Genomic DNA, 72,089 nt, shown 5'->3' with positions numbered 1-72,089 from the left:
ACAAATAGGGGATCTGCTTATTCAAAAGAAGAAGATTAAACCCTTGGCAGGGATTGAAGCTAAGCCTGCAAATATGTCTGAGGATGATTGGAATGAGTTGGATGCATTAGCAAAATCTACTATTAGACTTCATCTTGCAGAGTCAGTTTACTTCACAGTAGTAAATGAGCAGACTACGGAAGATTTGTGGAAGAAACTATGTGCCACTTATGAAAAGGAAACTGCCTCTAATAAAGTTTACCTCATGAGGAGGTTGTTTGAGCTGCAGATGAAGGAAGGGGTCTCCATTGCTTCTCACTTGAATGAATTCAATATTATTTTCAGCCAACTTCAAGCTCAAAAGATGAATTTTGATGTGAGACTAAGGCAACATTTCTCTTATGTTCATTGCCATCCTCATGGGATACCTTCCGTACAGCTGTCAGTAACTTTGCACCTGGTGGAGTACTGAAATTTGATGATGTTGTGGGTAGCTTGTTGGCCGAGGAGATTAGATGGAAGTCTATGGACGGCAACAAGCAGGATGCAGCCTTAAATGTGCAAAGGGGCAGATCACAGTTCAGGGGGAAGTCCCAAGAAAGAGGGAAGTCTCGTAGCAAATCCAGGGGACGGAACATTGAGTGTTACCACTATGGCAAGAAGGGCCATATGAAAAAGGATTGCTACAAGCTGAAAAGAGAGCAAAGGATAAGAAAAAGAATGCAAATTGGGGTGCAAATCAAAAGGAAGAGAGTCCAAGGGAGGACAAAGGAAAAGTGAAGATCGAGGAGATCAATGCAGTCACACGACAATGACGTTCTCTTCATGTCTAGTTTATCTGTAGAGTTGCTTACCACTTCAAATGATGCATATTCCCAAGATGGGATTTTGGATTCTGGTGCTTCATTCCATGTTACTCCCCATAGGGAATGGTGCTCCACTTATGACAGTGGAAAGACAGGTTGTGTGCATCTTGGAAATGACTATGCATGTGACATAGTCGGAGCAGGTGACATAAAGTTTTCTTTTGCAAATTGGTCTGCATTTATTTTGAAACATGTGAGACATGTGCCTAAGTTGACCAAGAGTCTTATTTCAGTGGGTCAGCTAGATGATGCTGGTTTTCACATCGCTTTTGGTTTTCAGAGTTGGAAAATTCAAAAGGGCTCTATGCTTTTGGCTAGGGGTGCCAAGTGTGGGACTTTGTATCCCTTACATGTATCACGGGTATTTGATCATGTTGTTGCAATAACCGAGCAGCCAAGCACTTCTTTGTGGCATTGCAAGTTGGGGCACATGAGCCAGAATGGAATGAAACTCTTATGCCGTTTGGGTTATGTACCGCATTTGAGTTTCTTTGATTTTGAATTTTGTGAGCACTGTCTCTATGGGAAGCAGACTAAATCAGCCCATAAAATAAGGGGAAAGAAAGAGTTTGAAAATCTTGATTTGGTGCATTCAGATGTATGTGGTCCCATCACTACACGGTCATTAGGCAGGGCTGAATACTATGTGACATTCATTGATGATGCAACTAGAAAAGTGTGGGCTTATGCTATAGCTCGAAAGAGTGATGTGTTCCAGGTATTTCAGAAATGGCTGGCCTTGGTTGAGAATCAGTCAGGTAGAACGCTTAAATGCCTACGGACTAACAATGGTGGAGAGTATCTCTCTCATAACTTTCAGCATTTCTGTGATACACGTGGGATTAAGAGGGAGCTCACATCCCCTCATACTCCAGAACAAAATCCAGTTGCAGAAAAGATGAATCATACCATTCAAGAAAGGTTGCAATGCATGCTTTCCAATGCAAGTCTTTCTGGTGGTTTTTGGGCTGAGGCAATGAAGACTGCAGTGCATGTGATCAATAGATCACCTAGTAAGAGTTTGGATGGTGGTATTCCTGAAGAGGCATGGAGTGGCAAGAAGCCCTCTTACTCTCATTTGCGTATATTTGGGTGTGAGGCATATGCACATGTGCCAAAAGAGCTTCGAAAGAAGCTAGATCCTAAGTCTAGGAAATGCATCTTTCTGGGTTATGGTGAAAGTGGAGAGATGGGCTATCGTCTCTGGGATCCAGAAGCAAAGAAGATCATATGTAGCCATGATGTAGTCTTCAATGAGAAGAAGATGCATAAGGCACCCATGAGGGATGTGGAAATGAGGAGAATCACTTTCCAGGATGTGAATCCACCTACATATGTTGATAGACAGCAAGCTGTCCATGCACCAAATGTCCAAAATATTGTTCCACCAAATACTCCCACAGGTATACAATCAAGGGTAGATGATGGATCATATATTGGTGGAAATGATGAGCCAAATGTGGCTGATATGCAGGTGGGACAGCAAGCTGAAATGCCCTTGAGAAGATCATCTAGAGTGTCTAGACCGCCTGATTACTGATTGCAGGGAGCCTTCTTACTACAGAGAGGCTATGATGCATGAGGATCAATGAAAGTGGGAGTATGCTATGCAATCAGAGATGAGTTCACGTATGAAGAATAAGACTTGGGACTTGGTTTCTTTGCCACATGGAAAGAAAGCATTGCCATGTAAATGGGTCTACAAAATGAAGGTCACAGGTGATGATGTGCCTAGGTGCAAGGCCCGTTTGGTCACTAAAGGGTTCAAGCAAGAGAAGGGTGTGGACTTTGATGAGATATTCTCTCTGGTTGTGAAGATGACCACACTTAGATGCATGCTTGGACTAGTGGCATCAGAGGATATGGAGCTTATGCAGATGGATGTCAAGACAGCTTTCTTGCATGGGGATTTGCATGAGGAAATTTACATGGTGCAACTGGAAGGCTTTGAAGAAAAGGGCAAAGAACTTTTAGTTTGCAAGCTGAAGAAGAGTCTCTATGGTCTTAAGCAAGCGCCTAGAGAATGGTATCAAAAGTTTGATGCTTCATTCGGTCCCAGGGTTTTAGGAGGAGTGAAATTGATCACTGCCTCTACACTAAAAGGGCTAAGGATAATAGCTTGATAATCTTGGCACTATATGTGGATGATATGCTATTGGCTAGCAAGAATACTTATGAGCTAGATGCATTAAAGGCCAAGTTGCATGAGGCCTTTAATATGAAGGATTTGGGACTTGCAAGTCATAGTATTGCAACGTTTTAATATGGAGGGGGGGAAGGTAGTGAGTACTCCATTGCCTCCATATGTGAAACTGAGTCATACAGATAGTCCCAAATCAGATGAGGAAAGGGCCATGATGGCCAGGGTTCCTCATGCATTAGCAGTTGGGAATCTTATGTATGCTATGATAGCTACTAGACCAGACATTGCATTTGCAGTGGGAGTTGTTAGCCGGTATATGGCTAATCCAGGAAAGAGGCATTGGGAGGCAGTTAAGTGCATCATGAGGTACATGAAGGGTACCAAGGAGATGTGCATCTGCTTTGGTAGAGGATACAATACTTGGGTACACAGATTTAGACTATGCAGGGCATGTGGATAGTAGGAGATCTACTTCTAGCTATGTGTTCACCTTTGCAGGTGGTGCAGTGTTGTGGATGTCTCACGCATAGAAGTGCGTTGCTTTGTCTACCATAGAGGCTGAGTATGTTGCAGCCACAGAGGGTTGCAAGGAGGCTATATGGCTTGATCGACTAGTGGGAGATTGGGGGATTCATACAGGTGTAGCGACATTGCATAGTGATTCCATGAGTGCTATTCAGCTAGCACGAAATCCGGTCTTTCATGCAAAGACCTAACACATTGAGGTTAGGTACCATTTCATCAGGGAGGTACTTGAGGACAAGCGCATAGAGCTTGTCAAGATGATAACCTTGCAGATATGCTGACAAAGAGTCTACCTAGTCAGCGGTTTGAGTATTGTCATGTATTGATGGGCATTGGATAGTATGCTCACTGGTTGTTCTCCCTTAAAGGCACATTGTCCTTTAAGTGGGAGGTTGTGGGGGTTAAAGGTCACTGTGCCTTTACCCCGGTTATGTACAATACTCAAACACATATATAAATGAATGAAAAAGAAGATTAGGGTGGTTTTGCACCCACCAAAACTTGTGTGGCTCTCTGTTTCTCTCTCTCCCTCTTCCGTTCTTGCTTCCATTGAGAGATCTCTCACGAACAACCCCCCACAAGTACTACAGAATCATCAGGATGGCTACATGGACACCACTTGTATCAGCAGTATCACCAATCCTCACCACTGTCTCTCATTCTCCAACATCAAGCTAGCCAAATGATCCAAATGTCTGAACTATTCACTAGCTTGGCCAAGGAAGAATATGCACAGAAAAATTGCAATAGAAATCGAAGACCAATTCCAGCCAATCGCCATAGAGGTCAAGCCACTTCAGGCGCAAATAGATGATGAGGAGGTAGAAGAAGTGTGCATGAACCAAGCTCTCCAGGCTCAAGAGAAGGCAATGAGGGATGTGACCACCAACCTCCACCAAAGCCAAACATAGCTGACAACAGCAGTACAAGCAACGGCAATCCTACAGACCTACTATAACACCTTGACCTCCGCACATGCTCAGTAGACGGAGGTAGTGGCACAAGCTTGACTCACTCTAATTCACAAAGAAGAAGAGCTCCAGGATTGTAAAGACAAGCTTAAAGACATGAAACACTCTTTAACAGTATGCACCTTCAGCATTGACAATCTTACAAGGAAATGCAGAATCTTAAAGGACCAACTTGCTACCGCTAAAGAGGCCAACACTTCACAAGCACAATTCTTGGACCAATGGTCCAATACCACTAAAGACATTCCTCAGCAAGCGAAGGTCACCTTGCAAATGAGAAAGCTTAAGGAGGCATATACAACCATCTACCAAAAATACAAAGAAAAAATGAATGATTCATCTCCAAGCTTGAACTCCAATTGCTAGTGCACAACAATGAGGCAACGGAAGACAACACCAATGAAGCCCCACTACAATGCACAACGGTGGTGTACCAAGAACTTGTGGCTGCTCTACAAGTGGAAGATCACCTCAACGCACGCATGCTTATCCAATGGAAGAAACTCCAAATGAGGATCATATTTGCTCATCCAACAATCAAATGGGAACATTCCATAGGGACCAAAACTCTACGCATAATTTGCCAAGACTTGTCCAAAGATGAGAAAAATATCTTCTGCCTGTCTACACATGATGGGTTTATAGCATATGTATGCCTCATATGTATGCACATGATGGGTTGTTTCGTTGCATATGTATGCCTCATGGGTAGTCCTCCCCTTAGGGTTATTACTGGTTTGTTGCCATTGCTACAAAGGCCATCATTATTATTGCAAGGCATGACATAACTGACATCCCACCCATGCAGCTGATGATCGCATCGCACCAGCAAAAAGAAGTATCGGAAGATGACAAGGCCTATCTCACATCCAACTTCCCATATCTAGCCACTCTCTCTGCCAACCTCATAATCTCACTTACCCTTGCTGCTACCACCCTCTTAACCTTACCCAAGCTCCATCCTAACATCTATTCCCTCCATCGTCTCTTTGCTAATGCCTCTCACCATTTTCAATTGACCCAACAGTCACAAACTTAAGCAATAACCCCATCAAGGAATTTTGGAGCAAATATCCTGATATGAAAACTCGAGGTGGATGGACCATGGACAACTTTCCTATCAACCTTCGTCAGTGTCAAATTAGTGAGGATTGGATAAGCAAGTTGAATCCATAACGTGATTAGCACTGTCCCAAGCTCTTTGATGTAATCTTCTTGAAAGAGTACCTACGTGCACCTCCATGTCTCAGAACCCATCCCAAGTTCTATGCAGTTTCATGACGTAAAAAATGGAAAGCCAAAATACACACTTTGGATGGAGATCGCACCATTAATTGGCCAATGATTGAGCCATACTCTAGTGCATACACACTTTGGATGAAGATCGCACCATTAATTGGCCAACGATCGAACCATACTCTGGTGTAGAATGGAATATCCAAGGCACAATGATCCGAGCACTTCAGCAGCATGAGCAAATAATGTGTGGCAACATTGATCGCCTCCTTCACCTAAGTTCTTCTACAAAACATTGGAATTCATTGTGGAGGTCCCATGTTACCTCGATACCCATTTGCATCCACTCAATTTCAATCCCAATGAATAGGTCGATGCTCAGATTACAAGCTGACTCTATCAAAGAGTGATCTTCTTAGAAGCATGCCACATATCTCTGTTCGAACAAATGGTGGATACATGCTACCTGGAACCTGAGCAAAAATTGTATGGTGCCAAGGCTTTATAGTAGGATTGACTAGCATGATTCCACAACCACTCGACTGCATGCATGGCAACCCAGGTACATCCTCACAATAAGCCATAACCAGAGGATGGGTAATAAAATGGATCGGGGAGTGTGTTGTCTCTATGCCAACATGGACTTAGGTAGTACAGAATGTGTGTGTAGAGTAGCAGCAAAGCTTTGCTTGTACTTGCATAAGGCTAGGAAACCTCAACATGCAAGTTCTACTTGCGATTCCTGCATACGGGTTCTACATGCAACTCCTACATGCAAGTTCTACATGCAATTCCTACATGCATGTTCTACTTTTGCAACTTCTACTTTTACAAATCCTACATGCAAGTCCTACATATGATTCCTACATGCATGTTCTACATGCAAGTTCTACATGCAACTCCTACATGCATGTTCTACATACTCGCAACCCTGCATATTGAGAATACCTTGCTCTTTCTGCGGAAACCGTGGGAAAGAGCCAACATTTTTGTTGTCTCTGTGCCAACATGGACTTAGGTAGTACAGAATGTGTGTGTAGAGTAGCGGCAAAGCTCCACTTGTACTTGCATAAGGCTAGGAATAATGTCTCTTAGGAATCCTCAACATACAAGTTCCACTTGTGATTCCTACATGCGAGTTCTACATGCAAGTCCTACATGCGATTCCTACATGTGAGTTATACATGCATGCAAACATGCCAGAGGCGATCTTCTATGACATCACTCAGACAGGAGGCATCTTTATGGATGCACGAGGGAAAGACATCATGGCCTTCATGCACTCTGTAGTTGCTAAACTGAAGGACAAATTGATGTAATAGGATCATACCTAGAGTCCTAAGGTCTATGGTTGTGAGTGTGTGAACACATGGTGTGCCTAGTTAGGTGTCAGTAGGTGTGATTGAGTGAATCTAGGTGTGTGGTTTGTGATTGAGAGAATCATGGACCTGATTGAGAGATTTATGGATCTAGATGTTCTACTAAGCTCACATATGATGTCACTACTGGATGTAACTTGTGCCTATATATTGGGCATGACTCTCATGAATAAACTCTCTCTCCCTTTTCATCATCTTGCTCTCTCAATCTTGTATCCATGCTACTCCAACATGTGGTATGAAGCTTTTCTCCCCTTTCTTTCCACGAAATTTCCTTAAGCTTGTTCTCCTCCATCTCTAAACCATTCCCCATAACCTTTGAGCTCAAGCATCTCCATGATGAGGCAAACCCCTGGCTAGGAGGAATTAGAAGATAGAAGCTTCCACGTCCCATGCCAACTCTATCCACAATCAGTACCATTTCACATAATGCCGCCTACTGGAGCCACCATTCATCAAATACTCTGAGCTGCTACTGGATGACCTTATTAGGCAGTTTTTGATGAATTTTGAAAGCAAATGGTCCACTAACTGAGTCGTACTGATGAAAAAACCAATCGGAATTGAAGCTTTTGGCTATGGCGATCTGACGCGTTTCTTTGCCCAAGCTTGGTACTAGGTCTTCCCTATTAGTAGACCTTTTATTGCACACCAAATTCCCTCAAAGAGATGCTCTCTATCATCTCAATTTTGGCCTCCAAGATCACTATATGAAGCTTGACCATTTTTGGCATATTTGACTAAGTTTGACGATATGTGTTGATTGAATCTTAGTCAAACTAATCTTTGACTATCACCATTGGAAGGTTGAATGCATTTTTTATCCTTTATATTGAGGATTGAAGTTATTGTACTTTTAAGATGCCATAGTTATGGTTTCAACATCTTTCATGATGTATGAAATGAACTTGTATTTGATTGACTATACTTTGCCATACAATCATGACCACCTCTTGTACAAGAGTAGATACTGCCCTTGCATGACAAGTGGTAAGACCCTCTTCAGTCCATATGATTCACAAAATTTTTTTAAGGCTTGGACACTCGAAGAAGGTAAAGGACTACAAGGATCTTGTATTGCAAAATATGGACAAGATACATTAAAGAGTGTGGAGAAGGACAAAGAGCAAAGGAGATACAAAAAGAGCTACACCAAGAACCTTTCCAATGACATTGTACCTCACACTATGGTAGCTTGGAAAAGGAGGAAAAGGACAAGATATGCCATCAAAGGGGGGTATTTCCCAACATCTTCAATGTACATTTTTTATGTGTTTGGTCAATAACGTTTTCTACCATGGGTAGTCCCCCTTAAATCATTGTTAGTCTTATGTTTTACCTTGTTGGACCCATAGGGTATTCCCTTGCATAGTCATTCTCTATCTCCCAGTTGTAAACTGAGAATCCTAGGAGTGAGTCACAGGTTGGGGCCATGTGTGTTGCTGCATGATGGTGGGCAAGCCATGGAGCATACCATGTACTACTGCTAAGAGATGAGGTCATCAATTTGTGGGGGGGAATGAAGGACAAATTGATGTAATGGGATCATACCTAGAGTCCTAAGGTCTATGGTTGTGAGTGTGTGAACACATGGTGTGCCTGGTTAGGTGTCAGTAGGTGTGATTGAGTGAATCTAGGTGTGTGGTGTGTGATTGAGAGAATCATGGACCTGATTGAGAGACTTGTGGATCTAGATATTCTACTGAGCTCACATATGATGTCACTACTGGATGTAACTTGTGCCTATATATTTGGCATGACTCTCATGAATAAACTCTCTCTCCCTTTTCATCATCTTGCTCTCTCCATCTTGTCTCCATGCTACTCCAACGCTACTCCAACACTAACAACTATAGAGATTGCTTTATTCCATACAAAGAGCATCCAAGTAGGTTGACTCATGAGACCATCACTGCTATATGCTCTAGGTATCCCAATCCCCCTAATGTTGAGTTCACAGATAAATTGGCAAAGTCAAAGATTGTTATTATACTTGCCAATAAAAGATCTTCGCTTAAGAAGCATGCACTAGCCAAGATTGCCAAGAGAGAGGGAGGTCAACCACTAAGGGGCCAGCCCCACACCTCTCATAAAGCGTGAGTGGAAGAAAGCAATGAAGGCAGCGAAGGCAGACCCCAGTTTGCAGCACATGGAGGCATGACGGATCCAAATGGAGCAATATGGAAACATGCATTTTGGAGCAAGGGGTGTTGAGTCATGGGAGGCCCAATTTGTAAGTATCGATCTCAAATTATATTGTGTTTATGTGGTTTATTGTACTAACCCCTCCGCAAATTGTGTCATCTTGCAGCTTGATATCGTGGGCAGGTACCGTACTCCTGTTGAGATAGCCTACCATCATGGACATTGCAGAGGACATACATGGATGCACTTCTATGATGAGGGGTTGATTACTGAGGAGCAATATATCTAGGCTACTGGAGCGCCCCCCCAAGTAATTAAAAGTACTTAAATAATGTCAATATTGTAAATAAGGATTTGATTTTTCATACGTTGATACATGTTCTCCCTCGTTTATAGGCCCTTGGGGCTGATCAAGCAGAAGAAGGTGAGGATACTGAGGAGGAAGAAGGCGATGAAGAAGGTAGCGAGGATGCGGATGACTTAGATTAGTCGTAGAAGTAGTTCTAGCTACTCTTTTTTGTACTTGAAGCCATTGGCTTGGCTTCATGCCTCTCTTGTATATACACCTCTTGTTTTTTATACTTGAAGCCACAGGACATGGCTTGGCTTTGTGCTATATGTACATACAAGCACTTTTTGGGCTATCAATTAATACACACTCCTTTTTTTTTTTTGGCTTTCAATTTCCTTATGCAATGTTCTATCAATGAATTCCTTGTGAACTAAACGTTTTGGAGTTGTAATGTTTTATTCAGAATTGTAATCATCGGCTATAGATGTGCTTGGAATCATGCCAATTAAAATGCCAACCGTGCTAATTAAAATGCAGCTGGCTGGTAAGAATTGAATTGCACACTGTGGAAATGGGATTCTTGTAATGACACAACATTCTGTTCAACCACACAGAATTTTGTTTTTTTTTTTTTTAAGATTTTGTAGAGCATCTATAAGCGCATCTATGAATGCATCTTTCTATTTTTTTTAATTTCTACAGAGCGTCTATATGCACGTCTATATGCGCATCTATATGTGCATCTATCTATTATATAGAGGTGCCTATAGATGCGGGTCTGTAGACATGCTAATAGATGCGCAAATAGATGTGACCATAAGTGTTTTTTAAGTTAAGGAAACACGTCTATGTGCACCTCTATGGGTGCTTTGTGTTGTTGTGTTTGCCTCTGCAGTACTTTGCAGCTCACAGAGAGCTCCCTGTAGCTTAAAGAGAGCTCTTGCACTTAGTCAACTGGCCCATTAGCTCCAATAAATGTAGAACGATTTCAATTTACACCAAAGAATCCTTTTGGGGCTTGAGAGTCACACCAGCCACACATTCTTCATCATGTGTGCACTGACTCTATGATAAGTTCTTCTTCAAATCCTATATGTGATACGCTCTAAATACTCACATTGATTATGGCTTATGCTATAAATAACCCTTTAAATTCTCACATTGATCACCTCCAATACTAAAGATCACCACACTTGACAAGTGGTTTCGACACTGCTTGTCTTTAACTCAAAGGTAATAGATATTTACCATAAGTCTTGTTTTTATTAAAAAATAAATAAAATAACACTTTTATTATTTTCTTTAGAAATTCCTAAATATTTCATTCCTTGCTCTCCTTTGGCCAACAAATGAGAACAACAAAGTTGATGGAGAGCTTTTACCATGTGTAGTATTTTCAATGAGTATCAAATCTAGGTAAAAAGATCCCATGGTCATGTTGGTTCAATTAGGCAAACCTATATAGTTGTAGTTTATTTAAGGCTAATTAAGGGGTTTTGGAGCCAAGGGCCTCAATGTATTGAAGAGGCATTGCTTGTAGTGCATGTCATTCTTCAATCGATAGGGTCTTTTTTTCATCCAGTGCCACCAATTGTTGTAACCTATGGGAGAGTATCTCAACTTCTCCTAATATAGCCTCTAGTGCTTGTGGTTTGTTGTTGCCTTAAAGAATCTATATTATTGCATATACTCAATATTATTTCGACATTGACAATCTAACAAATTTTATAGAAAGAAATTCATAAGACCTCCCAGAATCATAATGCGCTGAAATTGTAATCATTTGGAAATTAAAAAATCTACATGAAATCTTAGGGGTTAAAATATATTCATAATAAATTATCATAATGTAAGTATAATTGAAAAGGTGAAAAGAAACAAATAACAGTACATAGGGGGTTGCATCACAAGTAAGTGCATCATGATACATAAATTTTTTTTTAGTTCTATTCCTATAGCATCAAGGTCTATACCTGATCTATACAAGTTAAAACATCTTCTAATGGTGGTGATGATGCATTGTAGAAGATATACTAGTGTTAAGTCTCCTTGAAAGGTGATAAATAGTGACTGCCACCACTACTACACCTCCTTCTTTTTCTAACACTTTCCTGCCAATGTTTTGCACACCTAGGTGCCAAAACCATAGGTATGACTCACGGGATTCCCTCGATCCATGGGGATCAACTGGATCAAGACTGGATCCATTGGTGACATCTGTGAATCCACATGCTTATCTTCAAAAGTATGCTTACTTTGAGGAGCAACTTGGACCACATTCCAACATCTTAGATCAGAACGATCTAGGTGCACCCCCAACCTATTGCATGAGAAATAGGTTGGGGGTGCATACAACTTCCAAATCATGCAACTGATATCCAAATAGTATAATACTTTGTAAAGGCCTCAAATTCATGCAACTGATATCCAAACAGTATAATACTTTGTAAAGGGCCCAAAGTTACTTAGTTTGAGGCCTGTATAAAGTATCGTACCCATTAAAGATAAGCACATGGAATAGAAGCACATTAATTTTATTTTTTTCACAACACTCATGCATGATGCACATTAAGAAACAAGGAAATATGCATTTCAAACTGTGAAAATTGATATATTATGAGCATGATACTTAAGTAATTGTAAAACCTCGGCAAAGTATCATGCCCAATGGAGACAAGTACATAGGCTAAAAGGACGCCCACACATATTTTTTAATATCCAAGAAGCATGCATTGTAAAAAACAAGGAAACATGAATTACTAGCTATCCCCAAATGATATCCAATGGCTTTGATAATTTTCACGTCTTAAACCAAGAAATTGTAAGGCCTATGCAAAGCATTATACACATTCAAGAAAAGCACATAGGCTAGAAGCACACCTATGCATATTTTTTAACACCCTTACATTATTCACTGGTTCCTGAATTAGTTTATGATTTTGTAAATGTTCCTTCGTTTATGATTCACTAATATTCAAATTATTTGCATAACTTACTTATTTGATAGGATTTTTTTTCACACTAGCCCATCCATGGAGTGTACATGTTTTTGACCTATGCTTCTTTCATATTAGATCTATGTGTTTGTTATGAATAATCTACACCTTGGATAACATGCTCATAGAGGGCCTCTTTATGGCTGTGATGTATGGGTTCCCCCTAGATGTCGACAAAGCCCTCAATATTTTCAGAGCAGAGTACTCTCGACTTGCTGGGGGGGCCATAATCTGAGTCCTGGCAATGTGCATGGTCTTTGGCCTCTCCATTGTATCCTCCTTTGGCTCCCTAAAAAATTTTAATGCAACAAGCTTGACTGGCAGAAAACTGAGCTGTACAAATTCCCTTTTGCTCAGATGAGGCTCTTAGCAATGGTTGGATGTAATCTTTTGGGTGATCTCAACGATCTTTTGGCTCACTGGATGTAATGTTTTGGTCTCTAAGGCATTTATGTAATCTCTTTTTGTTCAATTTGAGGCTCTCAGTATGCACTTTTATATTTGTATTTGAATGGTTATGGCTGCTACTTGTAATCTTTTATTTAAGGCTCTCAGCAATTGCCGAGTTTTTATAAATTTAAGATCCTCTATTAAATTTTTGCTCGGTATAAGTTGATAATTTTTATATAACCTGTTATTGGACGTAAATGTACATTGTCATCTCTTTTGCTCAATTTTCACTTGATAAATTATACTTTTGCCATCATTTATATTTACTGCAACAAGGACTAAAATACCAAGAAAGAAGGACTACAATTTCCTTGGTTTATGACCAAAATAGCGCTAAAATAACTCCAACAACCCCACCGTTGTGGTTGCATGGAGATACATCTAGAAAAATACAACTAAACTTTTAGAAAATGCAATTGATGATATGGCCCTTGAGGGGTCACCTTTAGGGACAAGGGCCATATCGACATGCCATTTCTATCCAGTGGCATCCTGGATATTGTATAATGCACATAGATATGGCCCTTGTCCCTAAAGGGGACCCCTCAAGGTCCATATCATTAATTGCATTTTGCTTGGTTGCACAACGGAATACATTTTCCTTGGTACACAAATATATAACTCCAAGAACCAGCATGGTGGCTTTCATAGATCTCCTCCTGTAATACGTAAAAATAGGTAATGGAGATATAACTCCAAGAACCAACGTGGTGGTCTCTCTGAAACAACCTTGAATTCTGGGCGATGACAAGTGGTCACACCAAAGATTGCGTTGAGGCGATGCTCAAAATGATAGATTGCATCTCATTATGACACCAAAAACTAGCGTGGTGGTCTCTCTAAGCCAACCTATAATTTGCATGGGCTGCAGGCAAAGAAGTAGGAAAAGGCTACATGATGACAGGTGGTCAGGCCAAAGACTACTCTACGGTGGTGTTCAATGATAGATTACGTCTAATTATTACAACAAGAACCAATGCGATGGTCTCTCCAAGCTAACCTTTAGTTTTAATGATCTGCATGGGTGCGTGCCCAGTGACAGGTGGCAAAGTTACAACAAAAGGTTGCCCGATAATAAGTGATCAGGTGGCATAGGCTAGAGACTACACTACGCAAAGCAGTGCAAAGATGTCATGTGTCAAGCTATGTGGTGTTTCGAACAAATAGATTGCACCTCATTATTATGCCAGTACGCCTTCATGATGTCGGAAAAATTTTCGACGACAGTGTGGGTTCATGCAAAATTCAAATATTCACCCAAAAGCACATCGCATCATGGTCCCAAAATGGCCCCGAAAATAGTTCCACGATTGGCTACACCCAAGCTAACGTTGACCCCCCACCTGTTGTGTATGTAGCAGTTTAAAGGGCCCTTCGAAACTTCACATTCTCATAACTTTCACTAGAAAAGTTGGAATATAGTCATGTTTACAAAGAAATTGATAAGTTGCATAATAGCGTGAAAGCTCAATTTGCGAGAAAGAGTTTGTTAGAGCTCCAATGACAAACCATCAAGGGCCAGGTCTACCTATTGTTTATGTTGATCCAAACCTAGTAGTGTGGTGAAGGAGACCAACAAGCAGCCCTGCAATGTTGAGCATGTGAGAGAAAAGGCCCCTCTCCTGGGCACGCAATGAGGTGCTCATTGACGCAACCTATGTACATTACAAAGATCCCTTGATCCATTGTGTTGAGAAACCACTAAATCCATTGAAGATGTCAAAAATGAAAAAAATATAAAAATAAATGTTGTATACAAATATTATTTATAAATATCATAAATTAGACATAAATAATAAGAGAATTAACATAAATAACATCAAAATAGTCCTACTTAGAGTCAAAATGATCGAGAAATGGCCAATACATCTATTTAAGATGTCAAAAGTAGAAAGTTATACCAAAATAAATTTCATATACAAATAAATATATTTTTTAAAATTTTTTTGTCAAAAATGAGGGTGTGTTTATATTATATCAGAAAAGTATCGTATCGATTATATCTTTAGATCTCTTCCCTGATAAACCAAAGAGGGAGGATATCATATCATACATTTTAAAGTCAAGATTTAGAGCATAACTTTCAACTTTCAACTTAACCACATAGCAAATAAGCACAAATATAATTGTATAAATATCATAAGTAAAAAATAAAAAATAAGAAATCTAAAATAATTTGGTTTACAAAAATGGTGTTGTTTAACACATCCAAATGGGGTGTGTGTGTGTGGCCTTTTGTATATATGGTTCAATACACGATCGGCGGGTTGTAGCCAATCTCACAAAACTATTTTCGAGGCAATTTTGGGCACGACGTGACGCATTAGTGGGTGGATGATATTTTGAATTTGGGACGAACTCGCTCTCTTGCCGAAACTATTTCTGACATAATGATTGTCTTAGTGGCATAATAACAAGACAAAATCTATCAAAACTTGATATTTTGAATACCACAAAGCTCGACACATGTCACTAGTTGAGCAATTCTACCCTCTTTTGCATAGTCTCTGTACTACATCTTTGTACATGAAATTGTCCATAGTCTGTCTTGTCATCTACCCACTGCTTGCCATGTGTCATCTACCTACATCTCACCACTTGCCATCTACTTGTAGCTCGCCACCAATTATCTATGCGTAGCTCTCCCGCATTGATCTAGATTCATAACCACCATGACGATGTTGGCTTCGTGCAACCACCGTGCTAGTTTTGGAGGTGGTTGTAGCTAGTCCGAATTCAACCAAAGAAAACGTATTTAAGTTAATTGGATGGGTCACATGAGACCTACATTGGAGTTTATATATTTCACATGGAGTTTAAAACATATGGTTAAAAGTTACTCTTAAATGAAGGAAAATGTATTTCCTTGTGCAACCACTATACTGGTTCTATTTTAGTGTGGGTTGTCAGTTAATCCTAAACCAAGGAAATTTTATTTCCTCACAAAACAACCATGCTGTTCTATTTTTTTGTGGTGGAGTTGAACCTTTTCCTTTATTTAAAAGATCATGGGATTCAAAAGAGGCAACTTATGATATCAAGTCACTATACAATAGGGTTTTCTTTAAAGATGAGACATAAGCTTATACATTAGGGGTGGGGCCCATTTTTCCTTTTGCCCAATATTAAATTTAAGTTAGGGGGAACTTGCCACCTTGAGCTATGGGAAGGGGGGGGGAAGAGGATTATGACTCTACAAATTATACATTGCACATAAAAAGAACACTCACATACACATTTGACTAGTTGTAATTATTATGTAACAAGTGTTTAATAAACCAAGCCCAAGCTATAGCTAGTTTTAGGCCATAATAGGGGGGGGAAATAAGAGGATGTTAGCCCATTGGCAAATATTTGAAGTTCTTCTAATATATATCAAGGGATATTATTTTGATAGTCTTATGGTATAACCTAAATGATTGAAAAATAACATAGATTTAAGATAAGGGGGGGACATAGTAGAACTTTTGTAGTATCCTTATAAGCTTAAATAGGGGTGTTTTATCCTCCTACATGGACCGTATATAGGGGGTTTTCTTGAAGTTCATGCACGTAGGTGACGTCCCCCTTTTATTGAAAGTGAATCCCCCGGGTTTAAAAGCTAATCCTAAACGAAGAAAATACATTTTTCTTTGTTTTAAGTTAATCCTAAATCAAAGAAAATGTGTTTCCTTGTGCAACCACTACACTAGTTCTATTTTAGTGTGGGTTGTAGTTAATTCTAAACCAAGGAAAATGTATGTCCTTGCAACCACCATGTTGGTTTTTATGTTGGTTCTTGGAACTATTTTAGTGCTACTTGTAGTTAATACTAAAACTAAGGAAAATATATTTGCTTGTACAACCACCGCAGTGGTTTATTTTAATATGCAACTACTGCACTAGTTTATTTTAGTGCGGGTTTTAGTTAATCCTAAACCAAGGAAAATGTATTTCCTTGCAACCTCTGTGCTATTTCTCGGAACTATTTTAGTGCTGCTTGCAGCTAGCAAGGAAAATGTGTTTCCTTATGCACCAATTACATGTACAACAATTGCAACTAGCAATGGTTTCTAGCAGTAATGACTGCGATAATAGTATTATTTAGATTAAAGTTGAAACCTAAAAGAGATTACACCTGGCGAGTATAACAACATAGCCATTGTTGAGAGCAAAAATTGAACAAAGAGATTACATCCAAAGAGAACTTATGACAACTCTACAGTTACTGAGAGCCTCATCACATCCAAAGACAACTTATAACAACTTAGCAAATGCTGCCTCATTGAGAAAACATTGAACACAAGAGATTACATCTGCAATCAAAGCTAGTTTATAAAAATTATGAACTCAACAATTGCCCATGGAGTGAAAATTGAACAAAGGAGATTCGATTTGTAAAAACACAACAATTGTTGAGAACCTTAGAGACCTCCCAACAACATGAGAAGGAAGTTGAACCGAAGCTATGGTGTGGCAATTCTCAACTGGGGTAATCTAAGCAACCAAATCTCTAGCCTATCATATGGTGCACACCTTTTCCATTAACCTTTAACAAAACTATAAATATGAGGAAGCACATCAGTTATACAGGAAGGCTAAGCCAACTGAGAGAGATCAATCCTTGAATTAGTGTTCCTCCCACGTAATTCTAAAAGTCACCATACCACATTGCTCATAGACAATCCAGCCTAAGGAGAGCAAATGTGGCAGCACTAAATCTAGCCTCTCTTTGAGTCAACAACCCACATATCAGGGGAATTCTAATCTCCCGACTATTCCAACAACCTCTCTAAAGTGAGCTGACAACAGATCTCGTGGCCAGTCTCCTGCACTTTTGCCAAAGCTCTTCAGACAGTCTCACCACTATCTTCTTACAATTTCCCACTTCCTTATAGGTGCATAGGAACTCCTCCTTGTGCTCTAATATTTCCTTATCTTTGACATCTCTCTCAATACACCTTCAATCCTGCTCCATTTTCTGCACAAAAACTTATATCATAAGCCATCTTGTGGCTAGTTGACATGATTCATGAAACAAGGAAAAACTTATATCATAAGCCAGCTTATAGCTAGTTATTGACATGATTCATGAAACAAGGAAAAAGAGTAAAAGATTCACCCTCTCCACAATGTTCATATCAAACAACTAGGAATGTAACATGTTCTCCTTGTAGTTCCTCTCCATGGTATTAAGTTTTTGCCTTTTCTCATCCAAAAGACACCTTAGACAAGAAAACAACTATTGGAAGGTTCTTGGGTAGTAGGCCATGACCTGTAGGAAGGAGAGGCTACTAGGAAAAGTGGATGATGAGGGAAGGTTCGGGGCCAGAGACCATAGCAAAAGAGTAGAGCAAGGGCATATGTGAGCAAAGTGGCCAAATCATGTTTGGGATTAGGGTTAAATACACCTTAAATTGATCAAAATTCAAGCCTTCATAGTGGCTGGAGGTCTCGTTGTGCCATCTAAAGAATCATGAGGCATCTTAATAAGCTACCTTAAATTAAATAAAATTAGATCCACTGCGGTGACTGGAGGCCCAATTGTGCCATCTAGACATAATCATGAGCTATCTTAATAAGCTACCTTAAATTAATTAAAATCTTAGACAGTGCGGTGATGACTGGTAATTAACTGCACTAAAAAGATTTTTCCCCAAAAATAATCTCATGCAAGCCTGGCATGTAATCACATGCCACATCGGTGAGTGGTGATTAACTGTAGTAGGACCATGGATGATTTTTTCAAGTTAGTTTCATTAAGAAGCTAAACTTTTATATTGGTGTCGAAAGTTTGTATGCCCTAATAAAAATAAATCTTTGAAACATTCGCCAGAATTTGAAACTTTTATGCAAAAAAATTTAAAGTTTCGCCAAGATTTAAATTTTTTCCTTCAAAATTCCAAAGAATATATATATATATATAAGTACTACATTCTACTGATAATTGTGTGACTAAAAAAATAATCTTGAAAACTTTCGCCAAGATTTTATATTAATATATAAGCATAGCTTCGATAAAAACATCCTTGAGTAGGACTGGTGATCAACTGCAGTAGGGCATCCAAATAATCATGAAGGAGCCACCATGTGAGGATGTGCAAATACTCATGTAGGACAATATCTAGGGGGGTGCACCACTAAGAAATCCTAGGTATCACGAGCGTTCAAGGGGTATTGAAAAAACCCCTCAAGTAAATTTTTTTTCCCAATAAAACAACCCCTTTTTACTTATGTACTAACGGATTTTTTTCTAAAGTTGAATTAAAAACCACCTCGTGTTATTGTTAACCTATTAAAATTTTCCAAAAGTGGAATTAAAATACCCCTCCTTTCAAATGCACGTGGTATACTAAAATTTTGAGAGGTGAACCCCATAAGGATGGGCAAGATTGTTCACATCATAGATTCATCCAATGCACCCTTAGAATGCATGGCAAGCTCGGTGGTGCCATCCAAATAATCATGAAGGAGATGCCATGCTTTTGACTGACGTGTGTCTGTGTGTGTGTGTAAGAGAGAGAGAGAGAGAGGGATAGAGAGGGAGAGGGAGAGATGGATTCCCATGCTCTATGTGTGTGTGTGTGTGTGTGTGTGTGTGTGTTTGTGTGTGTCTGTGTGTGTGTGTGTGTGTGTGTGTGTGTGAGAGAGAGAGAGAGAGAGAGAGAGAGAAAAGCAAATGCATTCCTATGGATCATGATGTAGTGGACACAATAAAGATTTGATTTGATTCCTAGGCTTTGTTTGATTTGAAGTTATTTTGTAGATATTCTAATTTCTATTACTACCTTAATGATTTTAAAGAAATACTAATGATTTACTTATTGCAATTGTCAGGATGCATCAAAATTGATCATTTAGGGACGTGCCAAGCACCGCTACTACAATATCTATGAGAAGTGAATTCACAACCACAATGGGGCATGCCTTACAATGATTATTATTTTCTTTTATAGATCAAAAATTTAAAGATCAAGAAGTTATTGGAAAGGCACATGGATGTAATACTATCTTTCATTGAATGGAAGCCTTCATGTACATTGGCTAAAAATGATTTGATTGAATATACCAAGAAATTTTTTATACCACATTGGATATCTATATTTTGTTATGTAAATTATCACATTAATTCTTTCAGAATATATTACTTTAGGTTAATTGTTGTATTTAGTTACTAGCCAGGACAACTTTGAATTACTACATGAATCAGTAATGAAGAACAATAGGTGTTGTGCATGGATGAGAGTAGCTAGGTTGTTTGTGGGATCTTGTCGATGAGGTGTAGATGTAAGTCTTGAAAACAACTGATGGGGCATGGATTCCTTTAGAATGAATTCCTTTATTAGATAGTAGGTTGTCTTTGGGATCTTGTGGATGAGGTATAGATGTACGTGCTATATTTGGGATGTTAACTCAATGGGTATATGGTCTTTGAAAATGTACTACTTTGAAAGATTATGTAGGTTCAATTAGATATGAGTCTTTATTTACTTAATAAATCCCAATGCTGCCAAAATACACCACCGCATGCATGGATGAGACAAATTAATATGTATTATGTTGTGTATATGAAATATGTATGTAGCTATTTGGAAGTTATATTTACTTCTTGGACATTACATCACATTTCAAAACAATCAGGCATAATTGCATGTGATCACTTGTATTTATTATTTACATAGAATGGGAGTTGGCAACTTGAACCCCCAAGTAATACATGCTTTGATGGAATACTCCAAGTAACATTTTGGGAAGGTTCTACTCTTAGGTATTGCTTATATTTAGAGCTAGATTGATTTTTTAATTCAATTTATAACTTTGACTCATGAATAGTATAAGTTAGAGGGGATATTATAATTGAATATGTATTTAAAAACTTTGCTTTTATAATTTGTGTCAATTATATAACTTTTTTTAAAGATCTTCTTCAAATGTACCGAAATTTTGGATGTAATAAACACAATGCATCCATTTTAAATTTAAATTATGTGGAAATCAAGCATGCAAAGATTCAACCTAGAAGATAGGATAGGACAAAGGTAGAAAAAAAATGTTTAATTTTATTTATTAAAAGAAGTGAAAACTTTTGAAGGTTTAAAGTTAACATATCCATCAAGACACAATGAATGATATCCATATCATATCCTAATGTTTGGCATCCAAAAGTAAAAGTATTTGAGCATCTAAAAGAAGCAATACTTGTAGATCAATTGTACCATAAGCATAGAACATGTCCATGCATATCCATGCTATTGAATTGAGGTACAATGAGATAATTAGGGGCATACATATGTATAATATCGATGATTCTTGTATAAGGTAACAATCATCTGTAATGACAAATTGTCTCTAAAAGTTTGAGAGTGACATTTGTTCTTATTGGTTTTAGTGAAAACACTAAAACAATAACTAGAGAAGGACATAATACATAAGAAATAAATATAATTGATTCTTGTATAAGGTAACAATTATCTGTAATGACAAATTGTCTCTAAAAGTTTGAGAGTGACATTTGTTCTTATTGGTTTTAGTGAAAACACTAAAACAATAACTAGAGAAGGACATAATACATAAGAAATAAATATGATTGAATTTATGTAATAGATCAATCTTGGAGTATATATGCATATGCATGCAAAAGTGAAAGGGATGTGCATGGGACATATATAAACCATGAATAGAGTTTGTAGATTAACCTTGTAGAGTATAATATGTGTACTTTTTGTGAGTACCCATTGTGAGGCCATAGGTCATTGCACTGTATTTTTGGAAAAAAAATGGCCAGATGGCCCTAGGTGTGAGCAGGTGCAACTCTTGGAAGTTGCGCCTGCTCACACCTGGGGCCATCTGGCCATTTTTTTCACATTTTTTTTTGGGGATGTCTCTCCATGCCCCAAATACTGGTCCTGGCCGCTTTTTTTCAAATTCTTTTTGGGGGAACGTCTCTCCACGCCCCAAACACTATTGGGGACCAGTATTTGGCGCATGGAGAGACATTCCCCTAAAAGAATTTAAAAAAAACTGGCGAGATGGCCCCAGGTGTGAGCAAGCGCGACCCCATCTAGCCAAAAGTCACGCCTGCTCACACTTGGGGCCATCTGGCCATTTTTTTTCAAATTTGTTTTAGGGGAATGTCTCTCCCCAATAGTGTTTGGTGCATGGAGAGACATTCTCCCAAAAACATTTTGAAAAAAAATGGCCAGATGGCCATAGGTGTGAGCAGGCACGACATTTGGGGCCGTCTGACCATTTTCTTTTTTAATTTTTTTAGGGGAATGTCTCTCCATGCCCCAAACACTATTAGGGACCACTATTTGGGGCATGGAGAGACATTCCCAAAAAAAAATTTGAAAAAAATGGCCAGATGGCCCCATGTGTGAGCAGGCGCGACACCTAGGGCCATCTGGCCATTCTTTTTCAAATTTTTTTTTGCCAAAGTCATGCCTGCTCACACCTGGGGCCATCTGGCCATTTTTTTTCTTTTTTTTTTTTGGGGAATGTCTCTCTCTGCCCCAAATATTGGTTCCCAACAAATCAAGGATGCCTTAATGTTTTTTTTTTTTTGGGGGGGGGGGGGATTGTTAAGATTGCCTAATATTTTTCCAAATCATCTTTTGTCTCTTTTACTTATTGGGAACCACTATTTGGGGCTCAATCTTGTTGAAGCCTAGTTCAAGTGGTTGCCTTTCTTTGTTTACACAATACTTGTTCTTCTTGGCTCAACTGATTTTTTGTATAGATGTGTGGCTAATGGGGTGTATTGGTGTTCATTATAGAGAAACTTGCTAATCACCAAGAAGGGTCTAATTAGGGCAAGAAGCAATGTCATAAGACACAACAAAGTCCTCTTGGCCAAGCACACGTTTGGGCCGAACTTACATTGTTTGATCCAATTGCACACCCACATGCACATTGAGGCCAAGTGGCCTTTTTGAAATTGAGTTTTGGGTAAACTTCAACAAGCAGCAAGAATAAGACAACAATAATGAAACAACATAGATTATGATTTTACTTTATTTCATGAGAATGATAACATTTATTTATTTTAAAATGAAATAATATCAATTACCATAGAAAGGGCAAGTACAAGCAACCTCCATTAGGGAGCCAAAATATAGTGTCTACAAAAGGACACACTATAATATAATAGGTGTCCTCTAAAGGAAAAGAACAGATACAAGACCGATAAATGTTGATGGGGGTAGTGGTAAATGCTAAAGAATGACCACTTCCATCACGTTGAAGAAGATTCTTCCTTCTACCTTTGATTGCCTCAATGTTCTATCGATCCATGCTCAAGTTCCTTGAAATCCAATCGAGATTACTTCCACATATTTGAAAAGATTTGAATAATGTTTATCCAATAAGCTACATGGAGAAAGTAGTTAATAATCCTTAGATGTAGCCCTGATGCACCATGTAGCTTGCACCCTTTGATTGACTGCTTGCTCCATCGCAACCTGCCAAGAACACATTTTGTCACATGTGCTTGTAACTTAGGAAACACTTCTGCTTCTTATTGGTAACATTGAAATGAAACAATGAGAGATGTGAAAAAATAGATTTGAGTTACTGAGTGAATGTAATTAAAAAATTTAGATTACAAAAGAGCTTTGTTGTTACACTATCAACTACCAAACACCACATTATAGGAGAATCTTGCAATGGAGCCATGAGAGGGTTAGAAAAGTGATGAAAAATAATTATGGTGAGAAGGAAAAGGATTCAGGGGTTAGAAAGTGATTAGGTGAGAAGAAGAAGGATTGAGGCATGAAAGTGACTGTGGTGAGTAGAAGAAGGATTCAAGGGTTGGAAAGGGATTTGGGTGCATATGCATGGTTTGGGGGAAAGTTTGGAAGGGTTTTAGGCCATTTTTGGCTCTTTTGAGAATTTTTGAATTTTTGGGGGGAGTAGTAGCCGCGATATACTTTTTAAGAGCGGGGACCACCTTGGGGTATAAAGAGGGTGGGCTTCTTGCACATGGTGGGGATCCTCTAAGTGGGAGAGGGAGGTGCAGTTTTTGGGACCACCAAAGCCTAGGGAGGTGTACTTTTTTGGACTCATATGGGGGTGATGGGACCCTTTATAGACCTTATTAGTTCTTAATCCATTTTGCTAATCCAGTCCTTATGAGGCCCTTTTGAGTCCAAAATTCCCCTAATGCTTTCCATTTCCCTTACCTTCATGAAAGGGAAATGGATAGGCATGGAAAGCCAGGTGACCTCCTAGATAGGCTAGGTCTCCACCACTGTAAGCTTGGTATCCGCCCCTTCATCGCAGTCTCCAAACACATCATGAATATTGGAAGCCCCTAATTAAGACACAAATCTACCGTATTATTTTTTTCATTAGGCAACGTGAAGGTGCTTGCCACCTGTGCTTCATTGATCTTGATCTTCCTTGCTCCAACTTGGAAGGTCTTTGTTGTTGAATCGTAGTTTTCAATCACTTGGATTCATCATTAAGCTTTGAAATGGTAGTGCCAATGATGGGTCTATAGCTAAACCAGAAGAAGGGAGTGCCTTGTGTGCTTTGCTAGGACCTGGTTCTCTACCTCCCCATGGCACCAATTCTCTCCAATCTTTTTTGGAAGCCCCTCATTAATACCATTTCCATCGGCTGCCCATCTTACAACTCCCTTGGTCAAGGCTATGGCTAGTGGAGTGTTACACGATGGATAGCCAAGGCAAACAATGGATCCCATGACTTGGGCAGCATTAAGTAGAAGGAGCATCGAGGTTGCAGTAGAAGATTCATCACAGGGATGGAAGGAGGCTTTGAGAGTGTGGAAGGGGGTAAGAGAGGGATTTTACTAGGTGTAGCTAATTGTTTCTCTCCCCTTAAGGTGTTTCTCCTTTGTTACTTACATTAGTTTGTGCACCTCTAGGTGCCTATAGCTACTATGATCACATAATCCACCATTGGATTTTGCTATGAACATAAAATCATGATACTGGCACCCATTTTTAATGACAACTTGCCAAGATGAGGGGGAGGAGTGATGGGACATGCAAGGTCCTAATTAAATATTCTAGCCAGCACCGACCTTGCTAGTAGCCTAGCCTAACATAGGAGGTCATCTATCTAACCACCCATGACATGCGATTAAATGGTTGCCATGCGAAAATCTCGTGGTCATCAAAGCCAAGATCATAATAATTGAATGGCAAGAAAACTATCATTTTGAATGGCATTATAACTAGAAATTCTAAAATTCTAGAATGGAATTACAACTAGAAATTCTAAAATTCTAATAGTTTGATTTCCTATTGTCCTTACAGTTTGATTTTGGCTCAATGCTAATTTGAGCCTGTGGTCCTAATTACATGGTGACTATATTGTCCAAATGAACTTTGATCATCCACAATCTTACAATTATCCAAGAATAGACATCAGTCCATTTCAAGGACATTTCAAACTGCAATATGGATATCAAAAATCTGAACCTACAGGGCTGGTGTTTACCTGGTGGGTATATTTGTCCAAATGAACTTTGATTATCCATGATCTTATAGTATACAAGAATAGACATCAATCCATATCAAGGACATTTCAAGCTGCAATGTGGATCTTGAAAATATGAGCCTGCAAATTAGTTGGTCCCAAGTCTACAATGTCGATCTTCAAAATATGAGCCTACACATTAGGTGTGTCCTAGAGCTACCCACTTGGAATAGATATTGGTCCATTTGAAGGGAATGTGGATCCTTCGAATGAGATGGTCCTGAGTGTACTCACCCAACATGCACAAATGACTATACTGAGCCTCCTTTTGCACTATTATGAGGAAAACAAAACAAAACGCAATACATGCAAAAATGCCAATATGTGCAAAAAAACACAATATGTGCAAAAATGCCATCTAAACAAAACAATTTCACCCACTAGGCTGGTTTAGGACAGTCACATATAATTAAGTTAATAATTCATACAATCAAGCTAATAATTAAACTAATCAAGCTACTAGTAAATAAGAATAATTTTAGTTTAGGAAAGTCACATAAGTAAATAAGAATAATTTTAGTTTAGGAAAGTCACATATAATCAAGCTAATAATTAAACTAATCAAGTTACTTGAAAAGAAAAACAATCTGTCTAGTTTAGGATAGTCACAATTTTATCGTTGGGCTAGTGAACTTAACCAGCTCATTAATATATTGTTGTACGTGAAAAAAACACAATCTATTAAACTAATCAAGCTAATAATTAAACTAATCAAAGCTACTAGAAAACAAAACAATTTCTGAGAGTGCTCTCAACGGAAGCAAAACAGAAGAGGGTGAGAGAGAGAGAGAGAGAGAGACAGAGACAGAGACAGCGATAGAGACAGAGACAGAGAGCGAGAGAGAGAGAGAGAGAGAGAGAGAGAGAGAGAGAGAGAGAGAGCCAGAAGAGAGCCACACAAGTTTTAGTGGGTGCAGAACAACCTAATCTTCTTTGTCATTCATTTATATATGTGTTTGAGTATTATACATAACTGGGGTTATGGCACAGTGGTTTTTAACCCCCACAACATCCCACTTAAAGGACAATGTGCCTTTAAGGGAGAACATCCAATGAGCATGCTATCCAATGCCCATCAATACATGACAATACTCAAACCGCTGACTAGGTAGACTCTTTGTTAGCATATCTGTAGAGTTGTCATATGTATGAACCTTGACAAGATGAATGAGCTTGTCCCCAAGTATCTCCTTAATGAGATGGTACCTGACCTCAATGTGTTTGGTCTTTGCATGAAAGGCCACATTTTGTGCTAGCTGTATAGCACTCATGGAATCACTATGCAATGTCGGTAGACCTGTATGAATCCCCAAATCTCCCAGTAGCCATTTAAGCCATATAGCCTCCTTGCAACCCTCTATCAGTGCAACATACTCAGCCTCTGTGGTAGAAAAAGCAACACACTTCTATGCACTAGACATCCACAATAGTGCACACCTACAAAGGTGAACACATAACCAGAAGTGGATCTCATGCTATCTACATGTCCTGCATAGTTTGAATTTGTGTACACAAGTACACGCATCTGTCCTCTATGCCAAAGCAGATGCACATCTCCTTGGTACCCTTCATGTACCTCATAATGCACTTAACTACCTCCCACTACCTCTTTCTTGGATTAGCCATATATCGGCTAACAATTCCCACTGCAAATGCAATGTCCAGTCTAGTAGCTATCATAGCATACATAAGACTCTCAACCGCTGATGCATAAGGAACCTTGTCCATCATGGCCCTCTCCTTCTGATTTGGGATTATCTACCGGACTCAGTTTCACATATGGAGGCAATGGAGTACTTACTGCCTTCCCCCCCTCCATATTGAAACACTGCAATACTTTTGTAACATACTCCTTATGTGAAAGCAAAAGGAGTTTCCTACTCTAGTCATGCGTAATGTGCATACCAAGAGTATGATCTGTAGCTCCCAAATCCTTCATGTTAAAGGCCTCATGCAGCTTGGCCTTTAATGCATCTAGCTCATAAGTGTTCTTGCTAGCCAATGGCATATCATCCACATAAAGTGCCAAGAGTATCAAACTATTATCCTTAGCCCTTTTAGTATAGAGGCAGCGATCAATTCACTCATTCTAAAACCCTGGGATCAAATGAAAGCATCAAGCTTCGATACCATTCACTAGGCCCTTGCTTAAGGCCATATAGACTCTTTTTTTCATCTTGCAAACCAAATGCTCTTTGCCCTTTTCTTCAAAGCCTTCTGGCTATACCATGTAAATTTCCTCATGCAGATCCCCGTGCAAGAAAATTGTCTTAACATCCATTTGCATAAGCTCCATATCCTCTGTTGTAATACAAGTCCAAGTATGCATCCAAGTGTGATCATCTTCACAATCGGAGAGAAGATATCATCAAAGTCAACACCTTCTTTTGCTTGAACCCTTTAGTAACCAAATGGGCCTTGTACTTAGGCACATCATCACCTATTATTCTTCATGAGTGAATTTATATTTGATTGCATAGCATACTCCTCCTTGGGTTGATCCTCGTACATCATAGCCTCCCTATAGCAAGAAGGCTCCCCGCAATCTATAAGCATCACATAGCCTGCCCTTGGAACAAATCTCTCAACTGGTCTAGACACTCTAGCTGATCTTCTTAAGGGCATTTCAGTTTTCTGTCCTGCCTGCATATATCAGCCACATTTGGCTCATCATTTCCATCAATAGATGATCCATCATCTACCCTTAATTGTGTACCTATGGGAGTACATGGTGGCACCATTTCTTGCACATTTTGTGCATGGATAGGTTGTTGTATATCAACATATGCAGATGGATTCACATCCTGGAAAGTGATTCACATCATTTCCACATCCCTCATGGGTGTCTTTCACATTTTCTTCTCATTGAAGACCACATCATGGCTTTGTATGATCTTCTTTGCTTTTGGATCCCATAGACGATAGCCCATCTCTCCATTTTCACCATAACCCAGAAAGATGGATTTCCTAGGTTTAGGAATACCGATTCGCATTTGAAGGGAAGGTCCTTGCAAAGTATGGCACATTCAAATCCCATGTCGTCTGTTACCCTATGTTCATGCATGTCGACTTAACTGATGCGGAGTGCTGTGAGACCATAACCACATGCTTATGTGTTGCAACTAAAGGATGTGCTACAAATCGATAGTTTCTTCAGGATAGAGGGTCCCACCATAACCAAAAAAAGCCTAGGAGAGGGAGGCATATCCTACATGTCTTTATGAGTGGACGACACCACAACTACAATCATCAAGGATGAGCTGTTCGACGAAATAATTTCCTTTGTCTCGAAGAAGCCAATCAAGATTTATGCGCCATGGGCAGTCGCTGATGGTGGAGACCATATCCTTTGTCATGAAAGTGGATCTGGATGCCCCCCTCCCCGACCAAATCATTGTTGCGGATGGGCCAAACACTAAGGACCGAGCTATAGTGAGTACATAGAAAACTGCTCAGCAAACTTTAATCTCTTCACCCACAACCTGGTTCATGATATCTATCCTTTTTTTTTATAGTTTATGTTTGTCACTGAGAGAAAGCATACCCATTCCAGGTTGGCGCAAGAGTTCATCGGCGAAAGGATTGTTATGTACATCGCCAAAAACATCTCCTTCATGCATGCTCGCCATGCTCTTGGAGTCTTTGATTTCACAATCCATGTGGCTGTCCCTGAGGGCAACTTACAAGAATCAATGCTCGGCACTTTCAACAAGCATCACAACTGGGCTACAGAAACAAGGTAAGGTTCTAGTACAATCACTAAGGTCATTACTCTCCCAAGCCTCCAAGGTTGCTAACTTTCCCATTTCCCCTTATAGGTGTCTGGTGTTCTTCACTTCATCAACTTGAACAACCCCCTCGTGGAGTTCCAATGCAGCTCTTGCAATAGTTCCCGTGTGTCCAAAAACCCTACTGCTACACATGCGATGCTGCATAGACCATTTCGTGCATACCATCTCTCAAAGGATGTGTGCTGGATCGTGACGGCACACAGTTAGCAATTCAAATTTGTGGAAACCATGTGGACGAGGTTTTGAGGCTTCGCTAGCCATTTGTGGAGTTTCACGCTTGTGGGATATGCTGTTTGAGAAGAAACCATCCGGTGAGTTTACAATGAATAGCATAGACTTTGTCATGGCATTTTTCGCAAGCACTTGAGTGGGAGCACACCTCCCCACCCCCCGTTTGTGCATACTTTTAAGCTTTGTTTTTTTCGGCACAGTTCTTTTGACTGGAGCATGTACAAAACTTTCTCAAGGTTTATGCATAAACACTTCTATTTTCACATTTTAGACATGCTTTGTTCTTCCTCAATCCAAACATCATCATTAATTTATTTATTTTTTAAGCCTAGCATTTGCGGATAAAATAAGCTAATTACGCCCACGATTGGTAAACTCCCTCGTGCATAGCTACATTATCAACCACTCACACCCCCAAACATGCCTTGCCTATCGTTGTTGTCAACAAACAAGCTCAAAAATGGTGAGCACTCCAGATATAAGCTCATACAACTTAGCTCATGACATGGAATTAGGCCAGCCAACACGGATATCATTGCATGTGTTGTTATGGATAAATTTGTCTAAGGAAAAAGGCATAAATATGAGTGTGTGTTTGCATGTGTGGCAATAGTATAATAAAATATGGTGTGCATAGGGCCCAGGGTTGAGGTGGCAAGGCATGACCATGTGCCACCCTTCCACGTAAGAGGACCCATAAGGTGTGTTGTACATAATCCATGGCAGTAATATTATAAAATGTAAGGTGGCATGGCTCCTCCATGTGCCACCCCTCCACCTAGGCTGCATTTAGTGAGATATGGCTCAAAGTCCATGGGAGAAGTAATATAAAATAGGTGGAGATGGATATTATATTGGGTTATTCCCTCCATATAGGATAGGCCCATGTGGGGGAGGTATAGATAGTCCAAGAATGCAAGTTAAATAATGGGAAAAGTAGGATGAGGTGGCAAGATTTCTTGTGCCAACCCTCCACTTGTCCTCCTAGAGGTTTGAACATATTATAAAATTGGGAGAGACCAAGGGAGTATCATAGACTTGAGATGTGGGGCTGATGGGACCGACTAATAGAAATGGTGTGGCTGATGGGACCGAAATCTCCACAGCTATTGGTATAAAATCTGTTACTCCTACGACTAGGTGCAGCACTGCGGCCTCTTCCATGCATAGTTCTCTTCTTTTGTGCCTCTAAACTGTGTGCCTTCCCTATCTCTACGGCTGCAAAACCTCCCTGCTTCTTTTTGCTCACAGTTCCTACGTGTATTCTTGCCGATGAATCTTTTGCTCGTATTGGTCGCATCTGCAAAACTGTACCATCTATGCTCCTTCTAAGTTCCCACGTGCGCATTTGATTCGCGCGTCTACTGTGTTCACCCATGCGACAGTTTTCTGGGCTCCTGTGTCTTCTGGTCGTGGACAGTTTTCTCGCTTCGCGCGTCTACTGTGTTCACCCGTGTGACAGTTTTCTAGGCTGCTACGTCTTCTGGTCGCGGACAATTTTTATGAGTTTCTGCAAAACTGTAACAGCAGATCCCACGCCACCCCTCTCTCTTCTCTTTCTCTTCTCCTTCTCCTCTCCTTTCCTCTCTTTTTATTAAAGAGTAGGATTTGAACTCAAGACCTCCCCCTTCACAAAAGGGACACTTATCATTGGGCCAACAAGTTGGAAGTGATGAAAATGTAATGATTTTTGTTCATATATTGAAATCTCAGGAACTGTAACTCTCTAACCGTGGGGAGTTTACTCTTGTTGTAAAAAGCAAAAGTGCTCTATTCACATCTCCTGCTAGATCGCTGATTCGGAACTTTTCCAAGTCCACTTCATGGATGCACGCCACATGAGGAGGGTGGATATTTATGTCACTTCTCGACGAGTTTAAGGATTTGGTGCCTGGTCCTCCGCTCATTATAGCTACCAATTGGCGAGATCTCTTTCTTGATCTTCATGTCGACCTTCAACGGCTGATTTTTTAATGCATTGTTCAAGGAGACGATGGGTGGGATGATACACCGTGGATGGTTCGAGGTGAAGAACTATTGATACGCTGGGAGAACTTTGATTTTAATTCTACTCATTGTGTGGTGATCGAGCTACTTGCTACTTCGGAGGTAATTAAAAGGGTGAACTTCATCGAAGGGTGGGATGCTCCCCAACTTGGGGGGAGATTTGGCGCATCTGCTTGTTAATTCTTGTGGATAAGCTCATCTTGAATGGTTTATTCTCAATCTCACTACAAAGGTTTCTAGGCCTCGGCTATGGTTGGTAATGTTTCGACCAAGGAATCCATCTGTACCTAATCAACCTTTTGTGCCTCATTTCGAGCTTCAAGTTGTAATTCTTTTTGGTCTAAAGATAAACTATCAACAAAGGATTGCAAGTTTATTTGGTGCTGAATATTCGGCTCAAGTGTTGAATTCTCCCCACCCTCTCCTTCTACCTATCTTGGACTACCGAGAAACTTGGGATGTCCGAATTTTAGTCTTGGTGTGATGACATCTTGGATCCTTCAATTTGATGGAGCTTACAAATCTTCGACCAAGGCTGCTAGCATGGGTGTGAAGCTCACTTCATCGGGTGGTGAGGAGTATTGTTATAGCAAGTCTGCACCTGCAAGTACATGCAACCAAGCTGAGTACTCGGCACTCATTTTTGGGCTACAAAAGGCACAAGAGCATCATGTCAAGCAACTTGAAGTGCAAGGAGATTTTCAACTAGTGTGTGAACAAGTTAGTGGAAGGTGGAAGTTGCAGAGCAAAGGCTTGGTTCCACGACATCAACAAGCATTGGAACTTGCAACCAATTTGAAGAGGTAAAAATTCAGCATATCCCTCGAGCTTGAAATCTAGTTGCTGATTTCTTAGCACGTGAAGCTTGTACTTCAATCACGCATGACGCGAGTGGAAGCGCCACCCCAACAAAGCTGTAAGCCACGAAGGAGGGTAATCATTTGTAAGGAATGCAAAGGTTGTGGTCATCATGAAACTAAGTGTTGGGCATACTTGATACGAGTTTACCGACTTCGGAAGATCATCAGAAAGGTCATAAGGACATTATTCAAAAGAAGGATGCCAAACTGCACACCCCTTGAAGAAATAGCATGGCGACTACAAGAACTGGAAGAAGCTAAAGGTGATGTGCAAGCTCTCCAACTGTTGACATTTGTCATGGCATTCTTGTTTGCCTTGATGAACAACCTCATGCAGTGCCATGTCTCTAACCCTCGCTTGTAAAGATGGATGTGATATCATGAGGGTTGGTCCCTTTAAGATTGTCTATGTGCTATTCTATGCTGAAGATTATTCCCGTGTAGTATTTCACGATACACCCGTCGCACCCTACCCTGCCTATGTGTGCTTTGTGGATGTGTCTTAACCTGATTTTCAGTTCAAGCTTCCTCTTTCTATTGTTTGTCCATAGATAAGCCTCGTCTTGCCTCTCTCTTTTTTTCTATTGTTTGTCCATAGATAAGCCTTGCCTTGCCTCTCTCTTTTCCATCTTCCAAGCATGGCTGACATTCCTGTGTTTTGTGGATGGGTGGAAGAAAATCCAAATGAGTATCTTGTGGCCTTCAAGCGCCGTTGTGTTTCTCTCAACTTTCTTACTGAAGATAGATGGTTGTTGGTTCTTCTCACATTTCTAGAGGGTTTGGCTCAAGTGTGGTATGAGAAGCAGGCCAAAGACATTCGCCAAAGCTGGCCAAGGTTGACAGCAGCGATGATTGAATATTTTGGCAAAGAAAAGGAGCCGGAGAATGTGTACTTGCAAGTGGCAAACTTGAAGCAGTCAGAAGGTGAGATGGCGCATCGTTATGTCGATCGAGCGGCCATGCTCTTGGACCGTTTAATTGCCATGCAAGAGGACAATGCCAAATTTTGAGCTGGAATGACTCAGCATGTGTTGGGCTACCTTGTAGCAGGAGCAAGTGATGAATTCTGCCGCAAGCTTAAATGGGAGAATCCAGAAACTATGGTGCTAGCACATGAGATTGCTCAAAAGTTTGATAAAGTTCAATCTGACCCCGCTTCAAAGAAGATGATTGTCCCTCCACAACCCCCTCAATTCCTACAACAACAACCTAGGGGGTCTAACTCAGGGGCATACCCCCACCCCTCATCAGGGATGTATCCACCGCCTCCACCTCAAATGTATGGTCCTCCCTTAGATGCTTACCCTCAACAAGGTGTATATTCTCACCCTCTACCTCGAAGATTTCCCCAGCCTCGCCCACGAGCCCCCCTCCTTTCTACTCCCTCGGCCCCTCTAGCTAAAGAGGCCCCCCCTGCAACAGAACCTAGAGTCAATGACCTAGCCAAGGCCCTGAATGATCTTCGGCTTGAGATGGTGGGCATCAAAAATCAAGCCAACCGCCCTCCAAGAGACCGTGCTAATGTTCTATGCTACGAGTGCCACCAAAAGGGTCATTATTCCATGGAATGTCCCAATATTCCAAGGATGGATCTTCTAAGTGAATCAGGCACTGAGGATTCTGACGTAGAGATCCTTGACCTTGGAAAAAGAAGTCGTACCACCTTGGACCCCTCTCCAAACCGTGGACCGGGCCGCCCCAGGAAGAAGTTGTCCTTCTCAAAGCCCTCAGATGTTGAGATGGCAGACCCACCAACAGAGAAGACTAAAAGATCCCGTAGGAGTAAGTGGTCACCCTCGGATTTTCCCATCGACTCGGGGCAAGAAGACTATTCGGTCGGACCTTGCTCATCATTCTTTAAGCATCACGCTCCCTCAACTAATAGCATTAAGCCCTAAGGTGAGACATGAGCTGCAGCAAGGGCTCTCAACAAGGAGGAACAAGAAAAAGGGAAAGGTAAGAGAGGTATCTTCTATCTCTAAAGAAATTGATCGGCACCCACATACAATCGATGTCATCATAGATAATTGCCGTGTCAAAAATGTGTGTGTTGATGGGGGAGCTACATGTAATATCATGGTGCCCCGAATCATGAAGAAAGTGAATTTGAAATGTACAAGGCGTTCCTCCACTCGAATCAAGGTAGCAGATGGTCGACGACTCACCACCCTGGGAGTCATTAAACATTTTCCCATCACTATCAATGGGTTGACCACCACCGTCAATTTCTATGTAGTGGACATTGAAGATACAGGTAGGAGTTACCCAGCCATACTCGAGAGACCATGGTTGAGAAAGAGTGATGTAGTCAGCTATTGGAAGACAGGACACGTCTTTTGGTGCTTCTAAGGAGAAAATCCCGGTGCAACCAGGTGCCACGGAACCAAAAGAAGAAGAGGAGCAAGACAGTGATACTCTCTCATCCTCGGTATCTGAATCAATGGAAGAATCAGATGGGGGGGAGGAGTTCTCAGAGGAGGAATTTTACATGATGGGGGTGTCTCTGGCCCCGCCGCCTGTAGAAAAGGTAACAGCTAGTCCTCAACAACTTGAATCTATGCTTTCTCCAAACCTCACTCCAAGTGAGAAAGATGAGTTCCTAGAAATGTTCAAAGATTTCTGTAACCTTTTCGCAACTAGCTACTGCCACCTTTGCCATGTGACTGCCATAGAACACAAGATAGAGCTGAAGCCTGATGCAAAGCCTGTGGCTCAGAAGTATCAGAGATTAACACCCCTACAGACCGATGCTTTGTGCTCGGAGTTGCAGAAGCTTGTAGAAGCCGGGTTTATTATTCCGGTTCACAATACTGAATGGGTTTCACCAGTGGTAGTCACCCCAAAGAAAAATAACAAGTGGCGGGTCTGCATCTCGACTATAAGAAACTCAATGCAGCCACCAAGAGGGACCATCATCCTCTTCCCTTTCAAGACCTCATTCTTGAGAAGGTAAGTGGTCATGAGATGTATACTTTCTGTGATGGTTACTCTGGGTTTTATCAAATCAGAATTGTTGAAAAAGATGTGCTTAAAACCACATTTGCCACACCCTGGGGGACATTTGCATTCAAAATAATGCCATTTGGCCTCACCAATGCTTCTGCTACCTTTCAAAGATTTATGCAGATGGTGTTTGCTCCTTATTTTGGGGATTTCTTGGAGGTGTTTTTAGATGATTTTTGTATATTCTCGTCATGTAAGGAGCACATCATGAAGGTTAGGTTGGCCTTCCAAAGGGTCAATGAGGCAAATGGCAGTCTCAACCCTGAGAAATGCACCATTGGAGCCACTCAAGGGAGGTTACTGGGACATATTGTCTCATGTGAGGGCGTCAAGCCTGACCCCGAGAAGGTAGAAGCCATCCTCAAGCTCTCCCCACCAACAACCAAACATCAGGTACGCTCATTTGTTAATCAAGCTAGATACTATCGCCGCTTCATTGATCAATATGCTACTTTGACATGAGCCATGACTATGCTATTAAAAGATGGGGTTGATTTCTCTTAGGATGAGGATTGTGATCATGGGTTTGCACAAATCAAGAATGCTCTGGCTTCAAAACCCATTCTACGCAATCCAGACTGGTCAAAGACTTTCTATATCATTCCTGGGTTTGGTGAGCACACTCTAGCAGGTATTCTTCTCCAGCAAGGGGAGGATCGGTTCATGTATCCCGTTCGATTTGCTTCTCGACAATTGCTCGACACTGAGCGATGCTATTCAGAGGCTGACAAGCATGCCTTGTCTTTGATGTTCTGCATTGAGAAATTTAAGCATTATGTGGCTGGAAAGTCCTTCATTATACTCACTAGCACTGGTCTTGCAAAGCAGGTTCTTCAATCACCAAATCCCATGGGCCGGTTGGCCAAATGGTTGGCAGTTCTACAAGAATATGATTTTTCTTTCAAAATTGTAAAAGGGGGTTGTTCCAACTTGAAGAATGCTTTGATTGATTTAGAGGAGTGCCTTGATGTAACCCTTCTAGTGGCCATAGAAGTTGGGGATCCCTGGTATGGTGGTATCTACAGGTTTCTGACTGCTTTCTCCTTTCCTCCAGAAAGTACTAGCTATGAGAGAAAGAAGATCCGCAGAGATAGTAGGCGCTACACCCTCTTTGATGGGGTGTTGTACCGTCAAGGCATGGATGGGGTACTGAGACGGGCCATTGATGCAGATGCAGTATAAGGTATTGAAGGATAAATTTGTCTAAGGAAAAAGGCATAAATATGAGTGTGTGTTTGTATGTGTGGCATTGACGATTCTTATAGCCACGATGAGTCCCACACTCCTTAGCGCTTGTTTTTCCATAACCACTACGAGCTAGTGCCATAGACCTCGCATGCAACGTCGGCACCAATAGCTCTCTGAGACTCCATGCCATCTACAATAGCCATCAACTCCATGCCTGGTGGCTCAACCCATCTCAACACCCACAACACCAACTGCTTACCCACATAGGCTTCTACGACTCCAGCGCAACTCTCAAGCTGCACCTTCGTCATTGCCTCTGGCCAATTCTCCACTGCGTCGTCGCTACAGAGAAGTTGCAAATATTTTCTCTCTTTCTTCTCTAAGGTTGTAAACCTTAGAACATGTGGTAGCAGATGGCAAAGACACGTGGTAGGATAATATTTAACTATGGTTAAGTTTATCCTTACCTTGGTCAATGGTTAAGTGAACCCACACTAAACCATGGTTAGGTTCAGTTGCCTGGGTTAGTTGGATCATGGTTGTGTAACCTTAGGTTAACTAAGCTAGGTTAAAAGGTCACCACAGTGCCACCTAAGCACACAATACCTTGCTAAGCACTGGTTTGTAAGTAGCATGTGACTCTCTATGCCACCTCATCATGCCCACTCTTTCTTCACAAAAACTTCGACATGCCGTAACATCCAATTTTGAAAGAATTTAGCCATGCTTCAAAAAGGAAAAATGATCGTCTTTTCAAGCTCAACACGTTTGTCAGATCAAAATTATTGTTAGCAATTAGACACCGCCATTGAAGCAAAACGAAGCTCATGGTAAGACCTTTGCAACAAATGCTAAAGCAATGCATGAACATGCTAAAGCAACGCATGAACGCAAGAAGCATGCTAAAAGCACAAGTGTATGAGATGAGCATAGCATAGAACATGGGATCCACACATAAAGCATTAAGGCACATGGAAGAACAAAGCATCATGCATCAAGCTACATCAAGCAAAGAAGCGAACGCCATCGACATCAAGCATTGAGAAGCAAAAGCCTTGCCACCTTTAGCCCACACGTTTGTAAATCAAACCTGACCACCTGAGAGTAGCTATGAAAGCACCCAGGGAAGGTATTGACATCTAGAAACCACACTTGACCACCTTAAGTAGCAATGCATGCATTAAGGGGAGGTGATGGAATGTAAACTCACATCTGACCACCTTGCGATAGCCAATGGATCATGGCACCAAGGGGAGGTGTTGAGATATGGTGCCACATGCATATGAATTAGAGGCAAACATATGCGCTAAGAAATGTATTAAAGTAGCCACCCTAGGATGTGGACTACATGATGTGGAGATGTGGATCAAGGATATCCAAAAGGAGAGATCTAGATGAGAGGATCCCACAAGTGTTGAGAGAAATGCACACTCACTCAAGAATCTGTTTATGAGTCCAAGCTAATCTATCTTGGAACCTAATTGACTTGAGGTACATGTCATGAGCACTCTCTTCATCATGTTTCCACATAGGTTCCATCCACCTTATAGCACTCCATCAATTCTGAGGCACACATGTTTTGACACCTATGGCATTGGTCGACGAAGCCTCTAAATGGTTCCTAGATTCTTTGGTGGAGGAACGAGCCACATGGGCCTTCTCACAAAATAATTCACGTTCCAATAGGCATCATTGGGGTTGACCAACAAAGTGTAGGCCTAAAAAGTATTCTGCCACAACCCATAAATGTCATCACGTGGCAACAAAAAGAGGAATCCAAGTAATCAATTCTTCTTCAAGCAAAAATTCCTCTCCAAAGGAAAACACAAGGGCCAATTCCTTCGCCAACTGAGGAAGGCCAAGTACGTAAACCTCCAGTTTGGATCCACTTATCAAAGAAGCTTCATACCATGTCAGGAGAACATGAGTTTTGCACTTGCATTTGGGCAAAGGGCCCTGAAGGGAGCAAGAGGGGTAGAAAACCCCAAAAATTTCCCATGTGGGAATTGCCATCCCAAATGTTCCCATGTGGGAATTGCCAGCCCAAAAATTTCCCATGTGGGAATGGCCAGTCCAAATGTTTTCCATGTGGGAATGGCCAGCCCAAACTTTCCCATGTGAGAATTGCCACGTGGCCAAATCCATGAGCATGCTACAAATTTTGGAAAGGAAGGATGGAGAAGCCTCCTAGGCACATCGCACGACACACGTAGGGGAGTATTGGGGAATTGGACATGGATCGACAGATGTATGGCAAGGCGGCATGAACTGATGGGTAGTAGCATCTTGGAACAAAAGTTGTCGGTCCTCATGCAAGCGCTAGTATTCTGCTAGTCATCATACAACATGTACATAGGCTCTGCTGTACAGAGGCCTAGCACAAAGCTGCGCACGTAGTACGATTGATGTACAACCAATTGTACAGGTAAAGAATGGCTGTGTACGGCATTGTACTATCAAGTTTGATTGTTGTACAAGTAGAGCACACCCATGAAACCAAAGGTGTATGGCTATGTGTACGGAGAGCTTGGCCTGCGAAACATATTGCGTACAACTGAGTGTACAACAAGATTGGTCCTGTGTATGGCTTGTGTACAGACTTGTTGTACAGTTTTTTTGGGGTAGAGCTGCATGTGAGTGCAGACAACAAGGCAGAGTGGAAGCTCTTGCTTGAAGGTTGTGCATTAGCTCATGAATGAGCTTGGTTGGGCTCTGGGGAGAGAAAAGCAGTTACACATGCTTTGATGACCTTGCCATTTGCAATGGTTTGTTGTGAAGAAGCCTAGTTGACAGGGTGATTCACAGTGAATGCTTGAAAATCAGAGATTGGCCCTTGTGATCATGGGTTGTTCATTATGCTTTCACCCAATGCTTGGGTAGTCCTATAATCTAGTGGGGACCAGGGGCAATGTGGGAAGTTGTTCATTCTTGTGTGGATTGTCAGAGAACAAATTCCAAGCCACACACTTGTGTATGGTCAAAGATGGATGCTTATTGTCTTTGGGGTGTGAGAGCACGGCAAGGTCATTGCTTGGGTTATTCATGCCTACTGAGAGGAGGGAAATGTGGGCGTTAAAGGCCATTGTGCCTTAACCCCAGTTATGTACAATACTCAAACACATACATATATGGATGACATAGAAGATTAGGGTGCTCTACACCCACCAAAACTTGTGTGGCTCTCTTCTGGCTCTCCCTCTCCCACACTCTCTTCCGTTCCACTTCCGTTGTTGAGATCTCTCAACTGGTATCAGAGCGTGGATGGTCTAATTGAGCATGTGTGTGTGCCTAGAGCCCAAAGCCTATTGTTGTAGCTTCCCGAGAGGATGGAGCACGCCTGTGGGTGCTTGTTTGAGCTACCCAGGAGAACCTCATGGGTGTGACCATGGATGTGGACTCTATTGAGCATTGTGAAGGTTCTTTGAAGCAAAAAGGGCGATTTGAGGCTCATCTCGTGAATCTGGCATCCTTGCTCTACGAAATCACTTCGTGATCTCATAACTCTGTCCTCCACTTCTGAAGCAATTCCAAGATTCCACTCAACTTCCAGCCACAGCTTGGGAGAAGGAGCAGAATTTAAAAAAACCAATCGAAGAAAGCATTTCAAAGTTTGGATCCCTTCCTACATTTTGGATGCATGTGGTTCAGACCCACTTGCATAGACTACCATTTCCAGATCTGTCTATTCTCATGGATCGGGGATGGGCCAAAACTGCTACCTGCAAAGTCTTGCCCGATTCGGTGAAGGATTCTCCAAAATATAGATCTATGTGTCAATGTTTTTCTTCTATGTTGTAGATTTCTTCACATTTCTACACAAGTGCCACATGGCATTTTGGCTATGGTCTAAGCTACGTAAGGTTTTTTAATTGTTGGTAAAATGCAAGGGTTGACTCCCCGTTTCGCATCCATCGGTTGGGCTTTTGGAGTTCTAGCAAAAGAGAGATATTTGCAGATTTTCTTGTTGAGTTCGATTATGCAGTGAAGCCCATGTTTTGAGGCATCCCAGGTTCTATTTTCACTAGTGGTCATTGACAAAATATGAAGAGGGGAGAGGAGAAGAGTGGAGATGAGGAGAGAGGGCACAGCTAGAGAGCACACCACAAAAAGAGCACACCACAAATGACTAACTGTACACTAGAATTAGTTGAAAAAATAGAATATATACAAACCCTTTTAGGGTTAGGGTTAGGGGATCTAACCCTTTCCTTTATAGCACTCTATAAGGTTAGTGCTATGCACATATGATCACGTGATGGTGCTATGCACACATGATCACATGATGTTGAGCGTGAACTCTCAACACCTTCCCTCAAGATCAACATCATGAAGTAGGCCTTCCCTCAAGATGATGATTCTGGGGAATCGAAGAAGGACTGAGCATTACATTCCATCACACCCCTTTAATGGGAATGTCCTTCCTCTCCATCAAACCAAGAGCTAGTCGGTGTTTCTCGAATAGCTCTTTACCGAGTGGTTTGGTAAAGATGTCTGCAACATTTTCTTTGCTATCACAATGCTGTAGTGTGATGTCACCAAGTAACACTCTTTCTCTGATGAAGTGCTCTCTGACATCAATGTGCTTTGTTCTGGAGTGATATACTGGATTTTTGGCTAATGCTTGAGCCGATTGATTATCACAGTATATTGTTGTTGGCTTTGACTCATCAAAGTAATCTGTTTCTGACAATAGTCTTCTGAGCCATATAGCCTCACATGCACCTGTAGTGAGTGCTCTATATTCTGCTTCTGTCGAAGACAAAGAAACAGTTGGCTGTTTGTTTGACAACCATGATATAGCACCTTGACCAAGGAAAAATGCATATCCCTGTGTCGATCTCCTGGTCTCATGATCTCCAGCATAGTCACTATCACAGTATCCATGCAACCGTGGATGACTTCCTCTGTATTCTATCCCAAATTGTCTTGTACCTCTGATGTATCTCAAGACTCTTTTGGCTGCATTCCAGTGAGACTGTTTTGGATTTACCATAAACTGTGCTAGTGAGCTTACTGCATAACAAATATCTGGCCGTGTGATTGTCAGATATATAAGAGATCCAATGAGTTGCCTGTAGTATCTGTCATTGACTGTAGGCTTTTCTGAATCTTTAGTAAGTTTCAAACTCTGTTCCATGGGAGTGGCTGCAATCTTGCAATCTGCCATATGAAACTTCTTCAGGAGATTGTCAACATATTTGAGCTGACTCATGAATGTGCTATTTGAATCTCTCCAGAACTCAATTCTAAGACAATAGTGCATAAGTCCAAGATCTTTCATGTCGAACTCTGCAGATAAGTCTTGTTTTAGTTTTTTGATGAAGCGATCCTTGCTTCCTGTCACAATCAGATCATCTACGTACAAAAGTGCAATAGTAATATCGTCCCCTTGAACTTTGTAGTAGAGAGTATGATCTGCATTGGATTTCATGTAGCCCAGATCAGCAAAATACTTGTCAATTCGGCTGTACCAACTTCTGGGTGCTTGCTTTAAGCCGTAGAGACTTTTCTTGAGATGGCAAACCTTGTTCTCTTGTCCTGGTTCAACATAACCGGCTGGTTGTTGCATGTAGACTTCCTCGTCTAGATAACCATTGAGAAATGCATTCTTGACATCGAGCTGATACACATTCCATTTACTGAGTGTCGCGAGTGATATCAAGAACCATATGGAATCCATCTTTGCTACTGGAGCATAAGTCTCATCATAATCTTGACCATATTGTTGTGCAAATCCTTTTGCAACTAATCGGGCTTTGTATCTCTGAATACTGCCATCTGGATTGTACTTCACTTTGTATACCCATTTGTTGGCTATGGCCTTCTTTCCTGGTGGAAGGTCGCATAATTCCCAAGTGTTATTTTTATACAAAGCATCCATTTCTTCATTCATTGCAGTTTGCCATTCTGGCTTGTCTACTGCGTCTTCGAAGTACACTGGCTCTTCTGTAGCCATGATGGTAGTCATAAGAGCATAGTTGGTGGTTTCCACCTGAATTGCTTTGCCTTTCTGAGCATATGTCAATCTGGCTGGTGGTCTGCTTTCCCTAGTAGACCGTCTGAGCTGCTGTGGCACTGCTTGGGGTGTTGCTGGCAATTCTTGCTCTTCTTCATCAACCTGTTCTGTGGGTGACTGTGAAGTCGATGCTTCTATCTCCTGTGTAGGTGAGGTTTTCCATTCTGATTCCTCATCGAAGATTACATCTCTGGAGATAATGACTTTGCGGTTGATGGGATCATACAATTTGTATGCTTTGCTTTCTTCACTGTAGCCAACCATGATGCATTTGCGTGACTTCGCATCCAATTTCCTGCGATGATCATCATGTATGTGGGCATATGCTATGCAACCAAATATGCGGAGATGCCCAATGCATGGCTTGTGTCCAGTGAATGCTTCATAAGGAGTCATACCTTGTATCGGTTCGGTAGGAAGCCGATTAAGCAAGTAGTTAGCTGTAGCTATTGCTTCTGCCCAATACTGATTCGGAAGATGCTTTTCACTAAGCATTGCTCTAGCACTGTCTGCTAAAGTCCCATTCTTCCTTTCAGCTCTTGCATTTTGCTGAGGAGTATCTGCACATGTGAATTGTCTTCGAATGCCGTGATTTTTACAAAAGTTCATGAATGCTGAAGACATGTATTCACCTCCTCTGTCTGATCTCATGACCTTGATCTTTCTGCCTGTTTGGTTTTCTACCATGGCTTTGAATTCTTGAAATCTGGTAAACACTTCAGATTTCTCTTTCAGAAAGTAGACCCAACAATATTTGCTGTAGTCGTCGATGAAGGTCAAGTAATAAAGTGAACCATTGATGCTGCAGGTCTGGGCACAACCCCATACATCTGTATGAATCAAATCAAGAATACCTCGTGCACGAGAGGTACTTCTGACAAAGTTGGTTCGCTTTTGTTTGCCGAAGCAGCATGCTTCACAAACCTTTCCAAGAAACTGTAGCTTCGGAATCCCAATTGCCATATTTTGATTCCAGAGATCTAACAAGTACTTGAAGTTGACATGACCATATCTCTTGTGCCATTTTGCGGATAGTGGCATCTGTTGCATTTGAGCTGACATGGCATGCTTATCTGGTACTGTAGCTAGCATCCTGTATAAGCGTCCTTCCTTGACACCTTTTGCTACTAGCTGACCTCTTTTGGATTTGTCTCTGATAGTGCATTCATCACCGTCGAAGATGACTTTGTAGTTGTGTTCCATCATTTGACCTACTGACAAAAGGTTCTTGCTGAGCTTCGGAACATAGAGCACATCTTTGACTAATCCTTTTGTACCAGTGAAATTGTTCATAGGGATAACACCTGTCCCTTGAACCGGATTCGGTGTATTGTCTGCTGTGTAGATGACATTCTTTTGACCTTCTAATGGCTTCATTTCTGTGAACCATTCCTGATGATTTGTCATATGAGATGATGCACCGCTGTCGATGTACCAAGGATCCTGTTCCACTTGGTCGACTTGATAGCTGAAATCCTCTTTGGGATTAAAATCAGTGTCTAGGTGCATTGTGTATCAGTCTGATGCAATTCCTCACTTGCAAGAAACATATTCCCATGTTCATTTGCAAAATGACTGTGACTAGAATGTCCACCACGATGATTTCCTCTTCCTCGGGAATTCCCTCGATTACTGCTGGATTGACCGCCTTGGTCATACTGCTTCTTGCGGCAATCTCTTTCATAGTGTCCAAACTTGTGACAATAGTTGCATTGAATGTTTGACACATTGGTGGATGCATTCCCTCATCCTTGGAATCTTCCTCGGTTGGAATGATTCCCTCTTTGCTGATTTTGGTGTTGCTGAGGATGATGTTGATGCTGATGCTGATTTTGACTTTGTTGATGATGACCACTTTTCTGATATGATTTACCTCTGTTTTTGCCTTTGCCTCTGCTTCTGTCTGAAGCTGTGAATGCCTGATCATTAGAATGACCTTTACGTGCTTGAATGGCCTGAGTCCTGAGTTCTTCACCAAGTAGAACTGACTGAAGTTCTTCTAGTGTTGGAATTTGCCGTTGGATGGCAATACTCTGGACTAGATTCTCATATCCTTCTCCTAGTCCATTCAGGATTACTTGAACCATTTCTGCGGGATTCATAGTCTCTCCTGTTGCTGCAAGTTGATTGTTGTAGTCTTTGATGCGGAGTACATAAGCATGACCGGTTTCACTGCTGTTGCGGAAACTCTGGTTGATCTGGTTTCTCAGGGTGAGAATCTTGGATGTGTTCTTGGACTCGTAGAGAGCTGAACATATCCCATGCTTCTTTTGATGTCTTGACTGTGTTGAGCTGTCCTAGCATGACATCTTGCACATTCTGCTTGATCAGGTGATAGGCATACTTGTCTTTCTTATCCCATTCTGCTTGAGCTCGGGCAATGGCAGGATCTACTACTGGTGCGGAAACTGTTTGTGTAGATGTAGATCCCGATGTAGATCCCGTTGCTGGTGCTGTGACAACAGATGGAGTAGAGCTACTGGTGGCTAGATCGGCCAATGGTCTAGGTATGGATCCATCGACATACTCCCATTTGTCCTGAAGCACAAGAATGGTCTCCATTCGGTATTTCCATGTACCGTAATTGGAGTTGTCTAACTTAGCAGATGCCTCCAGATTGAGGTTGCTAGTCGACATGGTGCAAACAATGTACTCAAAAAGTGTCCTGGAAAACTCTGTATGAATCAACTGCAAATACACTGAAGATGCCAAGTGAAATCTCTGTACCGTCGGTGAAGATAGAACTGCAGTAAATAAGATCTGACCTGTGTTACAAGGCTTGTGGCAATGATGCCGGGAATAGCCAAGAGGCTTTACAAGGCTGAAAAAATGATGTGCACGATGCCGTGAGATAGCCAAATAGGCTTTACAATGGTGGCATGTGTGTGTGAAATCAAGTGCTATCTGCCCACTGAATCAATCTGCAATGCCTCTGAACTCTAAAGTCTGCTCACTGAACTGATGAACGTAAGGTTTCAGGTAATGTAATGATGTGAAATCGGATGTAAGCGTATGGACTGACTCCGAGTAGGTACTAGTCGGGAATTTCGGGCATGGCTTAGATTGGCAACTTGGGGAATTCAAAGCGTCCCCTCTATGGCGATCTAGTCTACTCTGATCTAGATCTAAACCAACCGTCGATCGATGAAAAAGCAGCAAATAAGTCCTTTTCCTTTGTTCTTTTTAAGTGCTGGGTCAGATGCGTCGATGTAGAGGCAAATGTGCGTGAAGGAAGTGTTTTTGGTGTCGAGGCTCAAATGTGAGTGTAACTTGTGCCGAAATGTGCGCGTGATGTAACGAGCGCGTAGAGCATGAAAAATCGAGCGACTTTCTTTTTTGGAGCACCCTCAAATTCTTCCTGGATCAAGAGATATGACTTGATCTAGGTGGAGGGGCAAAAGGAGTGCAAATGGTGCTCAATGATGATGTGTCACTGTGAGTCACATCCAGTGATGATGTGGCACTGTGCTTAGCAAGAGGTGTGCCAGTGAAGCTCTGTGCTGAGGTGGCAGGAGTGTGCACATGCAGTGTGTGCACAGTGTGCCTGGCAGGGGACTGTGCCTGCAGAGGGTCAGTGCTGACTGGACTGCTGAGGTGGCAGTGCTGAGGTGGCACAGATGATGTCAGCAGGGTGACGTGGCACTGATGACATGGCCTGATGATGTGGCAGTGCTGATGTGGCAGATGACATGGCAGTGCTGATGTGGCAGATGACGTGGTAGTGCTGACGTGGCAGATGACGTGGCAGTGCTGACATGGCAGTCGGTGATGACGTGGTAGTCGGTGATGTGTCAGCTGACGTGGCAGATAAGATGGCGTTGCCACGTGGCACAATTGGGATCAAACCACCTAACTAGGGGTTGACTGTACCTTAGCCTGGTTAGGTCCTATCTGCCACGTGTTGCAAGGTGAGCCACCGGAATCTTTCGGAGATTCTGACGGAATCTTCGAGATTCCGTCTCCCTGCGGATTTCTGTCGATGCCGTTTGGAGGTGGCGTCTTGAAGTCGATGGAGTAGATGCGTCGCCTCACGCTTGGAAGGCTATGGGAGCGGCTGGTGGTTGTGGAGGCTGGAGCGCGTCGCTGTCCGTTGGCTTGCTGGAGGCCGTTGGAGCCCGGAGCCACGCCTTGTAGTACTGTCAACCCGGATGCTCCTCCGTCGCTCAGGACCGTTGCATCATTGCTGCAAACATTCTGCCTCTCAATGTCCAAAAAAGCGACCGGACAAGAAAGGTTGGTCTTTCAGTTGGGATTCCGACTCGCTTCTCTTGCAGCTGAAAGATGGACTCCCAGACGAAGCCTTCGTTGACATTAAAAGTACGCTCCAAGCAGTCTGTGGCGCCTCTGCAGTTAGTCGCTGAGTGGTTCGGAGGTGGCGCTAGAGAGGTTGAGAACCGAGCGTGAAGCTTGCTGGAGATTCTTGGAGCCCTTGTGAGTTGATGGTAGCTGCTAAAGTGGGCAATGGAGCTTGTTGGAGGCGCTAATCAAGTCGCTCGTGCTTGTGCCGTTGAAGATGTTGGAGTTGCATGGTCGTTCGCGCTATGGAGCGTTGCTTCTTTGCTTCTCGGGAAGCCATGGAGATTATTGAAGGCTGTTGCTTGTTGCAAGAGTAAGTACTATGGAGGCCGAGCTTGAACTCCGATAGAGGCAGCTGAGCATGGCGCTGGTTTTGTTGTAGAGGCGCTTGGTCGCGCTGCAAATAGTTGTAGCAGGTGCTGTAGTTGGACTAAGAGCTAGGATGGCTGGGGCATTGGCTCTATTAAAGGAGTAGAGATCACTCCTTATACTCTCGTGAACTCTCTCATACAAAGATAAGAACTCTCTCTCACAGAGATAAGAAAGATGGGACTCTCATGGACAGAATTCTCTCATCAACGGAATGAAAGAATGAAAACACTCAATCTCTCAATCACTCTCAAGAATCTCTCAAGTGAACGGAAGTCTCTCTCAACGGAAGAGAAGATCACTCAAGAAAAAAACTCTCAAATCTCACAATCTCTCTCACACTCTCAAGAATCACAATGTCTCAGCGGAAGACAAGGAAGCTCTGATACCATGACAAAATATGAAGAGGGGAGAGGAGAAGAGTGGAGATGAGGAGAGAGCGCACAGCTAGAGAGCACACCACAAATGACTAACTGTACACTAGAATTAGTTGAAAAAATAGAATATATACAAACCCTTTTAGGGTTAGGGTTAGGGGATCTAACCCTTTCCTTTATAGCACTCTATAAGGTTAGTGCTATGCACATATGATCACGTGATGGTGCTATGCACACATGATCACATGATGTTGAGCATGAACTCTCAACACCTTCCCTCAAGATCAACATCATGAAGTAGGCCTTCCCTCAAGATGATGATTCTGGGGAATCGAAGAAGGACTGAGCATTACATTCCATCAAATCATTGCCGTGGGGCCATGATTTTTTGGATTTACCTTCTCCATATCACTCTGGTTGCAGTCTGAGCCATGTGCGCTCATTTGTGGTTTGCATTAGGTTGCAGTGGATACTTTACAGGCCATTTGGATGCATTGCGATTCTTGTTGGATGCGCTGATAGGTCAAGATTGCCTTGCGGGATGCTTTATTAATGGATGTTTAGCACACAAATGCTATTTTATGTTGAGGGACAGCAGTGACACATTGCAGTTGATGCACTGATAGTGCTATGCTGTCTTGGATGAGATATTTGATGCATATGCCCATGGACGGTGTCAATGCTTGAGGCATTTGGCTTCTATTGGCATTGGGTTTGCCATATCCACAAATCTTAGCACTCTAGCCCAGCCTTGCAATGTCCAAGCGGCATTATGATTGGCCCAAATAATTTGACGTTGATGCTGGTGGTGAAACTACCTGCATAACATGCATTCAAGCGTCATTAAATACTACAGTGAAAGAAGGAAAGTCTTCATGGGGGATTGCTTTTGCAATGCTGGCTGGGTAGAGAACTACTGGACTTTTAGCCCTGACAACAGCATGGGGAGGTGTTCTTAAGGGAGGTTGACACCACCGGCTTGACTATCCTCAAAAAGTGATGGGAATGTTTGTTGTCCTACTTGGAAGAATAAGTAACATGGGCATGGACTCTGACTGCAAAAAGTTTTGTCCGTCGCCCACTGAGTGGGCAACTGGAAGAGTTTTCCCGTAAACAGCACTGAGGAGGGATTGAAGTTGTGCCGCCTGACACATAGAATTTCCTTTGTCCACGCCACCAACCAAACGTTGGTGCAATTGAATGGCAAACCTCTGCATAAAACTTGACCGTTGAATCGTGTGAACCAGCACACGTGGCGGGCGAGTCTCCAAAGGAGTATGGGCGGGCGGGGGTGGTGTGAACTGACATTGTAGGCTGTTTACACAATATAACGAACCAGTTACATGCCTCGCAGGGGCAACTCTGGAGCCAATGTTGAGGAGAACCGAAAGGTAATCTCGAGTTGGGGATGGGAAGGAGAAGAAAAATTCAGAATAGTCAAGGCTCATGGACGGGCAAGATCGCGCGCTCATCACAGGCCGAGCGGAAGGTCGAATGCGTGAGTGAGGACGTGGAAGCCAGGTGGGAATCCAGGGTGGCAAGGAGTGTGGAGCACGGGACCCTTTATGAGGGCTATGGCGCCTTATTAAGCTATGGCTTCTCTCCATCTTCAACATGGAGATCGACCTCGAGATTGGCTATGGCGCCCCCCACCTTCTGCACTAGACCTTCCACGATCACCCTGGCAATGGCGCCAACTCTACTGTTCTTCTTCCTCCTGCTCGCTTGCTCCCTCTCCTCAACTCCCCTCGCCTCTGCGGCTTCGTCCCAGCACCAGCAGCACCAGCATCGGCGTCCACAACCCGGCTCCATCTTTCTCAATTGGCAGACCGCCCGCTCTCTGCTCCGCTCTCTGCTTCATCGAATCATTAATCACAGATTGCTGCGTAGTGATACTCAAGGTGCGCTTTTTTTTTGTCAGTTCCGCTCATCTGCTAGCTATCTGAAATAATATCCTGCCATCGTGGTTAATTTATCATTCACTAGCTCTCTGAAATTTCTCGTTTGGAGTGAGAGAACTGAAACTTCCTATAAAGCAGCTTTACGTATTTTGTTAGTGCTAAAGAATATCTCGCCATCATGGTCAATTTATTATTCATTCGTTCTTTGAAATTCTGGAGTTCGAGAACTGAAACTTTCTATAAAGCAGTTTTATGTATAATCATAAATTTTTAAAGGCATTTTGGGACCAAAATTTCCTAGACATTTCCCTGAGCAACTTCTAAGCATTGGCTGAAATGTATTGACTCTGCCAAACAATCTTGCAGGTGCTGAACGAATCAGGGGTATCGTTGCTTCTTTTGATAATGTCATTTTGTTCTGGAAGAACGCCGGGTCCATGGGCTGGGATTACCTCGTCAATTATTCATGGAGAAGTTTGGACCCTTCACAAATCTTAGACATCTTGAGGCTGATCAACGAGGTTCAATCTTCGGTTGGAGAGTTGTTGCAATTGCCTTCTGATTTGGATCGACTGAGATGGATTTCGACCAATTATGGCCGAATATTTCTAATTGCAAAGTCAGCTGTTGAAAAGTTGCTGAACGTGTTTGATCACCCGGTGAGTGCAACGACCTGCAACGTTGTACAGAAAAACAAACAAAGATACAAAATATTCTTGCTTTCTGGCCAAACGAAAAGTGCAATGAAGTATCCTAATGCCACACTTATTTTCAATGGGCTGGGGAAATGAATTCCGGTTAAGCATCTTGAACAAAGTTGGAAAGCTGTTTGATAATCTCTGTTATATGTTTTGATCGAATTTGGATCTGGAGATTGTCTAACATGCTTTCTACTTTCTCAGGGAGCACTTCAAGATTTTGTGCTGGCCATGCAGACGGAGATAGTCAGTGGAGATATTCTAAGGGATGCTTTGCAATTAGGAGCAGCCGACTTTCAAGGTCTTGTGCAAGTTGCCAAGGAGATGTTACAAAACTATGGGCCTTCCAAGTCACAGACGTCCTCTGAGCTTTAGGTATGTTGCTCGTCAGTCATTCAACTCATGATGGCTCTTGTAAAAGTCAGCTCAGGAAGATCAATACCAGCAAAGGGAAGTTGAGAGAGAACTGATAGCAGTAATTTCAAGTCCACATTTTGTAACACGTTTACCTCCATATCGAAATTTTTTCCTGTGTTGAAGGTGTGAGTGGAGAGCTTCTGAGTCAGAGACAGTTGATGCACCTCTAACACCTCTAACAGCTAGAGGAGTCCTAGGCATTCTTGTTTGCAAAGAAGCCTTTAACCTGAACGGGACATGCCAAATTTCTTCAAAGCAACGTGGCATGTACCTGTGGTAGGCCTCTATCCTGTGGTGCAAGTTATACCAATCGCAGCTTGGCAGACTTGAAGCCTCCCAGTTTTTGGGAGGCGAGTCTAGGGGAGTGTCCTTTACTAGAAAGACTTCTCAGATCTTAAGGGCAGCCTTGCGTGGGCTGCCTTATGAGGCTCCAAATGCCTCCTTTTATATTTGACTTTCAACTCTTGTTGCTATCTCAAGTTCTGTTCCTCCAAGTTAGCAGGGGTTTAGCAGGTGTGGCACTGGAGCAATGAGGGGGCAATATAAGTCAGCCCTCACATGCATTGTACCTCACATTTGGTTTCACATTTCTTCTGCACTTCTCAACCTACACAGATCTCCTGCTTCCTTATACCTGTGCACGTTCCACTACCCACAGTTCCTAAAATCTCTCTCTCTCTCTCTCTCTCTCTCCAATCTACACAGTTCTCCAGCTTCCTTATACCTGTGTACTGAAGATTAGAATAGGGGAGGCTCCCTGAAGATTGGTACAAAGAGGAGGATTCTTTCAATGAGACTTTAGCACATGTCAAAGTAGCCATGCCCGACATTGAATTGAAGGTTGACGAAGAGGGTGATGATTGAACAATTAATATACGACACTCAATTGATGGATCGAACTTATCCGACAATCTGCCAAGCTGAAAGGGACCAAGGTATGGATAGCCGAGGAACTCACACGAGCCCAATTGAAGAATAAGGCAACAGAATTAGCCAACGCCAAGACTGCTAGGAAAGAAGAAAAATGGACAGTATGCCGTGAAGGTATAACAATTATCAAAGAGGTTAAAATCAAAACCAAAAGACTTTCAGTCTTAAACTGATGTATGGCCGATTATGCTTTCAGATACTATATAGATACTCTAAATAACGGAGTTTCTCACTCCTTGGGAGTTGCTATGGCCCCTCCCCTAAGCAGATGTACTAGATGGGTTTTTTGCTGTCCCATAGACCTGTTGGTCTCCCATGGACATTAATATACTTTCTTTCTTTCTTTCTTTCTTTCTTTGTCTCTCTTTCTGGCCTAGTTGGCACCCCACGAGCTCCCGGTGAAGCTCATCTTCTACAGAGACCATTGCTTGCGGATTTCAGCAAACCGATTCATCGATTCACCCGAATACACACGGATCCATCTCCCTTGCTTCTTGAGGATATCGATTGGATAGTTCCACGTTCGTATTGATAGTGGACAGGTGGAGAGTCACATCTACACTTATGTGACCATTAGGAGATCGTGGCAGGGAGCATTTTGCTTTGATGCCCGGTATACTATGAGATCAGAGGTCGCTTTGGCTGTCTTTTCAAGGACGGCTTCGGACCCGTCTAGTCTCTTGTCATACCCAGATCAAAGATGCTTGGCGGCCTTTATCCATGAGGCCTATTGACACATGGAACGTTTGCTCAGGACACATAGGTGCGATCAGGGTGTACAACCAGACTACTCTTGATCATTGAGTTCTTTCAGGCTAACAATACTAACCATTAGGGCTCAGGGATTCGAGGACTAGAGCAAGAGACACGGTCGACCCGCCAGCGGGTTGAGGCATAGATTAGAGGACCTTCCTTCCATTCTTCCCAGCTCGGGGGCATGGTTGACAAGAGTGATAGTGGCAGTTGTTCGTAGGAGGACCATATCTAGGAGACCACAACGGACCACACACACCGACACCCATCAGTGCCCCATCACTGGCTTTGTGTCACCACAACCTCTTGCATCATTGACCCCCACCTTAGGCTTGAATTACGGGTGACCATCACAGTGTTATCACTGCCCCATGAGTCTAGGGATGTCCCTATATGTATCGGATTATGGCTTTGCTTGTATTCGTCATGGGTATTGATGCCCACTTAGAGACTGCACCCCTCTCTCTCTCTCTCAGTCCCTCCCCCACCCCCCCTACCCCTCTTCCGCTTTGCTCTCCCCCAATCCCTCTATCATAGTACTATTTTGGGCTGCATTCTGTATCTCTCCTAGCATTCTTCCTTTTGAATCTCTATCAGGATCAAATCCTATGGATGGATAATCACCATGGATATGACAAAGAAGTAGCTTTCCGTGGGCTGAAAGTAGCTAAAGCAATATCATTATCCACATCTCCACCTCCATCGTCAAGAATATGACGACAAGTTTGCCACAATCCCTTCATCGCCTTTAGCATCTCTGCTGTTCAATCATTGTATGTTGTCACAAACCATTGGCAAATCTCTCAGCCAATAGTGAGCCCATCACTGAGTCCCCCCATTGCTTCTCTCTTAGTCCAATTTGTGTCTGTTGATGTTTGAGGTAGCCATTAAGATAAAAAGGGCAGCGTAGCCTGAAACCCAACAATAAGAGCATGTTGACTGGTAGCAATAGAAGGGTAGTTGGCTATTAAAGGTGCATGTTTGAGAAGAGAAGTCTGATTAAGAAGGCAAAAACAAGGTGCATGTTTGAGAAGAGAAGTTTGATTAAGAAGGCAAAAACATACTTTAGGAGGAGGGACATTGGAGTGTTATGAAATACTTTCTTTGAAGAACAAGCCCTCATTCTTAATCAGTCCAGGAGTAATACTTTTACTTTGTGTAATCCTTTTGTATAGCCAACATCTTGTACACCTTCAGGATCGTGTACAAGTTCTACCACCTTAGATAGAAGCTTTAATCAACGTCCCTGCATGAGAGATGTACCTCGGTGCAAGATGATCTTGCCAAATACAAGAAGAGCTTAGTGAAATGTGGGTAGGTTCCATCATTGCAACTCTTGCTAAAGAGGACCTCCATTTTGGATCGCAAAAGTGGTAGAAAATCAAAATTCCATGCAAGGGCAAGTGACTTCCATTGTTAGGACTACAACTGCTAGTCCATTAAAAGGAAAATATGGTCATGAATTATTTGCATGTCCAAAAAAGATCAGTGCAAGAAGAGCTACCAAAAAGTAGCCACGATTGGGTATTCTTGATCTTACATACTTGTTAATGGTTTTCAACTTATAAATAATGGATGCTTAAGGAAAAAGAAAAGGCATCCTCTTTGAGAAAGTTCCATCCTATGCCACACATCTTGTTGGCTCCTCCTCTTGATGCACACGATTACAAATGGAAGGAGCATTAGCTCTTAATAAGGATGATGCGAATATTCTTGTTGATAGTAATGAGGAGGATGGATTATCCACTTTGTCATTCAATTAAGACAATGAGCTTAATCATAATGACATAATTGGTGTTCATATAAAAGAGGATGCACTCACAGAGTGAGAGATTGTATGTATAATTTTTGGTTGTGTGGTATACCAAAAGTTTCCTTTTTTTTGGAATATCATTGTATTGAAATTGACTAACTTTTCAATTCCTTTGACTTTATTAGCAAACCAGAAGGACTATGTATTGTGTTTTGTAGAATCGTGTATATATTGGCATTTCAAAATTGCGTATGAAAATACTATTACATTTACGTCCCTTTTTTGCATGCTTTTTTTCCATAGTGATATTGTGTAAGTGTTTAAATTCTCAAATTTGAACTGTAAAAAGAGAGACTTTATTTAGTTCAATTTGTGCGTAATTTTACCTACTTTATATGCAATAGTGTGTGATGCTACTTTTGTGACACTAATCACGAACAAAGAGATCATACTCGGTGAAAAGATTGGATCTTGAAAATATGAGACTATGCAATGGTTTTGTTTAATAGGTTGTCCTAGCCTATTACAACACAAACGGTATGTTGACAAGCGGTACAAGGGCAATGTCGGGACATGTGCACAGATAGCCATGTAAATAGCTCCTCATCTGATTTGTTTCTTTGACCCAAGAGGAGCCCATTTGAACCATCAACCCATACCTCAACAGTGGAAGTTGGTTTAATGTTTTCTTGGGCTTCTCAATTTAATGAAGGTTCCATCAAGTGTTACATCATTAGGAAAAAAGGGAGCTCATTTTGGGGCCTTTTAGATTTAGAAAAATAGGCTCTCGATCAATCAGAAGAGGACCAACATAACGTTGGAAAAATATCAAAAACCATGTAAAAAGATAAAATAAGTCATTCAAAATCTTTTTCTTTTATTATGTCTGACATATGTGATCTTCAAAAGATGATTTTCTGTGATGATTTTTACATCGACAGCGCATTCGGAGTGGGCCAAAACCTCCTAATCGACCCAAGAGACACCGAATACGATGCTCTGAGGTCCGAAAAAGGTTTAAAATGCTCGGAATTGACGATTTGCACTAAAACGTGATTTTCATCCATTAGAAACATTTGTGCATCTCGTGTTAAACAAGAGATGAAAAATACTTCGGTTGATATATTCTTTTTACATGGTATATAATTTGTTTAGTATAGTTTTCGATATAGCATTATAAGTACGAGGTTTGAAACCTACACCGCATCATGTTATTCAATTCGGTGCATCTTGCATGTTTATGTTATCAACCATACTCAATGTTATCAGACATGTCTATGTTATTAAGCATAGACATGCATCTTGCATCTCTATGTTATCAACCATACTCAATGGATCCATAATGTGTTGATCCATATCCAAGTCTTATATCTAATTAATCTCTATAACTATTGGTTGCCTCATGCTCTATTTTCACTCTCGGTAGTAAATGTGGTTCTATGCTGTGTAGAGATACAAATGTTTCTTGATTTCTCAATTACAATGTGCTTGAACCAATGCTACTAAATGGGCTTGAGTAACCTCACTTTACTTGTGCAAGGTTGTATGATATGAGTCTGAAATTGAGTTAGGATAATGGGAGATTTTTGGAACTAACTTGTGTAAGGTTGTATTATATGAGTTTGAAATTGTGTTATAATAATGGGAGATGTGATGTTGGAACTATCACTCACATTATTTTTTGCCTCTTTCCTATTTTTCGTCTCCAAAATTATATCTTTTCAAATAAAAAGCCCAAAAGAATTGACACGTATCAATACACTTTCTTCAGAGACTACTACCACCTTATATGAATATAAAATGTGGTACATGCATTTGCACTAGGATTTAGATCCAATAAAAAGGATACAACAAATTCTTGGAAATCTCACCACCTCGCTATCGTCCCATAATCCCCATGTGTACAAAAAAGCATGTCCATGGACAATGCTAATTAGCACAGTTTTTGGATGTGGTAACTAGATCCAAACATGACACACAATGAAAATTTTCTTACCATTATATATATCATTGAAAAGCTCTTGAAACAAAGAATCTTAATGTGTAATCTCTGCCAAATTATGATTTGATTTCTTCCATTTAGCCATAGCTACTTTTTTTCAAACTACCTGCTAACTAGCATAGAAAGTGTAGCATGTTAACGTCCTTCCACCCATAACCACAATGAGCACCTCTCCCTCACCCTATTCCTTTCATGACTCAATTGTGGTCCATATTACGCCAACACGCAAGGTGTGAGAACTATAATCGATAGTCTTGTTGAATGAAGAGTGCTTTCAACTCTCACAAGCCTTTTGTAAGCGTGAAGCTCATGAAAAACCAAGCCTTTTGTAAGCGTGAAGCTCATGAAAAACCAAGGAAAATTATTGGCAATGAAATCAATAATACCATCAATAAAAGACATACATAAGTGTTATTAATACTATTAGTGGTGGTAATAGTTGATTTGACCGATGGTATAGATGATATTGCCGCCATTTGTCTCCCCATTACTATTGGTAATATGAAACTTACTATTGGATGTTTTTTTGATAACCATCATCACATTATGTACACACTATTTGCAACTTGGAATGATGTTCATGAATGGAAAATTAATGCAAACGTGAAAAATGTCATGAAATTTTCGAATGTGCATCTTTCAAAGAAGCGATTTGTGTACCCAAAGGGCAACATGCCATGGATGTAGAGTTTAACTCTCTCATCACTATCAGACTTGATCTTTATTAGTTGCTTGTAGAGAAAAATCCCATTAGATCCAAGTGGGTTCATAGAGACAAATTGAATCAAGATGGTATAGTTAACAAGTATAATTATAGACTTATTGCCATAGTTTATGCACAAGAATAAAGTGAGAAAATGGTTGTGCTGATTGCGAATTTGACAACTAGAAAAACACTTGCTCTAGCATCACATTTGGATTGGCTCCTAGATCAAATGGATGTGAAAATGCTTTCTTAAATGGTCTTCTAGATGAAGAAATCTACTTGAAATAGGTAGAAGCTTACGTTGTTAAATTCTGTGTCACAGAATCTAGATTATGAAGAATCCATTGCACTAAATGCAAAGATGAAAATGGTGAGAGCTACTTTTGCATTGGCTTCTCATTTTGATTGGACAATTCATCAAATGGATGTGAAAATTCCATCTTTAAATGGTTATTTGGATGAAGATATTTTACATGCAAAGCTTTAGAAGGTTATGTTGTGAAAGGTCAAGTGCACAAATTTTGTAGTTTATTAAATTTTTGTATGGATTAAATAATGCACCATGGGCATGGAATGCTAGAATACACAATCATTTTCTCTATATGTATTTTCAACCATCTCATTCACATCCATCAATTTACATAACAAAGATTGGAAAATGATGTAGGCCTTGTGGATGATTTGATGATTATGAGGTCAAATAATAAGCTTACTATTGTAATCAAATAGCTTCTCAGATCCATCACTTTACATTAAAAATATGGAAAATGACATAGTTCTTGTTGTGATCTACGTGGATGATTTAATCATCGCAAGGACAAATGACCAAATTTTTTCTATAATTAGACAACTACTCACATTAGAGTTTCATGTGAAAGACATGGGAGATCTCAACTCTTTTCTTGACATAGAAATATGGAGAAAAGAACTTGGCGTAATATTGACTTAGGGAAAATACCCCCAAAAAGTTTTAAATAGTTTCATGTGCATGATTGAAAGCACTTACCAACGCCCATGGAATCCAATATCATATTGGTAGCTTATGATTAATCTCTTGACATAGAGATCCTCTTCAACTTAAAAACTCATTGGTAGCTTGATCTATCCCGCAGTCAATTTTGTGAGGTTTCTTAACACTCCTGGCGTGCTCTAGCTGAGTCGACAATGTCAAAGCAGAGCTAATACAACTTGAAGAAACCATATCACTGATGTGTGCTTCTCCTATGATTTTGTAGCATATGGTCTATCCATTCTTTTCATGCTCTTTTTTAAATAGTATAGTTCCGTCTTGTGCTAGTGTAGACACAACCACATTCAGAAGAGGTGCTTTGTTTTGCACTTAATCTCGGTTGGTGATCACCTACAACTATGTCATTAGGTATATCTCATTACTTAACTAACACAAGAATGTGGTTTCCATCTGCAAATGTTTCATGATAGTTTTGCAGGAAGAGACAATGCCGTCAGAAGTTCCATAGCACAAACACACAACTTGACTTCATTTTCAAAATTTAGCCTCTCCCAAATCTTGTTATATAAATAAAAGTAGGCCAATTTCAAAACAAGCATTAGGGGAGAACTGGGGTCTCAAAAGGGCCTCCAATTAGTGTTTCCTAATTTCAAGGGATTAGAGAGTGATTTGAGGTGTACCAATGACAGTGCTAGAAGGTGTAGGGCAATGGTATATTGAGGTAGAGGGTGGGCAGGCCTGCAGAGAGCCCCTATTGGTTGCTCCCCTTACACTAGGGACCACCCAAACCCCCCCCCCCCTCTTAACCCATGTTTGACCCTCCTACTAGGTGCACCTCCCCCACATGAGCCCAAAACTGCCTTCAATGGGATGGTAGGGCCCTTGTGGTGAATTTTTATTCTCCCCTTCCTCTTTTTAGGACCTCTACCCCCCACTGTTCTGGTCCAGCTTGCCAAATTACTCAGATTTGAACCAAATCCCACGCATTTTCCCTCTCCCCCCTCTTTCTCTGCTCCCTCCTACTCTGGCCTGCTTACTGCAGCTCCTCTCTCTCTCTCTCTCTCCCCTCTCCCTCTCCTGTGTCTCTGTTGGAGCTACTCTATCTCTCCTCTTCTCCCTCTCCTGTGCCTCTGTTGCTGTTGCTCTATCCCTCTCCTTCTCTCTCTCCTGTGCCTCTGTTGCTGCTACTCTGTCCCTCTCCTTTTCCCTCTCCTATGCCTCTGCTGCTGCTGCTCTATTCCTCTCCTTCTCCCTCTTTTGTGCCTCTGTTGGAGCTGCATTGCCTTGTGTAGGAGTCCCATTCTTGTTGTTGCAACCTCTGCAAGCATGGTGAGGAGAAAGGCCACAAGACCACGCAATGCTGTGACCTCTTGTGTCTTCCACAACACCAGAATGCATTGGATGAGTGGATCCCTTGCACCTACAGCTTAAATGACTGGATAGTAATAAAAGGATCAACCAAAGGTCCACATAAGCTTCCTAAGAGCAAGAGAGGTGACATCTTGCATGAGTGGAAGGGTATGCGGCTTCCTCCATCATTCAATCAATCTAGGATACCATCACACTGTGAGCCTTTCTATCTATGTACCTTTTTCACCTATAAGTGTAATGAGTCCATTTGGAAATTTTGTGTTTGGTTTCTAAGAGCTCTTATTCATGGTGGCAAATGTTTTCCCTTTGGACCTCGAGGAGTGGGAACCAATTGAATCATTCATAGGAAAGTTCACTGTGATTCATGAGGATCTAGGTAAGCAAATGCATGCCGAGGAGAAGTTGGCCTCCTTGCGAATGAAGAATGTGTATTGGTATAATGCAACATACATCACTCCAACGACATCATCAACCTATGGCCGTCTGCAAACCATTGTACCACCACAACTTCAAGACATGGATTGCAGCAATGTGGACTCGAGGACATTGCAATCGTACAAGGATAAGATTGCAAAGGATGTGGGCATGGCCATGAAGTTTACATTTGGATCCAAATGGGCAAGGTTATCTTGGTTTATGCCTTTGCACATTTTTGCTTCTTTATTTCAGAATATACATATGCATAGAACAAAAACTATGTGGTCCAGCAAGCGTGTAGATGAAAATGCTCTTGAAGATTTACTTGGGATGAATTGGGGAACCAGGTCAGGTGACCAAAAGGGTGATGTGTTTCAATGTCACACATGTAAAGACAATGTGGTTATTAGATACCATTTGTCATGCCAAATGTTGTATTTAGCTTTTCAGTACAGGCGCTAGAAGAAAACAAATGGCCGGTGGCTTCCCCTAGACTAATGATGAAGACAATATGGGGGTAAGTTTGTCTATTGATGTTGAAGAGGGAGATGTCAAGAATGTGAATGTCACATTGCAATGGACTCTAAGGGATGTGCGAGAACACCTATTGGTCATGGAGGATGGCATGTCAGAGTCCTTCTACTTTACCTTAAATGGTGGTAAGATCAGCCACCATGTGGAGAAGTGCATGCATAGTGCCAATTTCATTCCTCTTGCAACTTTGAAGATTGCTAACAATGTGTTTGACTACTGCATCATTTAATTTTTTGTCTGTCAAATCCTAGTTATTGCTTCAAAAGATGATGGACAATTAAATTAAAATGTCATTTCTTTTAATGTTTTCTCCTTTCAATTCATGGTGGTAAATGTTTTTCAAAAAATTTGGGGATTTTATGATTAATTTTAATTTTTAGGGTTTGATATATATTAAGAGGTAAGAGCCCTTTTTACATCACATTCTCACTTTCACATTTAGAGAGCCATAGAAACTCCCGTCCTCAAAAGTTACTCCTTGCATCAACTGCTATTTGCCATGGATTTAGCTAGAACTGCGTTCCATGACTTCATCTCACGAACTGCATTTGCAGATCGTGAGGAAGAGCTATTTTTAGTGTTTGATAGGACTTTAGATGTGCTAGGCACATATATGCGAGCCAAGGATGACTTCTCAGATCTCATCCTTTACATGCAAGATAATTTCTCCAATTTTGCCTATACACTTGACCACACTTCAAAGAGATGGGTTCCCATAGATTACATAAAGTATCTGTTCATAGAGGAACCCAAGTTTGTAAAGCACTTGGCTCGCTTTTGTGACAACCTTACAGATGAAGGGTTTAGGACAGTCAAAGTTCAAGACATCCTAGACGAAGGGATCACAGAAAATACAGGCACCAAATTTCTTTCATGGGAGATTCACAGAAAATACAGGCACCAAATTTCTTTCATGGGAGATGACATTCATCTTCCTTCTCCAAGAAGGAAATTTAGAGGAAGAAGCCTCATCGTCTAGCACCCTCTCTATTAGAACTGCTGATCTGGTCGTCCCTAGACTAGACTCGGACATCTACATGGAAGAGAGTCTTAATGATCCAACAGAGGAGATGGAAGCAGCTCAAGCATTGAGCCTACTTCAAGAGCCCCCAGTAGAGCAAGAATCTGCATCGGAGACCATTGACCCAGACTCAGAATTATGGTCCTTGTCCCCCCTCATCATCGATGGAGAAGAGTACGTATTGCTCCATGACATAGAGATTCTTTTTGGACTACGAGAGGATGAGGCACTCGGAGTCCTATCGGGGTTCGATGTTGACATAAGTGTCAAAGATCCTAGGGTTTTAGGTATTGAAGACCAGATAATGGAAGACTTTCTCTTGATGACGCTGGTTTCAATGAGGGATGCAGACATGTCTGTATACGATGCACAACTCTCTCATGCAGAAGCTTCCACCTCCAACACAGGTCAAGAGAAAGCGTCCGCCTCCCAAATGGAAGATCACATAACACCTGGTTTCATCAACATTGCAAATGAGGAAGGGATAGAAGCCGACGACACTATAGTGGTAAGTTCAAACAATATTTTTTATTTTGATGTTCTTTTAGTATAATTTGTTTTGTCGGTCTTCTAATGTTTGTTGAATTGTTGCAGGATGCATTCGAGCTTGATGAATTCTTATCTCGATGGGGTAATGTTCGCAGCACATTTGGGCAAGATCATTCTTTGGCCCATTACCTTGGCAAAGTCACAGAGCATATCGTGGTCTTTCACGGCAAATTTTCTCTTCGAGGTCCTTCGGAGCTACTAAAGTGCAAGACATTGTCGCGTGCTATCGGATACTCCAACATTACTCGGAATGCCGACAAAGTCATTTTGCTACACCGCCTGGCTACTATCAATGCCTTTGGATCGAACATTCATGGCAGGGCATTGATGGCAACGGCTATGTCTTTGGTAGTAGGAGAGGAGGATGTTAATGCTGTTGCGGCTAGATTTATATCTAGGAATCTACTAGGGGATTCAGAGACCCCTATTCTCGATGTACTCGAACTAGCCAAGAAGAAAGATAGCCTGTGAGGCCTTTTGTATATTTAAACATATATTTAAATGGATACATGACTACATGTCTTTATTATTTGTTTTAAGTTATCATTGCTCATCATGAATTCCATTGTATTTTGTTTAAGTCGTCGATGATATATTTTCTCCATCATTTTAATTGTGTTAATTTAATAAATTTCTAGCCAATTTAGTATCATTTTCACCAATTCTGGGTATCAAGAGTTTATTTTTGTCAAATCTTAACGGAATTTCACCATCGCGCAGAAGGAAAAAGTGTCCGGCATGTCGCCAGGACCCCAAAAAGACCAAAACTCGCACGACACGAATTTTGGGCATTCTGGAAAGTTTGGGCATTCTGGACTTACCAGAATGCCCAAATTCACGCCGTGGCGGGTTTGGGGGCTTTCTGGGGTCCTGGCAACGTGCCGGACACTTTTCCCTTCTGTGCGATAGTAAAATTACTTCAGGATTTGACAGAATTCAAAACTTAACTTAAAATGATAATTTATTGCAAGTATTGAAATGGAAAATATACAACAATGCGAGAGTGTAGAGAATGTCGATATATTTTATTTAAAAAAATCAACCCTTGGGCCTTAGATACAAGATAGTGCCTTCAAGGGTAGGGGGTGGTCTAAGTCCTAAGAGTGGGCTGCAAGAGAATCTAAGGCTTCAAACTTGGGTCACTCCATAGCCGCTTCGCCAGAGCCATGTCCTTGTCCATGACCGTGATGTGCTTTGCATGGATGGCACACAAGTTGGTGTCCTTGAACAGAGCGGTGGTCACTTGCTCTGCAACCTCCTGGAGTGCCCCCATAGCTCCTGTGCTGAAGCGCACATCATCCTTGTATCCCTGTGCGATCTCCTGTACCACATGTTGGAAGGGAGCATGCGGGATCAAGTTGTCGGTGGTCTTTTGCATTTGCCTGATCTCCCTCAGGGCCCGTGCTCCTGGTTTTGCTTGGTACGGCTTCCTGACTCTTGGTGGGGGCCTTACAGGTACCCGAACACCTTCCCATGGCCTCCTGTTTGCCTTGAACTTCTTTTGCTACTCCTGCCTGCGTTGGTCCTCTTCCGAGTCCTCCTCTCGCTGACGTCTGGAGATTTGGCCTTCTTTGGGATGGGGCTTCCTCGGAGTCTGCTTTACCCTCATCATGGGCATAGGGGTCATCTCTGCCATGGGTTGTATCTCTGAGAGAGGGAAGATGGTGCTCTTCCTGGCAGTCTGTTGACCCTCAGGAAGCCTCTCTATATCCAAGAGGTTATTGAACACATTTTGTTCGATCGGCGAGAGAGGGATCTCATGGGGAGGGGAAGGCCGAGGGGAAGGCTGAGGGGAAGGTTGAGGGGAAGGCTGAGGGTCAGGCTGAGGCTGAGGGGAAGGCTGAGGTTGGGGGCCATGCTGAGGCTGAGGCTGAGGGGAAGGCTAAGGGGAAGGCTGGGGAGAAGGCTGAGGGGAAGGCTCATGCTCTTAGGGCTGGGGAGTGGGCTCGCTCAAGAGACTGGGGAGTGGGCTCACGGGACTTGGGGGAGTTGGGAGAGGGCTCACGAGAGTCGAGGGAGGCGCCACCGAACCCAAATAGGTTTGTGTGCGTGGATGCCATGGAGGTGGTGGAGCTAGAGGAGGAAGGGTGGAGGTGGCGTCCAATGGGTCTAGCAGTGTTCTTCACTCTTGCCATTGAATAATGAGAGTTAGGGTTTTTTTATCTTTTTATAAGGGCCCATCATGTTTTGACATCCCTTTTAATTACATTTAGGGTTTCATCGTGCCCCTTGCCCCTGCCCTAACCCCTCCAACCCCCCTACCCTCGTCACCCTCCCCCCCCTTGCCCTCCCCGTACTTGCCCCACCCACACCTGTCGCCCTCCCCCATACCCCCATCCCCCCTCCCCCCACCCTTGCTACCACTCCACCCCTCCCCTTGCCCCGCCCCTCCCTTCTCTCCCCCCTCCTTCACCATGTCCCCACTTTCCCCAACGTTGTGTGAGTACAAAAATTGTGGTCAAAATAACCAAGATATTAAAGAGTGAGTACACAAATTGTGGTCAAAATAAGCAATATATTTATTTCATATTTGTATACAATTACACCATAGCTTCTGTTGGTAGTTGGACCCATTTGCTGCCTTCTCTCACTCTAGCTTGCAACCAATGTGTGACTTTTTGACTCCCTATGGATGCTTTCCAAGCATTATGCCTTCTATTCTTTGATACAATTTGAACTGCTTTTGCAAGTTCTGATTCCTTTGCCTTTTCAAACTTCAAAGTCCTTCCTATTAAACATCTAAAAAACCAGTCGAACATCTCATGCAATGCATTGCTATGAGTGACACCACCACCATGCCTTGAGTTCTTAAAGTAGGCTACCTTAGCTCTATAGTGCGACTTCTCCATGCCTTGTGTATTCAAAATTGACAAAGGACCCCAATTTTGTACAAACCATGGTCTGTGTGCATAAAGAATATGTTGCAAATAGGATGAGAATCAAATCAGCAACAAAAACTGTTTATAAAGCAAGTGCTAAATATTACGATGCTGCCAAGATTACCATGTAATGCATAATGTGCGACTCCCCCCATGCTTTCACCATTAATTGCATAAACTCTTTCACAGCCATCCTGAACCTTTCATAATACATCTCATCGATTTGAACTTGGCAAAGCAATTTTATCAATGCATCTACCTTTGTCCATACTTTAGCTCTCAAAGTTGCTACTTGAGGATGAGAAGCCTTATTGGTCATGCATTCACACAATGCTTTCCAGTATTCCCAACCCAAACTACTTTGAGACAATGTATGTTTATCTTTGTCAAGATTGTGGTTCGATAGGAATCTCCTTGCCTTCCCTCCACCCATGGACACTTTTGCAGGAAGATTTTGTGTTGCCCCAGACATTTTCTTATCCTCCTTAAGTTTGACATGTCCTCCATGGAATTCCATCTCTGACAACAACTTCTCAGCTTCTGCAAAGCATCGTGCGGATACTTCTTGCTGAATTAATTTCCAAGCATAAACAAGATGCAAATACAACAACGTATCAAGTACGCATAGTTCTGCATGTAAAGTACATATGTGTACTCTCTCAAGTGGGATGGGCAAGATGGGATCCCACTTTGGATCCTTCTTGTCACGATTCGGAGCTTGCGTTTGGCTACAAGATAGAACTCCATTCTCCCATTGTAAGCCAGCCTTTTGCTTACGTTGCAAACACATGCAGTAAAGGCATGTGTTCATTGCATTTGCCCCTGTATCACAACCATGCAAGCACTTGAGTGTTTCCAAATCACTAGCAAGATGCCATTCAACTTGAAAGGTTCCATGGCCATCAACTATCAATGTTTGCCCTTCCTCTTCTCTTCGGATGGTCGATGGGATTTCTGTTCTATCTAGAACCCACTTCAATGTCTCATGGCACTCTTTCGGAGTCTCAAATGCTACAAGCCACCATATATCTTTCTCTGATTGCACTGAGAAATCTTGCTCTACTTCTTCATCCCCTTGAACAAAGGCTAAGGCTTTATTCATAATGCAAATGCTGACTCTCTCTAACTTGTGTTCTTTCACCAATTGAGCTTCATTTTGATGACAAATATGAGCTTTCCATTGCAATCTGTACAATAAAAGAGAAAAATTATTAGGATAAACATGTTATAGGAAATGAACTAAGTAAAGTGCAATGCTATAATGGATTTCCTCTTACCATCTTCTCTCATGCCATAGAATTTAACCATTGCTTGTTGCAGTTTCTCAACATCTAAGTAGACATTGTTGAAAGCATTCATCTCAAAGGTTTGCAAGCCAGATTTCTTTTTACTCTTCCAAGTCATTGTGCCCCTTACGCAATGGTACCCTCCAAGCATTTCTCTTGCACATTGGTTTGTTTCTCGCCGTGCACATCTCACAGACCAAGGTGTGGGTAGGGGCACTGTAGACTTCTTATACTTTTCCAAAATAGCAGACTTGAAAATTTTGAAAATAGATGTGTAAGCTTCACGACTTACACCAACAGTATCACAAGTTGCAAGCATCTCCTTTGCATCCACAATATCCTTGAAGTCCTTCATTTCCTCCTCAGCAACTTGCACACGTAGGCACTTGTGTCTTGGGTCCCTTAGTATCCCAATGACATCGCTTAACTTCAATAAACTAGCTAGAGCATATGAATAGTCAATATCATCCTCGTACGTTCTTCCCATCACATCTTCCATGAAGTTCCTAAAGAAGAACACAATAAAAACTTAGTCACAAACAGTGTAGCACAAAAGAATGTAATCTCATTGGAACATTTGATAACCAACCTTGTAGCCTAGACTGTCCTCTTTCTAGCACCACCAGTGGGTGCCAATGCATCCATGTTATGCAAGTACCTTTGTTTCCTCTCCTTCAATCCCAAAGGTGTTTCTTTCATCTTTTGCACTCGTTCTTCTGCCTTCTCTCGTTCCTTCTCTATAGCTCATCATACTTGACTGTATATAGATCTTTCCAAGCCTTTTTTGGACTCAACTAGCTTACAGAGTGACTCTTCTAATTTATGTCGCTCCAAGTCGCTCCAAGTCCAATGCATTTCGCTCCAAGTCCAATGCATTGGCTTTATCATAAAGATCCTGGTTCTCCCTTTGAAGATCCTGCATAGAGTTACGCATTGCAACAATGGTGCTATTTCCTAAATGTGCTAGCATCTCTGCTTGGGCTCTGGGCATCTCGCTTGGTTGCATAGCCATTGACTAGGCATTGTTTAACCGATTGCAATAATCAAGCAACCCCGCATGTCCATTTCCAACAAACCGAACTAGCTCATGCATTGTATGGAAAGGAGGGCTCTTTTGGTTGACACAATCTAAAAGATACAAGGATCCATCTACCCAAAGGTCGAGATGCTTCTTTCCTTGCGAACGAAGCTTGCGAACGAAGACTGTGGATTTTGGGAGCTCCCCTCAATCCTAGACTATGTGTCCTTGCATATTCAGCCTCCAACTCTAAGTGAACTTGATACTTGTTAAGGACGTCCTCGAATGGTGCCATGACTAAAGGAGTGTAGAGAAGGAGAAGGTGTGGAGATGTAGGCTTGAAGGAGCAGCATGCAGGAAGAGGGAGGGCGAGGAGGAGGAGGGATGGGGGAGGGAGGACCAGTAGTTGAAGAGGAGGAAAGGGGGGCAGACCAGCAGGTGTGGAGGGTGAGGAGGAGTAGGTGTGGAGGAGGAAGGAGGGAGGAGGGAGGAGTAGGAGGGAGGGGGGAGGAAAAACAACAGTGGAGGAGGAGGGAGGGGTAGGGCAGGAGGAGCAGGCATGGGAGGGGGAGGGTAGAAGGAGTAGGCGTGGAGGAGGGAGGGAGGGAGGGGGACGAGGAGGAAGGGCAAGGAGGGAGTGAGGAGGGGGAGGGGAGGAGAGGGGAGGGGGAGGAGGGAGGGAGGGAGGGGGAGGAGGACAAATATGGTTGAGCATGCTGCTGTGGATTGTGGTTGGCATGTGAATGATTTGAGTCATTTTTTTTGTTTGCATAAACTACATAAGTCTTTCGATCCTAGTGGAATGGGTGTTGTAGTCTATGTTAAAGTCTCCCACAATGTAAACTTGTGTGTTTTCATGTATTCTTTGTCCCAATTCTTCCAGCATGTCCAAAAGTTTTGTGATTATTGAGCCTAGGTGCCTTTAAATGTTCATTGCTGCTATTTTTCTTTTTGCTCTCTCTAGTATCGCGAGGATGCATTTTGCCCCATCTTTACTAACTGAGAGGCTGTATGTTTTATGTACCGTGTTTGAGTAGTATGTTGCTAGCCCAAGTGTAGGTTCTGTTTCTATATGGGTTAGCCCTCTTAGTTGCATGTCTGTTGATGTCTTTGCATGGGTCTCTTGCAAACATAACACGATGGCTTGTAGAAGGAATGTTGTTCCCAAAATGTCTTCTTTATGGCTTTCAAAGAAGCGTGTGTTTAGGCTCACAAGAGTATGTGTTTGTTGTTGTGTGTTGGACGTTTCCATATCTTCAAAACTCTATGCACACTCCATCCTGAACTATCTTGTCTCTTGTAAGACAATGTTGTCCACCTTGATGTTCTTTTTCTACAACTCTTGGACGAGGTAAAGGTTTGCTGGGTCCCTCACTCTTGACAATGCAGTGTATACTAGTCCATGCGTTCGAATGTTACTTGGGTCGAACGCCAGCAAATCCATTGTCAAGCCTTAAGAGTGGTGTATTGTTCTTGCAGACGTTGGTTGAATAGGAAACAATGTCCTTGAGGCACTGTTTAGGTGGTTGTTCCCTATTTGGATCTCCCGAGTTATTTGGAAAATCGGTGTCCACTTGCTTGGTGTTTGCGTACTGTACAACGATCGGTATTCATGGTGTGCCTTTTGGCTTGCTTTTTTGTCGTTGAGCTCCACCCAAATCACTTTCTTTCTTTTGCCCATGTCTGAGCCTTTGAATATCCTGTCACCTCCATTTACTATCCTATTGATGATGTCGAAGTTCCCGGAGCATATTTCAATAATCATTCCTTGCTTTAGCTTAAGTTCTGCTTGGAGCCCACCAATTTTCTTGGGTTTGCTGGAATTACTATTTTCTTGTTGCACATTTTGTGCTTGTGGTCGATAGCTTGTAGGATGTGTGGCTCCCCTTGCATTGTCTCGTACACGTATTCGTTGTGTTCATCCTTGGATTTGTTCATGTAGAATAGGTGTGGCATATTTTTTTTCTTCGGAATAGTTCTCTTTATTAGTTGTTTAAAATGGCGATGTCATCGTTCGTTTGTTCCTCGATCTGTATTTTGTTTAGGAGTTCTAGGAAAGGTCCTGGTTGTTCTCTCATAGGGTTGTTTAATTCGATATAGCATATGTGTGTTGTCCAACAAGAGCCCATTATTGATGTTTGTCTCGAATTTTGTGAGAAGACCCAAGAATCTTTAATTGGGCATGCCTGGCACAAGTCCCTTGATTATTCCCACCATGGAGATTTCGTCAATAAGCAACAACTGCACGTTCTTGTATTGGATGGATATGTTTTGAAGCTTCTCTGTAGAGAGCGATGTGTACATGTTTGAAATCAGTGGTAAGTCCAGTGTTGCGTGTATTGTGCTTCCTCGTATACCTCTTGCGGCCTTTCTTGTGTATACTAGTAGGAGCACTCTTAGAAGTTCACTATCACTTGTCTCCCTGTGGAAGTATAGGTGTTGGAGTGCTTGCATAATGAGCATTGCCATGAATGTTTTTCCAGACCCCGCATTCCCAGATAAGAATATGTGCAGGTTTTCTTTTGGTCGTAGTCTTTTTTTCAGCATCATTGTCATCCACTATTCGACGCTGCTCTGAGTTTGCTTGGCAATACATTTTGTAGTACATTTCATTTGGTATCACATGATTTGGCTGTTGGAAGTTTTGCACTGCGTGGCAATGTTCTTTTGTTGCATGAATTTCCCTCCCGATGTCAAATTTTTCTTACTATGTAGTGGTCGTTGTTGTATCGATACTTGTGCTTCTAGCTTCATAGCTGCTGCTGCTGTCTTTAGTTATTTCGTTGAAGTTTGAGTCAAATGTTTTTTTTTTCAATGATTGTGTCCTTGTTTGTGATGTATTTATCATGCCATGTTGACTCTCCTCCCTCGAACTAGTGCTCTGTGTTTTGAAATGGTAGGTACAGAAGGCATTTCTCTCAGTAATGATCCTCAGGCTTTGTGTTGTTGTTGTAGTTGTTGAAACAAATTACTTTAAACCGTTTTCTTTGCTTTGAAAAGTTTCACTACAGAATTTAGGAGCTTGTTTTCTCCCAATGCTTTTGTGGCAAAGAGAGCAAAAGTATTGGCCCTCTTTTTTCTTGCTTTCCCTCCACAACCCCGCCTAGTGCCTGAATATTTCACCGTCACTTGTTCGAGGTCTTGTCTTTGTTTTAAACACTAGTGACCCACAACATGAGCATGCATATGCGGGTGTGTCTTTGATTTTAGCATTGTAATGGTCACGTGCTTTATTTGTTGTTGTTGTGCTCCTTCCTCTTTTTCTCTTTTTTTGGAGTTGCGAGGGGCTTTCAATGTTTGGTATAATAGAGGGCAATGCTGGTTGCATACTGCTCTCGGGCAGGGTTTTTGCAAATGCGGCAGCACTCCAAGTCCTATATATTTTGTTACAAACACTTTTAATGTTGTACTTGGTTGTGCAATGTTTTTCGACGAATGATTCTACAATCACCCTTGCAGGGTCATCAGGCTGTGCCCTCATGGTCTCTAATAAAGCTGCCTCATCCTCTCCTATCCATTGGTTGTACATACGTTTCTTTTTTTGGGGTAGCCATGGGGTTATTGTTGGTGGGATTGTCGTTCCATTCAGAAGGAGTGTGTTTGTCGCTTGCCCATGTGGCATGCCTATGTCTACCTGTAGAAAACTTGTTGGGCTGGTGGAGATTAAGACTTTGAAGGATTGCCCCAGAACAATGTTCAAGATGGTCAAGCCATGTCACACAATATTTCCCTTGGTTGTCATGTTCCCCTGCTCTTCTTGTACATATCGCAAGTTCTCAGGCAACATGGCTGGCAGTGTATTGTATTCGTACATCGGAAAGAATGCACACGCTATTAGCTGAAAAAGAAATCAGGACCAGAGGCTAGAGGCTAAGCATGGCGATGCTCGAGGGCCATAAAGGAAAGGAGAACGTGAGGGCGAAATGTTATCATGGGAGGGGAAAAGGAATTAGAAGGGGAGGGAATGAAGAGGGACACTATGACACAAGGGGAAAGGAAGAGGGGGAAGAGAAGCATGTACATGATGGGAGGAGGAATGTAAAGATGGAGACATCAAGGGAAGAGGACCATGCTTTATTTTGAAAGGAAGAGAAGGGAGAAATCAAAGTACTAGCTAGGTGGCTTTACAAGAATGAGCATGTCTCATCAAGGAATAGCCCCCTCCTTTTATAGCCAAGAGGGGGGCTCTCTCCCAATAAATGCATCCTCCCACATGTATGGTGTGTGTGGAAAAATCTCCCATGTGGGCTAGGTGGTTACGCACTCTCAATTGTGTGTGACAACCCTTTGCCTCATTTTTCCACATAAATCAAGCCCCATATCTCAAGTCTATGATACTCCCTTGGTCTCTCCCAATTTTATAATATGTTCAAACCTCTAGGAGGACAAGTGGAGGGTTGGCACAAGGAATCTTGCCACCTCATCCTACTTTCCCCATTATTTAACTTGCATCCTTGGACTATCTATACCTCCCCCACATGAGCCTATTCTATATGGAGGGAATAACCCAATATAATATCCATCTCCACCTATTTTATATTACTTCTCCCATGGACTTTGAGCCATATCTCACTAAATGCAGTGTAGGTGGAGAGGTGGCATATGGAGGAGCCATGCCACCTTACATTTTATAATATTACTACCATGGATTATGTACAACACACCTTATGGGTCCTCTTACATGGAAGGGTGGCACATGGTCATGCCTTGCCACCTCAACACTGGGCCCTATGCACACCATATTTTATTGTGGCTACTTTAATACATTCCTTGGCACATACCTTTGCCTCTAATTCATGTGCACATGGCACCATATCTCAACAATAGGGAACCAAGTGGATTTGGTCTCATCAAATTGATCTCCTCCAACTCTATATGCAACATCAAAGGGATGGAGGAACTTCTCTACTGGGACTCCCTGACCATTGTGCTTTGGAAGTTCCAGCTTTCCCAAGGGTCTTCTTTCATGATTGCTATGCTGTTGTTCATTGAAGTTTTGGTAGTTGCATCCCCTTCAAAGGTAAGGTCCCCATCAGATGATAGTGCTCTACCATGTTGCAGATTGGAGGAGTAAGATGGATTGCATTAGTTATAGAAGGGGGATTTGGAGAGGAGGGTTGTCATAGATGTCGTCTCATGCAAACTTGTGGAGTGGTCAACTAAGCACGTCCTCCTTAGGTCCAAAAGTTGAATTGTGAGTGTTATGGAGGTTAGATATGTGCTAGTATTTTTGGGACCTTTGTGTTAGAAAAGGTCTATTGTGATTACATTAACTACAGTT

General features: G+C 41.8%; 1 protein-coding gene across 6 annotated transcripts; it reads left to right on the top strand.

The window, feature by feature from the left end:
* Positions 1-49,198: 49,198 nt before the first annotated feature.
* LOC147903633 (adenine phosphoribosyltransferase) lies at positions 49,199-70,283 on the top strand. 6 transcript variants are annotated; one of them, XM_087372828.1, is made up of 5 exons: positions 49,199-49,504; positions 49,871-50,163; positions 50,407-50,577; positions 57,086-57,133; positions 58,204-58,432. In XM_087372828.1, exons 1-3 carry the CDS (start codon positions 49,243-49,245, stop codon positions 50,575-50,577), a joined length of 726 nt encoding a protein of 241 aa, XP_087228954.1. In that variant the 5' UTR covers positions 49,199-49,242; the 3' UTR covers positions 57,086-57,133; positions 58,204-58,432. The 6 variants fall into 6 exon arrangements, with proteins under 6 accessions (XP_087228954.1, XP_087228958.1, XP_087228955.1 ...); XM_087372832.1 differs by lacking the exons at positions 57,086-57,133; positions 58,204-58,432 and adding an exon at positions 70,268-70,283; XM_087372829.1 differs by lacking the exon at positions 57,086-57,133.
* The last annotated feature ends 1,806 nt before the right edge of the window (positions 70,284-72,089 follow it).

The sequence above is a fragment of the Dipteris shenzhenensis genome, chromosome 3, assembly GCF_047967505.1.
Source record: "Dipteris shenzhenensis isolate YYH24624 ecotype China chromosome 3, Dip_SZ_1.0, whole genome shotgun sequence".
Classification (NCBI taxonomy): domain Eukaryota; kingdom Viridiplantae; phylum Streptophyta; class Polypodiopsida; order Gleicheniales; family Dipteridaceae; genus Dipteris; species Dipteris shenzhenensis.
This window is presented reverse-complemented; position numbering and strand designations above follow the sequence as displayed.

Bases quoted from the DNA above. Each gene is read 5' to 3' on its own strand.
- LOC147903633 (XM_087372832.1), top strand. From the start codon at position 49,243: ATGGCGCCCCCCACCTTCTGCACTAGACCTTCCACGATCACCCTGGCA. The intron at 49,505-49,870 runs GTGCGCTTTTTT...ACAATCTTGCAG, and splicing joins GCTGCGTAGTGATACTCAAG to GTGCTGAACGAATCAGGGGT. The intron at 50,164-50,406 runs GTGAGTGCAACG...CTACTTTCTCAG, and splicing joins TGAACGTGTTTGATCACCCG to GGAGCACTTCAAGATTTTGT.